Genomic DNA, 72,089 nt, shown 5'->3' with positions numbered 1-72,089 from the left:
TGCATCTGCATTTTTGTGCAAAATCCCAATTCATTGTTTCATTCTATTTTACTGATGTTTGATCAAACCCTGTCCAAAGACATATCTCAAATGTTTGGCCTCTAACATTGCCACCTTTAGTGTTCTCTTAACCTTGCCTACCAGTGCATGAATGGGGATTTTGTTTTCTTGCCACTTGAGAATACTGTTCTGAAATAGCCTGTCCTCTCTCTCTCCACTCATAGGCCCTTATTTTTGTAAAAGTATGCTTATGAGCTTTTTCTAACGGTGGCTGTACAAAGACAGGGGGATAGGTTTGCTGGCGTTCAAAATAAACCCTACAAAATCTTTTACGACTAAATAAACTCCGGGCCTTTAAAACCTGAGTAGCACTTCTTTCGTTTTACCTTCCCCTAAGTTTTCGGCATCCACCTGTGTGTGCAATTTCTAAAACTAATGGTACATGAACTTGTGAAACTACCAATTATTCTACCTTTCTCCCCTTCCCAGCAGCAATTCGAAACAATATATTACTTTTGACAACACATGATGGCATACAGCCTGCTAAGTTGATACAGGTTTCGCAATATCCCCAACATTATTAGCCAAATTAAAGACATGCATTCAAGTCACATAATTTCTCTGGTCACGTGCAAAGTTTGGCATATGCGACAGTTCAGGATAATCAGACCAGTCTCTTCCCTCACCAACAGGCACTGCTGCGGCGTCAGCAACCAACTCTGATTTAGACTGTCCAGACTTCTGTGAATGATGACACTTTCGTAGCAGTGCTGCTGTGACCCCCAGGATAGCATTCCAGGTTGCCAATTCCCAACGATTAAGGTCCTGACATTGTGACTTCTCAGGCAGGTCCCTTAAGACTGTACTTCTGACCATTGATTCAGTTGCCGACATGCACACCTCATCCTTGGTGTCCACCAAGTGCCTCTGAAAGGATGCCAAGACCACCGCTTGGTAACATTCCTCAGAATATCTTTAAGAAAGAGTCTTTTCCTCATGTAGCAATTGTTCATGCTTTTCACTCTATACAGCCAGGCGAAGCCTCTCTAACTTGCCCTCCACAAAATCGTTTGCAGATTTTCTTGCTGTGTGCACCTCCTGCTGAACAAGCTTTTGTTTCAAAAAAACAATTCATTCATCTTTCTCTGCTGTTATCTACTGCTTTTCCTCTTTCTCCATATAACTTTTGCAATGCATGAAAAATGCATCCATTTCTCTCAGAAACTGCTTCTTGGGTATTTATTTTTTGATAATACTGCTCCCTTTCATTTCCCCACTTCTTCTACAAGACAGTGGTTTTCTTCTCTAAAGTTTTCTCCAATCAATCATACTCTTCCCTGGACACATAATCTGACATACACTATATGGACAAAAGTATTTGGACCCTTGACCGTTACACCAACAGGGACTCTAATGACATTATATTAAAACACATATACTTTAATATGGAGGTGGTTCCCCTTTTGTAGCGATAACAGCTTCCACTCTTCTTGGAAGACTTTCCACAGGATGTTGGAGTGTTTCTGTGGGAATTTGTGCCCATTCATTCTGTAGAACATTTATGAGGTCAGGCACTGATGTTGGATGAAAAGACCTGGTTCGCAATCTCTGTGCCAGCTCAAAGGTGTTCCATGGGGTTGAGGTCAGGGCTCTGTACAGGCCAGTCAAGGTCTTCCACACCAAACTCATCAAACCATGTCTTTGCAGTCCATGCTTTGTGCACTGGGGCACAGTCATGTTAGAATAGAAAAGGGCCTTCTCCAAACTGTTGCCACAAAGTTGGATGCATAGAATTGTCCAAAATGACTTGGTATGTTGAAGCATTAAGATTGCCCTTCACTTGAGATAAGGGGCCTAGACCAAACCCTGAAAAACACCCCCATACCATTATCCCTCCTCCACCAAATTTCTCCTGGCACAGTCCAGTGTCGGTGTTCTTTACACCACTCCATCCGATGCTTGGCATTGGTCTTGGTGATGTAAGGCTTGCATGCAGCTGCTCTTCCATGGATACCTATTCCATTAAGCTTCTGCTGCACAGTTTTTGTGCTTACATTAATGCCAATGGAAGTTCGGAACTCTTCAGCTATGGAATCAGCAAAGCGTTGGCAACTTTTATGCACTATGTGCCTTAGCAGTTGTTGACCCCGCTCTGAATTTACGTGGTCTTCTGCTTCGTGAGTTGCCGTTGTTCCTAAACACTTCTACTTTCTAATAATATGACTTACAGCTGACCATGGATTATCCATCAGGGATGAAATTTCATGAACTGTCTTACTGTCCTATTACAGTATAGTGCTTAAAGTCACTGAGCTCTTCAGAATGACCCATTTTGTATCACAAATATTTACAATTGGAGACTGCATGGCTAGGTGCTTGATCTTATACACCTCTAACAATGGGTCTGATTGAAACACCTCAATTCAATAATTAACAGGTGTGGCCAAATACTTTTGTCCATATAGTGTAGGTAACAGCAGATTTGTGCCGAGAGCATGAGATTTTCCATCTTCATCTCTGCCCTCAAACTCCAGTGCAGGTTTTTCAAATTTTCCAGCTGGGACTGAATTTCAGGCACACGCAGTCGCAAACTTTCTTTTTTGCATATTTTATTCTTTTTCCTGCACATCTTAGCTGTAGCAACACAGTTTGTACTGACAGCATTTATTATTTGCTCTATTGCAGCCTTTAAACTACAAACTTGATCTTTACATATATCCAGCACTTTTAAAAGGGAATTAGCAAAACTAACAGGTGCTTTAGCATCCCACACAGGCAAAGAGCAAACTTCTGTGCTCAGTGAATAACCAGATGTTGCACTACAACAATCACTACAACAAGCAGCAATTTTTACAACTTTTTCTTTTTTTAAAAAACAAAACAGGTGCTGAACAGATCACAGTAATAATTCTCCTATTTCCTATATCACCTAATCCCAGTGCCTCAAACGTTTCCAATGTACAGTATATCCGAACACTACCAAAATACAGCAAACCTCAAACATATCACTTGTTTCCCCTATCTTCCAAAGTCCTTTAAATGTGCCCTTTGGAATGCATGCTCTGTTTGTAACAAACTTAACTCCATACATGACCTCTTCCTCTCAAACAGCCTCAGCCTTCTTGCAATAACAGAAACATGTCTTGCACAATCAGACACTGCCTCACCTGCAGCCCTTTTACATGGTGGTCTCCATCTCACCCACACCTCCAGACCTGGAGGCAGACAAGGAGTTGGGGTTGGACTATTTCTCTCCCCACAGTGCACATTCACAGTTCTACCAAATGTCCCATCTCTCACATCTTTTGAAGTACATGCTATTCGGAATTTTAATACAATCTCTATGCATGTTGCTGTGATTTCTCTGCCCCATGGACCAAACCAACAATTTCTTGAACATTTCACTGCATGGCTCCGTAATGTCTTATCTTCCAACATCCCTACCATCCCCATCATTCTCCTCCCCTGATATGGCAGTACCTAATTTTCAACAAACACTAGCAACAGCTATTGATCAAGTGGCTCCAGCAATTCTTCATAATCCGCATCGACTTTGATGTCAGCCATGGCACACTAAAATAAGACAAATTCTTCAAGATCTTTCTCATAAAGCAGAACTTCAATGGTGTAAATGTCATACATCAACTGATTTCCTCAAATATACTGCTACCTACCTCTGCTATTGAAATACTCTGGTCACTGCAAAATAAACATACTTCCAGTCTCTCATCTCTGCTGAGACATCTAACCTCAAATACCATTTTTACACATTTTAATCTCCTCTCAACCATACCATCCCCAAACCTCTGACTATGATCAGCACAGGATCTTGCTTCCTACTTCAAGACAAGATCAATCAGATCTGACTTGAAATGGTATCATCTTCCTCGCCAAGCAATCAGCTCAATTCCTTCCCAGCACCCTCTGCTAACCACTCTTCATTTGATTCTACAAATGATTCCACCTGTAACTAAAATGTGTAATCTCTCTCTCTCTCTACTGATAACTTTCTGTCATTTATTCAAGCAAACAGTTATTAATCCTATTGTGAAAAAAAAAATTCTGTCCCAAACTCACTCTGAAATTACCATTTCATCTCTCGGCTCCCATGCCCCTCCAAGCTTCAAGACAGAAATGCCTACACTCATCTCACGTGCTTTATTTTTGCAAGCAACCTATTGGATCCTCTTCAGTTAGTCTTTAGTTCACAACAGTCCACAGAGACTGTGTTGACTAACATTATCAATGATTTGATCACTGCTAGAACAAAAGACCATTAGTCTCTTCTAATTCTCCTGGTTCTCTCTGCTGCATTTGACACTGTTGACCACTCTCTTCTCATACAAACACTACAATTCCTAGGCCGTCAAGACACTGTCCTATCCTGGTTCTCATCCTACTTATCTAATTGCTCTTTCAGTGTTAATTTCTCGGGATCCACCTCTGCTCTGCTTCCTTTATCAGTTGGAGTACCACAAGCTTCTGTAATAGGTCCTTTGCTGTTCACTATCTATATCAATTCTCTTGGAAAACTAATAAGCTCTTTTGGATTTCAGTATCATTTTTATGTGGTTGAAACCCCCATTTATCTATTCTCTACTGATCTCTCACTATCTCTGTTGGCCTGTGTTACTGACTGTCTTTCTGCCATTTCATCTTGCATGTCTTCTCACCAACTCAAATTCAATCTTTCAAAAATAGAGTTAATAATATTCCCACCAGTCAACAGAAGTTACCTACCTGACATTTCTATTTCTGTTGACAACACGACCATAAATCCCACACTGAAAGCTCGCGCCTAGGTGTGATCCTTGAATCAGAAGTATCCTTTGTTCCACTCTATTTCAACCATGTTGCATACATCTAAAAAACATTTCAAGAATATGCACATAATTGAGACAACACTGGAATTTTTTTAATTCATGCACTCATTATCCCCTGCATTGACTATTGCAATCTGTTTTGCATGCAGCTGCTAGATTGATTTTCCTTGCAAATCGTTCTTTCTCTGCTGAGCCACTCTGTCAGTCTCTACATTGATTGCCTGTTTTTTTTACCGAATCCAAAATACTTGTACTAACATACAAGAACATCAACAAAACTACACCAACATGCATCTCCCAACTCGACACCTCTTTTCTGCACAAGATTTGTGTCTCCCATCCACTCTAATTACATGCTCCTATTACCAGTTGCAAGACCTTTTTTGGGCTGTACCCTTTCTGGAATTCTCTCCTTCGCACAATAAGACTTCCCTGTGGTCTTCAAGCATTCTCTGAAAACCCCCCTCTTCAGTGAAGATTATAAAATTCCTCAACCACCCTCTTAACCTCATATACTCCACTAAGCAGATATTAGCTTTGCATTCTGGCTGGACCAATGTGCAATATGTAGCACTTAACCTCATATATCAAGCTTCCATTGTCCCATAGATTATCCCATATATTGTATTTTTAATGCCTAATATGGGAGAGATCTCTAATATCTGGTTTGTGAAGAGTGCAGGGAAAGGGCCTTCTTACTTCTCTGTCTTTGTTAACCAGTATTTTTTTTTACTGTGATTGTACCCAATTGTAAAGCGCTATGTAAATAAATGTTGATAATGAAGGTGATGGTTGAAAGGGCTATTTATTGGCAGTCCAAAGGCAATGTGTGTTTCTAGATGATATTACTGTGTTAATCAATTTCAAAACAATTTGTAAAATAAGAGATATATGTGCAACTTAAGATATGCAACTAGTTAATTAGTTTGCAACTATTTTAGCAAACTTATTTTATTTATTTACTGAGATATCAATTTTCAGTCCTTCCCAATGCCTTGATAATAAACACCTTTCCTTTAAAGTGACTAAAAAGTATTACATAAATAAATGCTGCTAAATAGTAGTATTATTATTAATAATAATAATAATAATAATAATAATTGTAATGAAATATTCAAACACAATAGTGGTGCTTGTAATATTAAATTTTTGAATAGATGAGGCTGAAATAAGAAGTATTTAAAAAAATGAAGTTTCATTTAGTAAAGGTGGTGGTTGTAAATGGTTGCAGGCTGGATTTTGAAATTATAATTTTACTCTTTCAACCATCTAAATTTCGAACCAGATCAGCAATTCCACAAGATTAGGCTAAGGGTAATTTTATGGGGATACTTCCAAAAAACATTATATTGTTGTGCAACTTTTTTGTGCGTGGAGAGGATAAATAAGCTCACATTGAAATGTGTTTTGGCGACACATTACTGCAGTTTAGTGTATGACCTCCTCTGCCCCTCTCCTTATTAGGAATGGGCATGGATGTCTCTTATTGTATATATAATAAAAGATGATGGCTTCTATTTCATTGTTACCATTGTATTAAATATATGCTTACTAAATTAATAACCTCCAGTTTTACCTTACTCACAGATTAGCTTTTAGTTTCTTTCAACGTGAATTATCTTTTTCTTCATTTCTGTTTTTGTTTTAACCTAATATCAATAGTTTTCAATTTCACTCCACTGTTCCCAAACCAGATATTAGAGAGCTCGCTCAAATTAGAGAGCCAACATATGAGTAATTAGCAAGGCTTTAAAAATACAATATATGAGTTTATTGAGCCCATGCTGTCAATTATAATATTAGAATCCACTGCAGAGCTTACATAAAAAATTAAACTATATGGGTAATCATAGGTAAGCAACTATATCAATGAGAGTTAAACCATCCAGAGGCATTGTTTTTGTTCATATAACCCCAATATGATACTTTTTGTCTCAATCTCATATATTAGTCACCTCTTCTTTTGTGAGGTCCTATATGATCTATTCTTTGTACTTGTGTACCCCTTACATTATTATTATTATTATTATTATAAATATGTGTTTGGTTGAATAATGCCAATATAATCCATTCGCCAGATACTCTTACTTAACATTTCTTCAATATCCAAGGAATATGGTAAATAAGTGCCTTTTGGGTCTTCCAATATATTGCTTATCGCAAGGATAGATGGTACAGTATACCACATTGATGTCCTATAATTAATCAATTACTTAATAACAATCCTATTCTAAATGAAAAAATATCTCTTGAGAAAGATCATATTTATAGCTTCTTTTCACTTTTTTATACATTTATTTTTCCGATATATAACTGATGGACTAAAAAAATTCTATCTACTCTGTCCAGTTCATCAACCAGCAACTAAAATGTGGCAGCCCCTGTCACTGAAGTGCTTGGTTTGTTAAACTATGTGCATGTCCTTTTAAATATATGGGTTGGTGGGTGTATCCAATGACAACTCCATCTTGCACTATTTTTCACTTTGTTCTTGGTCTGTCAGCTTCTGGTCAGAGGTACAATACAGTTTGCTTATAATGTCTCACTTGTTTCATTTAAATAAGTTGAACATAGCAAAGCAAAATAAACCTTAAACTTATCTGTCTTCATATGAGTCCTGCTGGCATCTCATGGGTAGTGGCAAGCTAGGTATTTTCCCATATTACAATGATGCTTCTTTTTGGGCTGGCTTTTACATCTGGCTTTTACATACTTTTGCTGCAAACATCCTTCAATCAATAGTTGTGCAACAGCTTTCAATGGCTCTTTGTGGGAAGATCCTCTATTATCCAAGCCAGCAGTCAACCAGCACAACTCACAGCCAGCAACTATTCACTAGACTCTAACATCCATTTTTGTCTTCTCCATTTTTCCCCAAGAATTTTCGTTCAAGTACATTCTGGTGCCAAAATGCCCTTTTTTGGGGGGGGCTTTTTGTAGCTCATTGCAATGTTTAACTGTTTTCTACATATTCCTAATGCAGTCTGAAGTTCTACTGAGCAGCATAGGGTTGTAATTTGCAGTTTCTCCACCCAAAAATGACTGATATACTTTGCAATGAACTTCCCACAGGCTCTGTGGGAGATGTAGTTTTAATGCATGCAGTAATATACCTGTGATTTGCAGGGTATAATACTGCTGTGCGTAGTTGAGGTCTTCTGTCCGCTCTCATCTTAATGAAGGATTTTGCAAATCAGCCATCATTGCATTTGCTTTCTCTAATTTCATTAAAAAAAATAACCGTGATCAACAATCATGTTATTTCCAATCATAACAGAGGGATTTTGGGGTAACTTTGTGGTGCTGATTCCGAATCAGACATTGGTTTGGTTAGATTGGCTATAATTTTATAGATAATTGGTACTGCATTGAAAAACATAAAAAAATTGCCAAAATTTTAATGGTCAGGCAGAGCCAACTTACAAATTGCATTGAAATCGTCTCAAATTATATAAAAGTATACACATGAAATACATAATGGCATTTTATGTGATATAATATAACAGATAAACATAGTAAGCTGATTTGGAAAATTACAGTTAATGCATAGTAAAAATCTGTTAATATAATTTTTTTCCTGTGGGTTATCACTAGGACAATCACGCTGTATGCTCCATCAATAGTCTGCCATTGTGTCTCTGACTGTGCTATATGCCTTGATACTGTTGCGAGCGGCGTCTCAAGTCTGCCCGCTCTCACGTGAATCCCAGTTTTCATGACAACAGCCGGGACTCCACTTCCGGTATCACGGTCCCGGCTGTCACCAATGCACCGGCCGTGTCGCTTTTGCAATCAGCGCAATGGCTGTAATTAATTAAACTGCCTGCTGTGGCTGATTGGGTCCCCCTGGCTGCCTACTCACGGATTGGGCAATACTTGTATTTAAGGCAGGCGGGGCTTAGTCTCCCTGCCGGTTATAGAGTCTGTGTGCTGCACAATTGCTGACCAAAGTTGGTCAGCAATTGTTCTATCCTCTGGATACTCTGCATTTGACCTGATTCCTGTTGTGACCTTTGCTTTGACTTTTGACTCTGCATGAATGCTTATTGCCCCTGACCTCTGCCTGTTTATTGGGTTACCCCTGTTTGCTACTTGCCCTGACCTGTGGCCTGTTTCCTGGTTATCCGGCTCGCTACTGACCCAGTATTCCAGTTTCCTCCACCCTGCACTATGGTTATACTGACAAGCCTTTACTACTCTAGAGATTAGGTCCTGGGGGCATCCGAGTACCTCCGAACAACATCCAATCTATGGGAAAGGGGGCGTTTTGTGCATCAGTGCAAAATGAGATTTCAATTTGCATAGCAAGATTTTGTAAATGAGATAATGTTTTTTTTTTTTCACCACCTCAGACTTGGCAGAGGTTGAAACTTATTTTATTTGTTTATAGGACTCCTTTTGCCCCCTCTGACTGTACTTTAGCAGAGATATATGGTGGAAAATGATGTATGTGCCATATATTTGTGCCACTGTTCTGTCACTAATTTTAGCCAGCCTGAGTGCTGAAGACTTTGGTCAAAATTGGTGAAAATTTGGACATTTGTGAAGGAATCATTAGAAAATAGACTGAAAATGAATGTTAATGCTATGAATAGAAATATTGGAGCAAAAACAGTTCAAAATTCTATAATTTTACCTATTTTTCAAGTTTGTTTTATTAAATCCAGATCCAACCCCAAACCCAAACCCTTTCATGTTTTTGGTGCAAAACCTGTCACAAAAATAAAACAAGGAGACTTTTTAGAAACAAACCCCTATCCAAAGTCAAAATACAGGGGTCTGCACACATCTGTAATATATAATTATCTCTTTTCAAACAGATTGTGCTGTCTACTTTAATATTGCTTCAGTTCTGGAAAACTGTGAATCACAACTTTCAATATATATTTAAATATGGCAAAATTACTTGCTGTTACTTTAAGTACTGTCCTCTTTTTGTTGGAACTTAGTTTCTACAGTAGAACAGCTTACAATGCATTGGTTCAACAGTTTTTCCAGTGGTTCAAATCCTAAGGTCAAATCTGCCTTACAAATGTCTTTTCTCATGACATATTTTAACACTAAACAAATGCATCAAAACTTCCTTGTCTTCTGTTAAAGAGGAACATATTGTATACTTGATTCTTTAATAATCCTTAAAATTTGTGTTTAGTCATACAGTATATTATCATTTACTAAAACCAGTGAAACCTCTTTATAAATCTTCAGTCAAGACAGCCCATTAATTTTACTGATTCTACAGCAATGTTTAAAAAGTTGTTCTCATAACTGGTCCTGAAAATATATTCAATGCTTGTTATATTTGAAGGACCAACATATACTGTCGTTAAACTGTATATTAGCATGGCCACTTGTCATACAAATATTTTTTTGTAGAATTACTGCCATCTTATAGATTGCTAAGTTCTTTGGTCATCGTTATTCCAATTCTTACAAATAAACTTGTCTAAATATAACTCTAAAACAAACACTGTCATGTTTCCCCCCTCCACGCTAACCTGTCCTGGTGGCATTTAGTTTTCCCTCAAATGTTGACATTGATCCAAATCTGACCTGAATACTTGATTCTACAGATAAGTTCCAGAGGCTAATTAAAGCTCAAATGTTTTTGCATCCCCAATACATTTGAAACAAGTACTAGTATCTGACTTTTGATGTTTGAGTGTTCAGAGTTAAGACCAACTTGCCTACAACATTTGTGTTCAGTCTATGTCAAATCCCTCCCCCAAAATTGTCAGTCATGTTGCATTCATGATCCAACTCTCCGTCTCATATCTGTATTTTAACATTTTTCCCTAGGATATGACATTTTAAATAGCTAGCAGGATTTCTGGTTTATCTAGTTGAGATTCAGTTTTCAGCTGAATTATTTATTGAATTGATTCCCAGTACAGTGCAGTTCAGTATTCCACTTATGGTCTGAAATTGCTTAATTTCTCAATGTGAAAGATGAGTGCTAAACCTGTTCTCTAAACCTTCATATTACATATAACTAAAATGATCTGCTAGTCTGTTCTGATGGATACAATTTCAGTGAAACCATGTCTTCAGTCGAACTTTATATCATTTGGAGTAATAAATTCTTAATCTATCACATGTCCATGAAATAAACTTTTTATTCTCACAATTTCTCACAATTTATAGTATTTATTTTTAATATTGGGGTTTCCACTTGAAGTTCGGTTGTCAAGTAATTTTTTTCTCTTGTCAGAATTTCACTGGCCAAGTTTCATAATCTGTCAAATTGAAATAAAATTCACTTACCTTTAATGCTAACTTTTCTTGTCAGAATTACAATTCTTGGATAATCTTGTTTTCAGAGTAACCTCAGACAGATTGACTTACACTTTCATATACCAAATTTCTATCTCGATTCAGTCTCTCTACTCTGACATATTTATTACTCAGCAAATACACTAATATTCTTTTTCCTTGATGAAACCATAAAATTGTTGCGTCCAATTCACCATTAATGCTCCAAGAGTTATTCTTATATCTGTCTATTAAATGTTTTGTCTGCTGCGTTACATTTAAAAGAACTAGCATATTATTTCACTGTAAATTGATATTTCTAGTTGAAGTTCGGTAATTATTATTAGTAGTAGTAGAATAGCTTACAGTCTTGAAACAAGCGGAGAGATTGTGGCTTGGTGATGAGAATGGTACAGGTGTGAGGATATTTTAGTGGGAGTGGTATAGGTGGGAGTTGTGTAAGCTCTAAAAAAGGTTTGTTAAAGATTTGAAGGCTGTGTGAAAGTTTCATCAGGCATGGTAGGACATTCTATAAGTGGGTAGCGGCCCATGAGAGAGACTTATATGCAGGAGTGAAGGTGGTTAATTATTATTATTATTAAAATCAGTCTTGATGCGTCATTTATGATGTATTGAAATGGGGATACTATTCAAGGCATGATATGATGAAAAACTGGATAACAGTTTTGTTAGCATCTAAATACCTTTCCAAAGTCAATTAATTTGCAAACATTTATGGTCCTATTCCATCAAAGCTCTAGACCTTAAAGTTAAAACTAGATTTTAAATAGTAACTTATCCACAAGTATTGTTTACATTGTACTAAAACACTTACTTTGTTATCACCTTGAATGCTAACCTATTATAATGAAGTTTAGATTTCAGCAAAGTTTGTGGTCCAAATCTTCATCTGCATTTTAATATCTTCCATGTTCATATTGGTACTTGCCTATCACAATGTCCTGTTATCCTGACTTTCACTTGGAATGTTTGTCTGTCCTGCTTGATTTAATTTAATCTAAATCAGGCCAACTTTGATTCAGTCCAATCTTCAGACCTGCTCCAAATATCAAGCTCATATCTGTCTCTGAACACTGTGAACAAGAAGGGATCTAGACTATTTTATGGAGAGGGACAGTTTAACAGAGTTTCTGTCTCAGCCTAATTGCTCTTCGTGTAAAAATCAGACTGCAGGGAGTATATTTACTAAACTGAGAGTTTGAAGAGTGGAGATGTTGCTTACAGCAACCAATCATTTATTTAGTACATTCTACAAAATGATAGCTAGAATCTGATTGGTTGCTATAGGCAACATCTCCACTTTTTCAAACACGCAGTTTAGTAAATATACCCCCTGTAAGCGTTACCCCAAAAAATTACTTACCCCCTTCTGCTATTCCAAGTTGTTTCTCTGTGTTCTGTACAAGCTATGTGACAGCATCCTGTACTCTAATTGGTGGATAGTTTCAGCCATTCACCAATCAGCGTGTATAGAACTCCCACCATTTTGATTGGTGAATGGTTAGCACCATCCACCCAGTATGCTACTGGGTATGACACTACATGGCTGTACTGATAGGCTGAGGAGCAAATCAGAATATGTCGTCCAACTGCTCCGATTGTGTTTAAAAAACAACTGGAGTAGCTGTGCGGGGACCTCTGGCTGCCTCTCGGCATCCCAGCCCGACCCTGCTATGAAGTGCAACGTCGTTCCTCTCGATCCACCCCAGTCTTTGAAATTTCCTCCATTCTATGCCCATTTAGTTTAGTCGTCAACCAAATATTTTTTCTTAAAAAAACAAATACTTGCAGTCCAAAATCATTTTGATAAAAAAATGTCAATTTGCTCACAACTTTTATGTCATATAGCAATAAAATGAATTACATTGTTGTCACTTTAACATGCTGGCTTACTATGATTACAATTTAGTTTTCAGCTAAATTTTGTCTTACGTTCAATTGTAGCCTAACTATATTACTTGATTCTCTACTTTGAAATAAAGCTTAAACAGAAATCTGGGTCAAACGTGACACTGCCATAACACTTTTACAATCAAATATGTGTTTTGTCTAACTCCAATCCAAGATATATTCACAGTTTATCATTGATGTTGCATTCTCAATCCATATCTCAAATCTACTTAAGCTGAGGCTTAACTGTTACTCAAATATTTTCTCTAGTTGGATTCCAATAGAACTGCACAGTCAACTCAGCATAGCTAGTAATTGCTGAATTTCCTAATGTGAGAAAGGTGCTAGACGCAGTATTTAATTTCCTATGTAGACTTGTTGTATTGTGTGACAGCCACCCTGTAGCTTCAGTTGTTTACCAACTTCCAACTATCAGTCTTTAGTATGAAGTGTCCTGGGATTAAATAGAGGTAATCTATTGGGGTTGGGTACGTTATTCTGACGCCTCTAAGACAGACAATGAGGATATAGACAAAATATTCCGATTACAGTAACATAGACATGGTTTAAAAGCAGACTTGCATTAACATGAACAGAGGACATTTCCGAACAAACCGGAATTCAGACTGTTATAAATTGCGAACATACTGAAAGGTGGAACTTAACTTTGACGTCACTAACCAGAGTGACACTGAGATTTCGGAATTTAAAGCGGCAATGGCAGGACCCGACAACTGGACAATTTAATGTAAAGGTTAGGGTTATGCGCCAGGTCCTGCCATTGCCGCTTTAAATACGTCAAAGTTAAGTGCCGCCTTTCAGTAGGTTTGCAATTTATACCTCTCTGAATTCCAGTCTGCTTGGACTTGTCTAGCATGTCTCAGTTATTGTAATCGGAATTGTTTTGTCTATAGCCTCATTATCGGTTGTAAAAGTGAGTACCACCGATTTATTGAACTGTGAATGTGCAAACATACACTTAAACAGTGGTTAAGAATTAAGTGTCATAGAATTGGTTCTGATGTCTGTACGCAATTCAACTGTTGTACTGGCCAGAGTCTAAGGGCATACATATCGGCTGCGGTAGGTGATGTTTTTTGTTCCACAAGGATTTCCCACAATCCCAAATACATTTGACAAGAAAACTTGCTGCTTCAGTAGGGATCTGTGGGAGATACCAATCAGCACCAAGTCCCCTGACATAGTCCCGCATGGTGAAACATGTTGGAAGTAACTTGCGTTCTTTTACTTTTAAGGCTCAGAACAAAGTTAGAAATTGGGTCCGAACATCTATATCTGTAACAGAATAAAGGAATGTGGTATGCATGAATATTTTTATTTATGGTTTCATGTATTATAGTCTTACACTGTGACGTGCTCCCACTCTTTTCCTACACATATAATTAATATATAACATATAATTTGTTATAAGTGTTTAATTATGCAGACAAAGATAAAGCTACATTTTTCATAATAAACATTGATAAATGGCTAATAATATCAAAATACATAAATAAGCATGATTAAAGTAAACATAATTGTGTAAAACGTGATTTTATCTACCCATAAAATAGAATATACATTCAGAGCACTCATTGGAATAAATACATATATGTTTTACGAGAGGCATTGGTATAACATATGTTGTTTAAAAAATAAAATAAAAATATATTAAAAATATATATTTGGAACAATATTTTCTTAAAAGGATACTTTAATTTATTTTTTCTTTTATATTTGTTTACTTCTCTTTGTATATTGATTTATCCAGTTTAGGTAAAGTTTTCAGCTACTGTTTTCTTATCAAACTCCAGTTCAAAAGGTATGCAGTGCATTGATAAAGTTTCATCATTGAAACTGTGTCTCAAACACTTTTCTCTGATTGTAATTGAAGTTCACCTTCCTATTCTCTTGAACGCTATGTAATCTTGTTGAAATTAAGTTTCTAGGAAAACTTTGCCTTCAGTCCACCTCCAATTTCATTGGAATACTAGATTATGGTGCAGACCTCAATCTCCGATCAGTGATTTGCTTTCCTACTGCATTGTAATTTTTTTTACTGAGCAAAGGCATTGAAGTTTATATCTTTGTCTTCAGTCAAACCATACTGCTTCATGTACTGAGATTTTAGTACTATTCCAAAGCTAGTATCTTCTCAAAAATGCCATTAAGTGTTATCTAGAATATTAAGCTGAGGTTTAATCAGGGGAAAGCTGGCAAATTTTAGCCCGGGGTGGGGGAGGGGGGGTGGGCGGGCGACAAGACTCGACTATTGGATCATTTTAATATTTTAAAGAAAAAAAATGCAGGCGGCCCAGTGGCCCAGCTCAAGGTAGCCCACTATTGGACAGGCTCCCCAGTCCCCAGCCCAGCCTGCTCTTGGGTTCAATTAGGTACACATTCCACTGTTGATATCTGTTATTATATTTATTTCTCAACATGGAAAAGTTGGTGCAGAGCCTATTGCTATTTAGACATAAGACTAATAAGACTAAGAGATACATTTCAGCAATCAGTGATCATTTCACTCCAATTTTAATGATTATCTCACATATATATATATACACATACATACAGGGTGTTCGGAAAGTCACTGTGCACTTTTCATAAAGCAGTGAAGGAAGTGGAGAATTGAAGCAGTGGAGAAGTTGCCATGGCAACCAATCAGCATTGAGGTAACATTTCTAAATTATACGGAGCAGCTGATTGGTAGGCATCTCCACTGCTTCACTTCTCCACTGTTTTCACTGCTTTATGAAGAGACCCCATATTTTGTTTCAGATTTTGATCCCAATATGGTTTTAACTGAAGAACGTGTATGGCTAATCGAACACGTATTCGAGGGGATAGATACACAGATGTGGTGCGACAGCGATTTGCTGAAAAATTCCCAGACACACCTGCTTCACATCGCAATGCAGTTCATAACATTACCGATAAGTTTCACAAAACAGGATCTGTGGTTGATGCCAAACGCTGTGGAAGGCCAGCAAAGCTATCGGAGGAGGAACTGTTGGATATTTTCTGATAGTATGCTGTAGAGTCCATCAAAATCATTATGAAAGTTAGCTCAGCAGCATGATATTAGTCTTGAAACTGCTCATAAAGTCGGGAGAAAGAAGGTACGGCTCTTCCCATACAAAATAATGGCGGTACAAGAACTGAAAGCAACTGACCGTGAGAAAAGAATACACTATTGCAGATGTTTTAATCAATTTATCACAGAGAATACAGATAATGTGTTGGATGTGACCTTTTTCACAGACGAAGCATGGTTCCATCTCTCGGCTATGTTAATTCACAAAATTCAAGATTGTGGTCATCCAATCATCCTCACGTTTTGCACGAAACACCCCTATGATCTCAAGGTTAGTGTATGAGTTGCGATTTCCAGACATCGAATTGTGGGCCCCATTTTCATTACAAACACAATAAACAGCAAGCGCTATTGTTTGGAGATTCTTTACCCCTTCATCGGTCAGAAGACAAGTGATGGAATCAATTACTCATGGTTTCAACAGGATGGGGCTACTGCCCACACATCTTACAGATCTATGCAGTTATTAAAGGAATTTTTTGGCGATCGCATTATTTCGGAAGATAGGTGGGCACCACGCTCACCAGATCTAAATACACCAGACTTTTATCTATGGGGAGCAGCAAAAATCTGCAGTGCATCAAGATCATCCGCGCACACTGGATGACTTGAAAGCAGCGATAAAAGCATTCATTCAGTCTGTTTCAAGCAAGCAGCTGATAGAGGTGTTCAGAAACAAAATAAAAAGGATCCAAGCCTGTCTTGATGCTAACGGTGGTCATTTTCAACACCTCCTATAATTATCATTCATGTTTACTTCATGTATTATACATATATATATATATATATATACCAGTTGAACCGCTCATATAGTGGTTCTGCATCTGGCACATCCTCCCCTTCGCTCCCACTATCTGTTGGGGTCTCACATTTGCTGCAGCACTTTGCAAATCCCTACAATGGTTCCCTGTGTCCTCCAGAATCCAATTAAAATTATTCACCCTTACCTACAAAGCCCTCAACAACACTACACCTGCATACATCTCAAATCTCATATACTCGTATATCTCAAAATACTCTCCCTCCCACCCTCTTAGATCTACCTCTGACCTGTGCCTTGTCTCGTCTCTGGTAACCGCCTCTCACTCGCGCCTACAAGTCTTCTCCCGTGCTGCTCCCCACTTATGGATTTCCCTACCACATTCAATCAGGCTTTTCCACAGCATTCATATCTTTAGACCTTCTCTAAAAACCCATCTCTTTTATGAAGCTTACCTTATCCTTGATGATACAATTTTCACTAATACACCCTCACAACTGTCCCAATCTCCATTCTAAGCCACACTCACTCCTCTTGTTTCAGCTGTGTCCTCTTCCACTTAGAATGTAATCTCTCTAATGAGCAGGGTCCTCCATACCCTTTGTTTTAATGTCTGCATTGTTTTGTCTACCTTGTATGTCCTGTTTTCCCTACTGAACGGTCCTGCAGAGCACTGTGGCGCCTTACAAATCTATGATAATATTAATAATAATATGCATATATTGTTTTTTGAATATTACCCGGTACAGTTCAGATTAAATTATCAGCAATTTTTTCACTTTAAAGTTCATTTTAATCATTGGTCAAATTCTAGATAAAACTAAAGTAGGTTTCAATTATTGTCAAATGTATAAATAAAAGCACTAATCTTGTTCTAACATTCACTGTAAATAACAATTTCTTGTGCCATTTAGCTTCATGTAAAATGTTTTTTTTTTCAGAGTAATCAGTCAGAAACGAAAGGTTTCATTTAATAGTCAAAATCTCAATTTTCAACTGCCTTAAAAAGATATTTCCTATAATCTCCAGCTGGACTAATAGATGTGCCCAGATGACTAGTGATGTCTTAATGACTGTTATCTTCTTCTTACATTGAATGATGGCATGTCCCAATTTTCAGTAAAATACGGTTTTCATTCAAACATTTAAAGTTATTAAGTCTTCATTCGTGCACCAAATCCGAAGTTTAAAATTTAAAATTTTCTTCTAAAGCATATTTCTACTAGTTGAGGTTATCAAACAATGTTTGTCTTATTACACTATGCTTCATATTTTTTTTTCTTTTGACACATAATTAAAATGCAATTACCTCAAGCTTTCCTTGAATGCTAACCTCTTGTACTTGAAATACAGGTGATTACAAAGTCTTCAGACCAATTTGTATTTGTTGAATCACTTGGTCTCCAGTTTTGTTTCAAACCTTACTTAATCATACTGTATTCCATACATATATATATATATATATATATATATATATATATATATATATATATATATATATATTAGAGATGTGCGCCAACCCCCTGTGTTTTGGTTTTGGATGTCAGTTTGGTTCTAAAACATCTTCGTGTTTTGGTTTTGTTACAGGTTTTGTCCGAAAATCCTAAAAATGGTTTTGGTTTTGGATCTGGATTTAATTAAAACGTGATTGATTTTGAGCTGTTTTAGATCCTATTTCTAGCTATCATTTATTTAGTGCATTCTACAAAATGAAAGCTAGAATCTGGTTGCTATAGGCAACATCTCCACTTTTCAAACCCGCCAGATACAGCTTGATACATTTGCCCCCTAGAACTTATGAATCGGAAGTGCCAAATCCGGAAGTGCCAAAAAAGGAAGTACACAAACAGGTGTTCACTATAACAACCAAACACAGCGATTCCTAGGTGAGTCACTGGCATGTGTATGTTCCCCATAAGTATCTAAGACATTTACCAATGCGGTGCAATAATGCACCTCCACTATTAAATCCACACTCCGGCGGTATATGTTCCAGCATGGAATGACGCACTTCCTGTATAACAAGCGTTTTGGATCCCTATTTTCCTGGAAATTATGTTTTACTTTGTTTTCATATCTGATTTTGGCACCAAGAATCGAATCGTGTTTTGTATCAACTGGAAACTTCAAATCTCAGATCTGTCTAATTTCTCTAAATCTGAACCTCTAATCTGTAATATATATCCAATATATACTTCCAAAAGATGCAACATTCCAATACTACAATCTTCAGGTTAGTTTTGACAGAGTTTTGCTTGGTCAATCCACACTCTGTGAATTTGATCTAACATAATTTAGTTTATTAATTGATTATGAATAAATGGTTAATTGATTCTGCCCTGTGGTTTGGTTGGGGTAAGTCTCTGAACATTTAATTCCACCAGCGAAAGTGCAGAATTTAACAGCCAGATGCGGAATGAGAAGAATATTTTGCAGAACATTTTTGTAAAAGTAGCTAATCTATCTCTCTCTCTTTCCTACTCGCTATATCCTTCTCTATCCCTGTATCTCTCTATTTACTTCCCTCCCTCTCTCTCTTTCTGTCTCCTTATCTTTTTCTCTCTGTATAAAAATGAATGCTTACATATTTATAAATTCTCAACATTTACTGCAGCAGTGTACAGTTAGTAATAGAGGATCAGATATTATGCTTTGGATTAGTTTGTACATATATAAAGAGGACTCATTAGAAATAACAGTCTAAGAGATTTATTGCAAATTGTTATCCCCATTTGAGATTTATTAGGCATATGAGTTGTTGTCATTAGTAAAACTGCAGTCCAAAAGATGCCCAAAATGCACAGGTCAGGTTTCATCAAAGCTCTAATTCTTTAGTCGAATGCTGGTTTCAAATTGATAACGAATTCCCAACTATCCATAGGACTAAATGCAGTTTCCTTGTTTCTCACTTTGCAAGCTTTTGTGCAAAAACATGTCTACAGTCTAATTCCAGACTAATTTAAAAAGTGTTCTTTCTTCAAGGTCACATCTCAATTTTTTTGCTCAAATCTTGTTCAAACATGTTCTTAGCTTTACCATACAGTAATGGCCAAAAGTTTTGAGAATGACACAAGTTTGGTTTTCACAAAGTTTGCTGCTTCAGTGTTTTTAGACCTATTTGTCAGATGTTGCTATGATATCCTGAAGTAAAATTACAAGCATTTCATAAGTGTCAAAGGCTTTTATTGACAATTACATTAAGTTTATGCAAAGAGTCAATATTTGCAGTGTTGACCTTTCTTTTTGAAAATCTCTGCAATTCGCCCTGGCATGCTGTCAATCAACTTCTGGGCCACATACTGACTGATGGCCGCCCATTCTTGCCTAATCAATGCTTGGAGTTTGTCAGAATTTGTGGGTTTTTGTTTGTCCACCCGCTTCTTGTGGATTGATCACAAGTTCTCAATGGGTTTAAGGTCTAGGGAGTTTCCTGGCTATAGACCCAAAATTGCAATGTTTTGATCCCCGAGCCATTTAGTTATCACTTTTGCTTTATGGCAAGGTGCTCCATCATGCTGGAAAATGTACTGTTTGTCATCAAACTGTTCTTGGATGTTTGGGAGAAGTTGCTCTTGGAGGATGTTTTGGTACTATTCTTTATTCATGGCTGTGTTCTTATGCAAAATTGTAAGTGAGCCCACTCCCTTAGCTGAGAAGCAACCCTACACATGAATGGGCTCAGATGCTTTACTGTTGGCATGACACAGGACTGATGGTAGCACTCACCTTTTCTTTTAAGGACAAGCGTTTTTCCAGATGCCCCAAACAATCTGAAAGGGGATTCATCAGCGAAAATGACTTTACCCCAGTCCTCAGCAGTCCAATCCCTGTACCTTTTACAGAATATCAGTCTGTCCCTGATGTTTTCCTGGAGAGAAGTGGCTTCTTTGTTTGACTTCTTGATACCAGGCCATCCTCCAAAAGTCTTCACCTCACTGTGCGTGCAGATGCACTCACACCTGCCTGCTGCAATTCCTGAGCAAGCTCTGCACTGGTGGTGCCCCGATCCCACAGTTGAATCAACTTTAGAAAATTGTCCTGACGCTTGCTGAACATTCTTGGGCGCCCTGAAGCCTTCTTCACAACTATTGAACCTCTCTCCTTGAAGTTCTTGATGCTCCGATAAATAGTTGATTTAGGTGCAATCTTACTAGCAGCAATATCCTTGCATGTGAAGCTTTTTTTGTGCAAAGCAATGATGACTACACATGTTTCCTTGCAGGTAACCATGGTTAACAGAGGAAGAACAATGATTTCAAGCACCATCCTCCTTTTAAAGCGTCCAGGCTGTTATTCTAACTCAATCAGCATGACAGAGGGATCTCCAGCCTTGTCTTTGTCAACACTCTCACTTGTGTTAGTCGAGAATCACTGACCTGATTCAGTTGGTTCTTTTGTGGCAGGGTTGAAATGCAGTGGAAATGTTGTTTTTGGGATACAGTTCATTGTCATAGCAAAGAGGTACTTTGAAGTTAATTGCAATTCATCTGATCACTCTTCATGACATTCTGAAGTATATGCAAATTGCCATCATAAAAACTAAGGCAGCAGCCTTTGTGAAAAATAATATTTATGTAATTCTCAAAACTTTTGGCCATGACTGTATATGCAGCATGTTTAGATTTAAGGTTCACTTTTATCCAAAGTGTTATCCCGTAAGACTTCAGTCCACTTTCTGGTGATGACATAAATATGGCTCACATAATCAGATACTGCTTCACCTGCAGCCCTTTCTCATGGTAGTCTCTCCTTCTTCCATGCCAGGAATCAGACTAGGAGGTGGGTTTGGGCTCTTCCTTTTCTTACACGGCTCATTCAAAGTTTTCTTATCTTGTGACATCCCACCATCATCTTGAGCGATTTCAACATCCACATTAATTATCCATATTCTCCTTCTTTCTCCAAGCTTTCCTCTCTAGCCTCCTGTAGACCTCTCCCAGTGGCCGTCTCTTCTACTCATCATGATGGTCATTGCTTTGAATTGTTTTTCTCCAGACTTTGTTCAGTTTCTGATTTCTTTTACGCTCTCAGACCACCACACAATCACCTGCAACTATTATCCCCTTTACCTCCAACTATTAGAACTTTTGGTGTACAATGCCTGGGACTTCTGCAGCTTGGGAGAATTAATCTCAACCAGAGCTGTAACCAGTTTTAGTCTTCCACTGACAACCATCAAAAGAAGTAGCGTAAACGGTGCTGTGTTAATACCAAACACAGATTCTGGCTGCATAGGCTATTTGAATGTTAACTCATTGTGCCAGTAACGACACTGCTTCATAACCCAGTGTAGATCATGATTTTATAAGATGTATTAATCATCTCATTTCACTGAGTGTGTTTTTATTGTTTTTACTTAAGCATTTTTGGTTTTTAGATGAAATTTAATAAAATTTGTTTACCTAAATACTAAGCAAGTAAATGTGTTATTGAATAGAGTCTTTGGGGCAGATTCATTCCAGCACAAGATGCCGCTGAACATCACCACACTGTTCAGATGCACGTATTGCCGACCTTTACAATAAGAAATCGCCACACATTTGTCTGCGCACCTGTATGGGACGCAAGGAAAAAAAACCCGGAATTCAGTATAATCTCTGACATCATGTGTCTCCGGACTGTTCCAGAGACACATCACATCGCCTCGTGCCGAATTCAATCTGCCCCTTTCTGTCTTCTTATTATGTATTATGATCAATGCAATGCAAAAGGCACATAGGGTGACAAAAACACCAAATATATAGATGTATTGTATCTACATAAGGTTGTTAATTTAAATTTGTACAGATTCAAATTTGCACTATGCAATTCTTACATAAATAGACCTTAATGTCTCATTAATAAATAACACCTTCATTCTCTAAAATGTTCACATGGAAGGTGATAAGCCAATGGGTAAGTTATTTAATTACTATCTGCAAACAGCTTTAAGGGACATTGTGCCAAATGCTCTTGAAATTCTGAAGAGCTAGCAGAGCTGAGTCAAAGGGAAACATGTTTGAAATGTAGAGAGAGAGATCAGAGAACATGTTGACAAAGAAAGTGAGCCGGGCCAGTTGTGTCGTATTGACAGACTGTTTATTTATTGCTGGCAATGATAACTTGCGCAAGAGGTACAAAGAAGAAGGGAGCAATACATAAAGCAATCATACAGTTCTGAAACCTTTATTATTAAACCAATAGCTTAATATAAATAACTGAAACTAATTGAAAATATGACTGATTTATTATTTGCACTATCTATCTATCTATCTATCTATCTATCTATCTATCTATCTATTTATCTATCTATCTATCACCCATATTGCAAATAATATGTATATTTGAAATCCCATGCTAAGTACATGCTGAGGCTGCGTCTTTAAGTATAGCTCACTGAACCTTTGACGAATATGTCTTTATATTACAGTACATGTGTGTGGTTATTCTTTATACCACACACATTTTCATAATTAACAGTAATTAGAACTTGCAGTTTGCACAGATTTAATTTAAGTTTCTATTTCATCAACTCACGTGTGCATTATATAACACTTTTTGCTAACAAGATCATTTGTCTTACTGGCTGATTCCAATCAGTCATTTCATCATCATCGTCATCATCATTTGTTTATATAGTGCCAGGAAATTCCGCAGCACTTTTCAAGTTATTCTTTGCAGTTTATGAATGACTTTTCATTTAATATCTCCAAAATGATAGAGTAGCCCCGAATCATTTCAATAAACACAATTACACATAGAAACAAAACGAACTCTGCAGAAAGACCATTCTATCATATAAAAATCTCACCAGAATTAATCAGACTTTGATCTTCGTGGCTGGTCAATGTGGCCTGTACATTGGCATGTGTCTTCGCTCATAATCCACTCACGATATATGGTTACCTTGAGAGCTAGTCATTTAAGCCAATTGCCAACCTGCACAATCGAGTTTTCCAAGTGTTTCGCGAAATTGGCCACAGATCCAGGTCAATTGAGCCAAAACATTAGACTGCTTTGTGGCTAGCCACCTTTACAGAAGTTAAAATATTATGAAGGGTCACAGGATTTAAAGATGGTGCATGTTAGTCAATCAGTATGCTCTGGGTTAACCTGAATTGCAAGTAAAACTATCGCTATAGGTAGTGCATTGTTAATTTATTACAAAAGCTTTCAAAATCTCCAGTAGACATATAATAGCTGTTTTAAAGTGGACCCATCACCTACACATAGTGGCAGCAGTCATTTGTGGGATAAATCAATATCAATAAGAAGGCAGCCTATTGACTCACTAGGATCTAGTGACATCACTGAGACATGAGGCACTTAGCTTTGACCATGGGAAGAGAAACAGAGATTTTTATCAAGCTCTATTTTTCAATTTCTTATTGAAGGACACTGCAAGAACTTTCTAATAAAGTCTAGAAAAGGCTAGTAAGAAAGTAAAAGTCATAGTATGGATACATTTTTATATAGATTTGTGGACACAATAAGAAGCCTTTTAATTTGTATTAGTCTGTTTTATCTTTAGTAACCATTTAAATGTCATTGTGTTTTGCTTTTTAACGTGAAGTGTGAATACTTTTTCCCTTTCCAGGTAAACCAAATTATATTCCCAACAGTTGAGTTTTGAGTATAGCTGGTGGCTCTTGACCTCACAGCATAAAGTGTCACAATATGAAAATGATGAATGTTGGGAGGTATAGTGACAATAACATGGATTGCTTAAAGGATATAGAAACCGATGGCTGCATTTCAATGTTTGTCGGGAGCTCAGCTGCAGTGGAGCTGAAGAGGGCAGCCCAGTGTAGGGTGTGAGGTTACTCTTTCTACTCCTGGTGAACTGATATTTCTTTCAACAATCATTGTGTTCTCTGCCAATGAGTATCAAGGAGCAATGGCGGCATTGTTGGGAGCACAGATGTGGGGGGATCCTCTAAATAGCCTCACTGCCAGAATCCAAGTAAGTAACCTTTGGAGACTAGGGGGTAAATGCATCAAGCTGAGAGTTTCCGGTGGGTTTGATAAGTGGAGGTATTGCCTATAGCATCCAATCAGATTCTAGCTGTCATTTATTTAGCACATTCTACAAAGTGATAAATAGAATCTGATTGGTTGCTATACGCAACATCTCCACTTTTCAAACCCGCTGGAAACTCTCAGCTTGATAAATTTACCCCTAGGATTTACTTAGCATATTCTACCCAAAATTAAATTTTCAGTTTATCCTTCATCCTTTAAAATGTAAGTGTTAGAATACCAAACCATGCATCCTATTTTCATCATCACCCTCCAAGTAATACCTGCTATCCATTAGGACTCTTCCCTCTCCTTCCCTCACCCTACTATTGCTAATTATTGTTTTCATAGTACTTATTACTGTTAATTTATAAAAATATTGAATCAGATTGAATCTGTTTCTCAATATCTACATTTTATTATCATTTAAATAACCCTGGTCATTCAAACCCATTTATTAATGCCTTGCACTATTTGTATTTCAGTTAATTCAAAATAAAAAAGTTTTTAGAAAAGTAATTTGTTTTAGATAATTAAGCTTTGGGTTTATTGGTTAGCCTTATATAAAAGAGCTACTAATACTGTATCTTTCTTTACATTGACAGAACTTGAGATATTTGAAATTCTGTTTACATTTGCCGTGCATCAGAGTACAAGTTATTGTTCTCTATTAGCCGTAATGTTCTGCTATATGTGGCTAAATGAGGCTGCCCGCAGTGTCTTTCAGTTGTATTACTGGCAAGAAAACTGTTCTATAGGAAAATATCTCCCGGTTATTATAAGTTCTTTTATAAAAGTTTTTTTTTGCATTTTAGCTGAAAACAGTCGTTTAATGCAAATTTTCTCTGCAGGCCATTTGGTATTATCACCCATCAGTTAAATATCTCAATATGCTGTGTTAATGTATGGAGCTAATTCTTTAAAAGGTGACGTATTTACATTTCCTGGTGAAGCAGTCACACTTGAATATAATAGCATGACATGTTTAGCATTGTATAAAATAAAATAGTCCATTAATAACTGTAAAATGATAAATAGTCTTTTTTTCAGACACTTCAATTCTAATTCTAATCCAATGCTGTTGTATTCTAAGCCCTCTAATGCTGTTGGATTCTAAGCCCTCTAATGTTGTTGGATTCTAAGCCCTCTAATGCTGTTGGACCATTAGCCTTTATTGTCCTTTTTCTCCTCATTTCTGACTCTTTACCCTCTGCTCCCTCTCCATCCCAATCACTACAATTCCCCTTTTTCCTTTCGTTCTACTCCAGTTCCTTTTTACTTTATTTTCATGTCACCTTAAATGTAAACCTAAAATAAAACAATATTGTTAATTAGTACAGGTGAAGTGGAGAAAAATAGAAGGTTTGTTTCTTGATATCATTTTCGGGTCTTTTTTCTCTAACAAGTTTACTCAGCAAATTAAAATGTTCATGCCCACACATACAATACAAATGTCAACCTTTAAACACATTGTATAAATATAGCTAAGTTTGGGCCATGTTCTAACTTTGTGAGCTTAAATGTTTACAATATATGGGGATTTTAATGTTTACAATGCAAACTACAAATTCAAACTTCAAACCAAATACAGTAACATTTGCGGTCTGTATAAAAAATGTAGCCATTTAAACTCGAACAGCAAGCAAAGGCAATATTTTAAAGTTTAACTTATTCTAACAGCGAGCTGAGAACACACACTCCAAACTCAAACTTAGAATTAACAGTTTATCCGTCATATAATACACATATAATACACACCATGGTTGTCAAGTCAAACATTAACTTCAATATTTTTGAGATGTGTTTCACCAAGAGTTTGTTAAACCAAGCCGGATCCATCACATTTTGAATTGGCCAGAATACTTAGGACATTTTATATTTGGCAATAAGTAAAAACCATTAACAAAGACAAAGACACTTTGCTGTTGAGTATGTGATTTTAAATGCTTTCTTTTTAGAATACTCTAGGCCAGTGGATCTAAACTTTTTCAGTTCAAGGCACCCTTAGGGTTTCCATAATTTTTTCAAGGCACCCCTAAGCCAAAATAATTACCAAGTAGTCCCCCGCCTTGCTCACCACAGGCCCTGGCTGAGGCACCCCTGTGAGATCGCTGAGGCACCCCAGGGAACCACAGTTTGGGATCCACTGCTCTAGGCAAATATAGGACACTATTTCTAATCAATATAATGTGAGAATTGGCTTTGGTCATAATAACATTGTATCACCCTCTCAACAGACATTGATTATTACAATAGCCAGGATGAATTCTATTGTTTCCTTTACAGACATGGAGCAGAGCCATGATGTGAAGAGGGGAATGTGTATATTAGATAGATAGATAGATAGATAGATAGATAGATAGATAGATAGATAGATAGATAGATAGACCTTTGACCTTTTGTTGTATTTTTATTGTTTGGTTTATTAAAAAATAACTTTACATTTAATATCTATTTAGGAATATTTTGGCTTCCTTATAGCCATCTTAGTTTTGAGGGTTTTTTTTAAAAAAAAAATGAAGGTAGCACAAAAGCTTAGGAGCCAAATACTAAACCCAATCAGCATTATTCTAATTGTCATAAAAACAACAACAGATTTGTCTTGTCATGGTGGCTCTGATTATATATAAATTTGGAATGACAAAAACATTATTTTAGAAATGTGATTGTGATAATAGAAGTATACACGTATCTGTCTGTGTTTTAATCCTCAAAAGGAGTGCATGCAAAAGTGATTAAGTCTTTTAAGGCTAACTTTATACTTTATACAAGCAGAGAGCTTGCAGAATAGTAATTTTATTTGCAGTAACTATTTCCTTAAATGTGCTACATTAATGGTACTGGAAAGTAGACTACAGTGGTAAAAGAATGAGTGTTTTTACTGTAATGTCTTGTCAACACGATTGGAAGATTGTGTAATCTCCTGAGCCTGCCAAGTTAGCTGATAATTTTGATTTCAGTATTGTGAGGCTGAATCAAGCGATATGAAGTCTTAGATGGTAAATGTGCCTGTCTTGGCAGTAGTTATAATATGACAGGTTCTGTCTAGTAATGAGGGTAAAAAGCTCCTAGCTCAGCACAGGACAGTGAACAACGAGATACACTTGATGCAATATGTCCCAAGTTTAAGAGTCTTTAAATTACTGGATTGGATCATACATTGTTGAGTCAATAATGTTACATAAGTGCTATGCCTGTTGCTGTAGAGGTATAACATTGAATTGCCTTTCACATTAATAATACAGGACATAAGAGTTATTCTGACAAGAAAGATTTTTGGATAATATAATGCAGCCATTCTTGGTTATGGGAGAATCAAGGATGGGGAGCCCACCTGAGCGCCCTCTTTAGGCCTTACTTAGAGTTGCACGTAAGTAAATTTATAAAGATGTCTTAATGGTTCTAGTGTAAAATTGATGTACCGCGCATGAAGCTTGCACTTGCAGCCCCTTGAGCTTGAAAAGGTGAATAAGGGGTAATAACATGTAAGTGCACTACAGTAGGGTCATTTAAGATGGTCTTATTCTTACATATATCGTGAAATACGTTAGCTGCGAGACATCTATTTTGCACCTACATAGACAAGGTGCAAGTTTTGGCTTTGAAGATGATTGTTGTTGGATCTTTGTGCCAGACACATCTGTGTGCTAGATGTAAGGTTTAAAGTGTAAAAATATGTGTGTACTCTAGAACACAGTTGTGGGAACACAAGCATTAATATGCATCTTTTCTCATGCATAAATGGGCATCTTTTATGTTGAACTCCAAATTAAGCCCCTTGTGTCTGCTTTGGATTAGCGAATGCTGAACATTTAAATTGAAAAAGATTAAACATTTATGTGAAATGGTGCTTTTTAGCTCTTTTCTTTCCCTATATGACTTATAGCAAATGAGAGTGAACCAAACAGCTAAAGAGCCATAATATGGTCAAGTGAATTTAGCAAGGAGGATGAGTCAGATGAATACATTAGGATATCAAACATGTACATTGGCGCGGCCCAATCACACAGGAACTCAAAACAACAAGGAAACTTTTTCATGTTGTCTATGTGCCCATAAGAATTTAATAAGCATAAAATGAGATGGGCACTTTTGCTACTGTGCCTGTCTATGACAAAATACTGTATCGTATGCTGGTATAGAAGTAATAGATGTCAATGTAACGTCTGTGTTACAAGTGTCACAGCATGTCAAATCCAACATTCCCTTTGTGTAAAGTGTGTCAAAATAATGTATCTAATCGGTGTTAATTAGTGAGACAGGTCAGTTAACTACTATAGCAAACTCTGTATCTTTATGGATTGATTATACATGATTATGCTCAGATGTAAAGTCAGTGAACTAGAACTCTGTGTTAGTTACAATATTTGGTTGTGTAACACTGGGGATCATATAAATCCCTGACAGAAGGTACCACACACAGGATTCACCTTTTTATATGTCTATGTTTCCAGACTATGCCTGATTACTCATGGAAATGAGGATGTTGGACTCATTTTTAATAATTCATTCTTTGACTGTTAATGCACAAAAGGAGATTGCCCACCAATAAATGACATTATGTATCCCCTACCTTATGTGCATTAATACTGAAAAGTTTTACACAAATACATTTTTTCACTTGTTTTTCTTTTTTTTACGTAACCCAAACACTTCTCCTGCAGAGAACTACCTGTGCTCCTTGGTATCTGCTTTTGGTCACCAAATATCTGACTATGGGAAAGCAACACACAGTGCCCCTCTTTTGAATATCTTTTCTGATTAGAGCTTTACATGGATCCTCGACTATATAGTCAATGTTACAGAGAGAGTTGTGGAGCAAAGGTCCCTATCATTTTAAAACAGATAACCGGGACACTCATGTGACATGAAGTTTACTCAGCCCATAAAGCCCATCCCAAAAAAAATTATTGTTCTGCAATAGAGTTTGCTATAATAGCCAGTTTCTATAAGTTAAGATAAGGTGGGTAAAACGAGAACCTGAATTTAAAGAGATTAAACATTGAAAACTACAGATAGAAATTTAGGAATGGCAGTTCTAGACAGGACTACTATCTCTTAAAGCCAGGAGAAAAGCTCTTCTAGAAACATTAGGGATGGTAAAGTTGGAAGGTCTAGAGATGTGGTGGTATTAGGGAATTCTATTACCAGGAAGACGGCTAGGGTAATATTTGAGGGATTTACTCATCTTAGACATCTATTTTAGTTAACTACCACAAACAGCTCAAAATGCCTATCTTTTCAGTTATTTTGAGTCACTTGTTCTAGCCAAAGAAGTTGTAACTTCAAGACTGATTTATCTTTTATAAAGATTTACAATTTGACCTTAAATTCGTAAAAAAAATCAACCAGAACATTGTGGAGGTAATCTGTAATTATATGCACCCACTCACTTACCACTCATTAAGTCAAAATATTTTTTAAAGATTGCCAAAAGGTGCTGGAACTCAGTCCTTGAACAAAATTTACAATCACACCAACAGTTTAAGTGGGACCAATCTGCCTACCACCATATCTCAGCCCACTTCCACCACTCATTGAGATTAAAGGTAATGTGACACCTGAAGTGTATAATGTTGCTTATTGCTGGTATAGGGTGTTCACAGTGGCCTCTAATGTATTTAGGGGAGGTTTTTTTTAAAATATGGAAAAGGTTGTATTGTCACAGATTAATGTAAACAATATTGCACTGTCAGAGGTTATTGCTTTGTTATAATAAGATCATTTACACCTGACATACCCTATCTGCTTCCCAGTCCCAATTAGAGGAGAATGATGTAAAGAAAATGTGAATGTAGTCTTAGGTTTCCTTTCATTGTGTCATTTGAATTTCTGTTACATTGAGATCTCAGGATGCTCAACAAGTATGACATGTGATAATATACTCATTCTTTCAAACATATACAGTGTCATTCATTTATGTTCTTCACCTGATGTATTTCAACTAAATGAGATGCTTGCTGTTTTAATGTTTCTATGTAATACATGCCTCCTGCTATAAGCTTGTATGTTTGTGAATGGATACTGCAAGTTAGAGAACTGAAGACCAATTTAGAGCCCAGACAGAAGAGGGGATGACAGTTTTAGGACATGTATTGTTACTGTATCTTAAGGTATTTTAAGATAAAATGACAGGTAAAACTCACCAAATATGAGAATAGAATGAAAAGTTAAAATCTTCACATTATCCTTTGCTCCTTACCAGCAGGTTGCTTTTGGTTTTTACAGTCCACAGCACTTATGTTGCATGATCATTATGATTGATAAAGGGAATGCTACATAATGTGGCAAAGTCACTGAATTAGTGTATGATGGCAGGTATATTTCACCTAGGTTCCTAACCTACTTGTTTCAAAACCCCAGGAAAATGTTATTGTCTGTGAGCTGCTAATGGGCTATATGCCTGTTGAAAAGCCAGAAAAAGGTCCTTGGGTTATGGATGGAGAGTGAGGGCGGGCTCTATCCATTAGGCCCATTAACCGGGTTTTCCAAGTTACCAGTGATTCAACTGGTAATCAGGATTTGCACCGGCCAGTCTCTTACTGCCTGAGGAGAGGGGCTGCAGAGTCTGGGGGAGAAAGCCTGATATCTACCTGTAAGTTACTGTGCTTAACCTTCTTTTTGCTTCTGTCTGAATTTGTTAGCCAGGAGTGACCCATGTATAGTTAGAGCTGGACGGCAAGTTGTTTATTTTGGAGCTTTAGTGATTAAAATTGGCTGATGCCAGTTGCACAAAACCTTTGGACTTGGGTGAAATCCCTTGGCTGCCCCTATCCATCAAATCTGCCCCAGTAGATGTTAGCAGGCCCCCCTACCTGGTCACAAACCATACAGTGGAGTCAAATTTTTTATCCAATATTCCCAAAATTATAGTAAATAAATTTACTGGATGTTACGGCTAGTGGCTATTATCATAAGCTTGCAGAACTAGACGTAGAGGTCTTCACTTATAGCAGCCACCTTTCCTGTAGAGCTAGTTGCGCTTACATGTACTCAGATGTCCCAGGTCTTATACTCTAGTATAGTGTAAGCTTAGAAGTAATACCGCAGCACAGATTAGTAGGCGGTGCCAGAAGATAGCGGTGGCCAGAAACAAGCCATGGTCTAGAGTCCGTAGCGGATACCGTGGTCTGGAACAGGCAAAGGGTCAGGGCTGGCTGCGAATAAGGAAGTCCAAGAAACTTGGACAGTGGTTAAGGCAATCTACAAATAAACAGGTAAATTCAAAATCTGCAGAACTGACTGGAACAGGTCAGCTATCTAGAAAATAAACGCTATAACCGTCAGGGAGGCTGAGCCCTCGCTACCCTAAATACTAGCAGTGGCCAATCAGGAGCCAGGCTCCAACAAGCATAATAATGAGCCTCAGCTGAAAAAATAATGGCCCGGCTGCCACACTTGCCGGGTCGCAGCATTAATTAATTCATAATGTTGAGGACACGTCCTGCTGTGCTTTCATCCCGGGGCACGGCGCTGACTGAGAAAGTGCCCCATCATGACATTGACTGGGACATCTGGCACCAGCAACAAGCGAGCCATTGTGGCTCGTAGTGAAGCTGTTGCTCGTGATACTAGAAAACAGTGACAACACTGAGACCACTATTGACCGATAATTCATGATGCATTAAGTCTTAGTGAATTGATGGACTTAATTTTCATGAATATTAGTTAAGCTCAGAGATGCACAATCTGTGGTTTTTGATCCCCACTGGGGCCCAGAAATCTCTTATTAGGGCCCCAGAATTTATTTTTGGGTATTTTGTTTGTCAGAAATGCAATACATTTTAATAAGAAACCACTTATTTTGGAGTTCTAAAACAATGGCACATTAATGCTTGGAGTCCCAAACAATACCATAATGACACTTGAGGATTCAGTTGAATCAGCACCATGGATAGTTACATTGGTCCCTCTGGGCTGATGTTAATTGTGGCTAGAGATGGCATTTTTGTTAATTTTTGTTTTGTTTGTCACTATTACTGTTTTGAAATTGTCATGTTTATGAGTTGACTTCAATAACTCTATATTGGCCATATCAGTCTAAATAAAACTGATATGGGCAATACTGCATCCAAAATGTGTCCACGTCATATTCTCTGGGGATTAGTGGTGCTTATTTACTGGGTATGTTCAGGGGTGTGCTTTCTGCTGCTTAATGCAGCAACTGGAAATATACTCTTCTCATGCCATAAATAGAATATTATACACATTTCTATGAATTGTGTACACGTTAATAATGTAATTTGTAAACATTATTAGTGCTACAATCAATATAAATGTTGTTGATTTATACTTTTGCATCAAGTCAATTGACATGAGACAGCTGCCTCATGTTGGCTCATTATATGTAGAACCCTGTATTTTTAGAAAAATGCGGAAGTCAATTGTGTAATTGATATCTCCCTGCTCAAAGTTACATACAAGGAAGCTGACTCCTGTATTATAAGCGTTATGAATTAAGGACAAAGAACATGTATGTAGTAAACTGTGGGGTGGCTAAAAGATGGATATATCTTGACAATATTGGAATAGTCATTTATTCACTATCCCAATACATCACCCATAGGGGTGATTGAAACTAAACTGCAAACTTTAAGACTCTAAGTTTGTATCAATTATAGTAAAGTCTAAACAGTTTAAATAAACAACTCTATATAAAAAAATGAAAAACAAAAAAATCTAACAAACTTACAAAATAAACAAAATTTTTATACTAGTAAACATAATTTAAATGATTTTTTTTTTTTTGTTTAAACCAGTGTTAAAAAAATGTGAATTAATTTGTTTAAAGTAGAACTATTGTTCCAAAAATTTCTACCATTGATAATTAGTTCACCTACAATCACCCATTACTGTAAAGTGTTAAAATGCATTTATACTACTTGCAATATATTCAACTTCAACATGTATTAATACATTTAAATTTTATAGGTATATATTAAAAAAAATGTATAACCAAAAAGAGAGCGAAACCTTCAATTAATACAATATATTCAACTTGCAAACTTTGTTGAAAGCATCATCAGTTTTATTATATTCCTGATTTAAATGGTCAAAATTGATTTGCATTAAGTATGGTGTACTATAAATGCCAGAGGTGAAATTACTAACAGTAAAATAATATTTTAGGTTCACCTATCCATTCCTTTTTGCCTGTTCTGCAGGTTCAGTCTTTATTGACTTAATGAGAGTGGAGAAACATCCATAATGCTGGCAACAAATATGATCTGCTGAGTTTTTCAGGTACGTGAAGAGAATTGAATGACGTTTGTCATAGTTTATTGTATCCCTCATGCGCAATGCAATTATTCACATCTCAGCACTCATCACCAGGTACTTTACTGATCAACTGACAGCCCTGTGATGAAAGTCAGTTTAACCCCAGTGGCATTAAGCCATGAGCAGGTGGAATGACAAGAAATATATGATTGCAATGGAAAACCTGCTATTTACAGTATGCTGCCCATCTGCTGAAGCTGAACAGTGAGGTTTTACAATAGGAAATGACAAAATAAGTAGATGTAATAAGAAAAAAGATTCTCCTTCAGCCTACTGCTGGAAGCCGTAATCACAGGTCTCATTGGTACAGTGGGTAGGCGGGTGGAGATGTCTGGGTACATTGGGGTAGAGCAATGAAATGGTCCTATTGTGGCCCCATCTATTATCACCATTTTTCACCATTTTTATTTATATAGCGCCACTGATTCCGCAGCACAGTACAGAGAACTCATTCACATCAGTCCCTGCCCCATTGGAGCTTACAGTCTAAATTCCCTAACATACACACAGACATATTGTGGGGGCGTGGCCCGCAGGAATTGCGTAATCAGTTCACGCAAAATGATTTTCTTGCCTATTGCGTCAGGGGGCGGGGCCAGGATGATTCACAGAGAATCGCGGCACTAAGGCCCGCCCTCTGCTCCTGTCACTAAGAAAGTGACTGGATTCAGGAGGTTGTCCTGTTCTCCCGGGAGTCTGGGAGAACTCTCAGACATTCTGGAGTCTCACGGACATTCTGGGAGAGTAGGTAACAAAGAGTAACACTTTTGTCAGGTCACACCTGGCAAAGGACAAATGCAAGGTGCTATTTGGGTAAAAACATTGAAGTTTTCCTTAATGTAGGACATTTTTTTTACAATCATTTTCACAATTTCTCTGCAATGCTTTTATATAAATGAACTGCTATGTTCTTGGTTTGATGGACACAGCAAGCTACTTCTTCTTAAACTATCTTACCAAGAAAACAATTGTTTTTTTTTACGATGTTTCCTCATATGGTAGATGGAATCCAATGATAAATGAGCCACTTGTCCCTTTCAAGCATACAATATTTTTACAGCATGTCCACAAAAATGTAGTAAGATTTGGAACAATTCTGTCTATTGGTGCTTATTTTGTGTCTGTATAGTTTCTCAGTGTTCCCTGTGACTACTGTCCAGGCCTGGATTTGGGACAAGACTGTATATTCCGGGCCCAGGGTGACAGAATAGCATTGGCAGCAGGGTACCCCTTGTTCCATTATCCTGCCATATTTATTTTTGGCAGAGGCCTATAAGCATTAAAAAAAATGAAATGTGAATTACTTCTATTTGTAATAATAATAATAATCACGTTATTTTTAAATTCTTTATATTTCTTGTTATAATGATATATATAAATGAGATTGGGGCAATGGAGTAATGTAGCCATGGGATGGAAAGGCACAGCTAATTTAGCTAAGGGGGTTAAAAAAGTTAAATGTCCATCTGCGACTGCCAATGTCTGTCATTCTTCTTATGGTGATTATATATTTTTTATTAAAAAAAAAAGGAAAAAACAGAGCTTATTAAAAATAGAACTAAAGCGGTTGTCTTACAGTTATGAAATTAGTAGAATATATTTTGTGTAACTATATTATAGACATGGAAAGCAGTAACAGTGTTACTTCAAATTTCTCCTTTTATGTAGATTATTTTTTCCAAAAATATGTTTTGTTATTAAAATCTTATATTAGAGATACTATGCATATATTACAGTTGGTTAAGGATAAAGTTTGGCAATCTAATTATAATTTTTTGACTTTAGATGTACAGTCATTGTACACAAATATTCCTCATTCAACAGGTTTAGCGGCTATCAAAAGGGTTTTAGAAAAAGATTCTAATATTTCTTTAGGTCACCAGAAATTTTTTCATGACGCCATTCAATTTATTCTCACTCACAATTATTTTTTATTTGAATCCACATATTATCTTCAGGTGATGGGTACTGCCATGGGGACCAGATTCACGCAGAGCTATGCTAACCTCTACATGGGGGAGTTCAAAAATGACCTCGTGTGGGGGGGACCGTTCGGCAGGAATCTGGTCCTCTATGGCAGATACTTTGACAACTTATTTATTATTTGGGATGGTGAGGGTGCATCTGCTCAGAATTGTGTTTCCTATCTTAATACTAATTCATATGGGTTAAAATTTACACACACTTTTAATTCTTCTTCTATCACCTTCCTGGATGTCACTCTCTCGGTAAGTGATGGGTCTATTGTTTCTGTTAATTACAGCAAACCAGTGGATTCCAGCACATACCTCCATTATACTAGCAGTCATTTTAAACCATGGATAATGAACATACCTAAGGGACAAATGAATAGATTAAGAAGAAATTGCTCTAGATTAGAAGACTTTAGTTCACAGGCTGACATTATGTATGCTAACTTTTTATATAGGGGTTATCCAGAAGGTTTAATTAAAGAGGCTAAGCAGTCTGCATTACAATGCGATAGATGTAGTCTATTGGTTCCTAAAAAACATCAAAGTAAAACTATATCTGATCATAACCAACTACCGGTTTTTATTTCTAAGTTTAACAGTCAATCTTATCAAATTAGAAATATAGTGTCAAGAAATTATAAAGTTTTATTACATGACTCAGTTTTGGGCAATGTATTGGAACCGAAGCTAAGAATTGTTTTTAAGAAAAACAACATTCTTAAACACTTCTTGGCCCCTAGTGCCTTGAAAAGTAAGACTTCCTCTCTGTTAGATAGTAATATTGAAAGTAAAACTACATGGTTACCCTCAAAATTGATAGGGTATTATAGATGCAACAAGAATATCTGTTTGACTTGTAAACATCTGGAAAATGGTAAAAAAAATGTATAACTTCTGCTAGAAATGGCTCAGAATTTGAAATTAATCACTTTATTAATTGTGATACAGAGTACGTAATCTACGTACTGAGATGCCCTTGTGGCCTCCAGTACGTAGGTCGTACCACATGGTCCTTGAAAACTAGGCTCCGAGAACATAGATTGAATATTATAAAAGGCTTGTTGACACATAGTGTATAGAGGGGAATATGGAGAGGGGAAGTGAAGAAAAAGACAGTGTAATTTGAGGCACTCCTTGAGTGCTCAGTAAAATATAACTTTTATTGAGATTGTTTAAAATCATGGAAAGAGAATGAGCAAAATAATTAAAAAAGAAAATAAAAATAAGTGATAGGTGATTAAAATGCAAGGTAATTTGCAAAGTCCCACCAATATCCTCATGAGTTTGAGAATTCAAGCTTGAATAGTGCTACAATACTGCGTCTATTAGACACCTAGTTGGTATAATATATGTCCATCAAATATAGACTGTGATGAGAAACCAACTGAGAAACCTCAGTTGCCTATTGCTGAATATGTACGATCCGCTAAGAAAAGATAAGTGAGTAATTAAATTGGGTTAGCGTTACAATATCATGTAACAAAGATAGTTGTTAACCCAGGTATACAGTGCCCATTAAGGATTATATTCAAAAAGGCATAGCATTAGTAGTTATAATCCTCTTTGAAAAACAGGTAAGCGGTATTGATATATCCTTGGGTAATAGCCGTAGGATCTATAATAAGATCCTATTAGATAGTACTAAGCAGCATTAGGCTGTAATAAACTATAGCAGAGACATTGAAATTAGCAGAGGCTGAGTTCCAAGAATCGCGGGATTATGTGAAAATTCCCTACCTAATAGAAACTGGGGAGCGATTCTTGGTAAAAACTAGTAGCATAAAGGATAGGTGAGACAAAACGAAGATGCGCCTTTCGCTCCGTGGCTTTTCCAAGACTTGAAAAAGCCACGGAGCGAAACGGGCATCAGTGTTTTGATTTGACCCCTGTAGTCCATCATCATGCGCTTTGCGTAATCTGATGTTTTAACTGGGAACACAGGAGCAATGAAAGAACATGAAGCAGGTATATAACCTCTGTTCTCAGCAACTCCTGAAATAAATGAATGGTCTCACCAATTCTTTTGACAAACCAACGGTTACCTATATTGTTTTCAACACACTGGTTTATCTGGTGGAGGGATGTCAGTTCTGTTTGTGTATACTCAAGTAGTTTCTGTATGGCTGTCAGCATCATCCTCACAATCATCTTATCTTATGTTCACATATCCCATAACTAGGGGCAGGCTGGGCTGGGGAGCAGGGGGGACATCTGCCCCCCGGGCTGTTCCCATAGTGGGCTATCTTGGGCTGGGTCACCTGCATTTCTTTCTTTTAAAATGTCCCTAATAGGCTGCTTAGTCAAGTCTTGCCCCATGAGCTAAAATGTACCAGCCCTCCCCTGCCCATAACCAATCAAAATCCAAACAAATTACAAAGACCATGAGGCAAAACACTTCCCACATGCAGTGCAATGTGCAATTAAAAGCCAATAAATAAATAAAAAAGGGGGCAGGTGTGACCATGATGGATCAGTAAAGAAGACATTATTTTATATTTAATAAAGTGGTGAACAAGGTTTTGGGGTGCTGCATATTAATTAAAGGTTTTGTATATTTTTCAAATTATGTGTGTGTGTGTAATATATATATATTTTTACTCTCCAGATGTAAAGGATCCTTAAGTCAAAGCTGCAACTCCAGCGGCCCCAGAGCTCAGGGGACAAGGATAAGCTCCTACACTACATCTGCCCACCTCTGCTTGTGTGACCAAAAACTTCAGTTGACAAATAGCGGCTGCTCTCGCTCATCTGTGTGTCATCTTTGTACAACTAAAAAAAGTTAAAATAAATAACATTTTCAAATGTAAAATAAACTATAACTTAATAAATTAACTTCAAAAACCTTCTAAACAAGTTTAATAAATATAGAATAAAATATTCTCTTCTTTCTAGAGGCAATATAGTCCACACATGTATAGATATACATACACGTAACATAAATGTACATGGGTAGATCATGTAGATGAGAAAGAACTGCAAAAATATTGAGAACTTCAATGTGGAGATCATAATAATGAGATACTTGTGAACAATACACTAGTATGGGAAGTTATACATCTTGCATGATTTATCATCCAAACCAATTTATACAATACTCTCAGCACATGTCCGCAGATGGGGCTGTTTATTCTTCACACTGTTCTAGAACATCATTTGACTTTTATAACGACAAACAATGGGTGGTGAAAGTATTATGGACAAGGCAGAGGCTGTATCTTCTAGTTATTAAACTGTTGAGCTTTGTGGAGGTGATAGACACACTCACACTGTCTCCCTGTCTACAAATAGAATCTTCCAGCAAAATTCAACTGAGTTTACATATCAAACTAATCATCACCTGTTAGAATACCAATCATTATATGATTATTCATATTCCATTATACCAGGATAAACACAGGTCTCAGTCGGTATTTCAGTCTTTATGGTCCCTATGAAAATCACTAAAGTATGTATAATAATTTTAACAAGGACAGGTTACTGGATTGGGTTAAAAATATACCATGCTCAAAAATTGTACTGAAAAATACAGTATAATAGTGGTAATATATGACCTCATAGGTTGGTATATTGGTAAAATTTTGATGCAAACTGCAATTCATTGTTAGTATTATTTGTAATTTATATATTTTATTAATTTTATGGTATCCACTGCTTTTGCCTTACAGTTCCTATCACAACTCTTAGGGGAAATAAGACAATGTGAAAGTATTTTGTTGTTACCTCTTGCAGCAAAATCATTCTTACTATATGTGTTCTTACTCAATAGGCCTTAGTTATAAACCTCCCGTACCCATACCCCTCCCACAATGGCATTACAGGAGCTCTATAGTCTCCTCTAAAATAGATGTTCTCATATTTGGCCGTAGCTCCATGTGAGCATGATGTCCGTGCTAATTGTCTGTCCCTCTTCTGGGCTACACACCACAGACCAGAGTGGAGGACAGCGAGGAGTGAGACAGCGGAGCTGCAGGACACCTCTGATGTAGTATAATGGATGGTGCACACTACACTTTAGGTTCACATAACAAGATAGGTATGGAGGAAAGTGCATGGCATTTACTCTCTGTCTTCCACATTTGCCATCGCTTTACATGGTCATCCGTCAGGAACGTGTCCACAAGAGGAGAAAGACAAAGTAGACAGTGACCGCATAGTATGTGATTAATCGTTAATATACATTGTGTTGTGCTGCTCACTCCCCATCTCCTTGCACCAAAATCTTTCATCACCTTTGAGGTGGCGGAGGTCAGCTCTGCTCCATTATTGAGCATTATTGTATAACCTACGTATTACATACAGTATCTTGTAGCTCTGTTCCAAACATGGAGCACCAGGGCCTTATGTACGTTAGTTATACTTGATAATTCTCCCGGAATGTCCGGGAGACTCCCAAAATTCGGGACGGACTCCCAGGAGAGCTGGCAAGTCTCCCGCATCCCGCATTTGCGGGCCTAAAATGACGTGATGCAAGTTTATCATCTGAACAGTGGTTGGAAAAATTAGAATAAAATATTTACTAATCCTTCAATTAAATAAAAGATGAAATCATAGAGCATTAATACACAGATGTTACTACATTTGTTAATGTCACTTCAGTATTATAGATAATATTAATATGTTTTGTGTTACATTCACAATGCAGCTAATATTTCCTGTGTATTGAAGTTCCATATTTACACAGGAAAATCGAAAGAAATTAGTGCCTTAGTTGGTCCTACTTTTACGCCAAATAAATAAAAATAGACTAGTAATACAACGAGTTATAAGTCAAGTGTCCTTCATATATTTATGAGGCCTAATTTTTCCTTTATAATATTATAATCTAAATTGTGGCCTGTGATAATTCATTATTATAAGCAAGTGAACACCCCATGGAAATAAACCAGTAACTGATGTACTGGTCTCGGCACATGCCAGTAGCTGAGGCTGTTTATTTTTGATTTGTGTTCTAAAACATAATGCATCATCCCACCTGAGATATTCAAACTGCCTCAGAGCTGGTGAGCACCGTGGAAGTGATCGGACACAGAATCACCAGCTCCTTGTCTATCATCAGATATATGGTCCACAGCTGAATCCTAGTGAGTTTTATCACAGAATATAAAACAACAACTCTAGATATATATATACTGGTTCCCTTGTACCAGTGTAAATACAGGTAAGTCCTAATAGGTATTTTAAGATTTGTGAGTTTAAACTACATGTTCTTTATAGAAATAATAAAAGTATTTATAATAATTTAAGTAAAGGTAGGTTACTGGATTGGTTTTAAAAAAATATCATGAGCAAATATTGTGTTGAAATATACACATATAATGGTGGTATTGTATGTACAACTCTGGTTTACCTACTTTATAAGGTGCATTGGTAAAGTGTTTATGTAAAGTCTCATTAATTATTAATATTACTGATAATATTAATTTTAGTATTTTTTTTATAGTGTCTACTACTTTTTGCTCTATTCTTTCCCCCATAACTATAGTATTCTGGTGTTTTTGATGTAACCCCATTTAGCACAAACATTCTTATTATGTATGTTTTTAAAGGACCAATAAATAATTTATTAATTTATTTAATACTTAATCCTACTCTGGTTAAGTCTCTTCCTGGACTGCAGGTATACATATAGAAGCGTTGTATAATTTCCTCACAAATAGTCTTACCGTCTTTGGCTGTACAATCAGACCAATAATACACAGAGTTATAAGTCAAAAGTCCTTCACATTTTCATCATGCCAAATCCTTCCTATAACTCTATACTAACTCTTATTGCCATACCCATATGATATATAAGACCTATAGAAAAGATCTCCTACTGGTGTGGAAAAGGCTATAATCTATAAATGTATTAACCAAACTTGAATGAACCACTGGTATAGGCAAGGTAAGCCCCCATGGAATAAACCAGTAAATGATGTACTGGTCTCAGCACATGCCAGTAGCTGAGGCTGTTTATTTTTAAATGAGCTGTAGAACGTAACACATGATCCCACCTGTGATATTCACACTGCCTCATATCTGTTGAGCTTCGTGCAGGTGACCAGACACATATGATCCACTGCTCAAGTCAACTGGATTTACATATAATAGAGAAATATATATATATATATATATATATATATATATATATATATATATATAGCACCAGTAATTCCAGAGCAATGTACAGAGAACTCACTCACATCAGTCCATTGGGGCTTACAGTCTAAATTCTGTAACACACACACAGACAAATAGACACAAAGACTAGGGTCAATTTGTTATCAGCCAAATTCCCTACCAGTATGTTTTTGGAGTGTGGGAAGAAACCGGAGCACCCGGAGGAGACCCACGCAAACACTGGGAGAACATACAAACTCCTCACAGATAAAGCCATGGTCGTGAAAACAAAAAAACTAATTAGTACCTGAACCCACATATTCAATTGTACCAGTGACAAAAACAGGTGATTGTCAATAGATATTTTATACTTTCAGTAATTAAATTAAAATCATAATATTTTACTAAGATGCCAAAAAGTCTCTACCATAAATTAAGGAAATACATTTTGATGGGTTGGTTTAAAGATAAAAAACTGTACCATAACTTATTTGAAAGACGCTGTATATATTGGTGATATTGTATGAAAAACAATGTTTTTTTCTATGTTATAATGAATATTGATGTAAATAATAACTCACAATTATTGTTATTTTCAAGGTCACTATGACTTTCTTCAATAAACAGAAGATCATCTCACAGCTTTCCAATGTTCCTAACCCTAATGTTCCACCCACAATAATTTGGGGCAACGAGGTTCTATGGCCAGTTTGTGTTGTTTCCTCTGCCAGTGTGACTGTTCTGCCAACTGACATCAATATGGAGACAGTGGGGTCATTGGAAGCAGGCGTATATGAAGAGACCAATGCCAAGTCTGAAGCTACAACACAACTGGACACCTACCAAGAGAACAATGCATCAGAGGACTCACCTGAAGCAGAACTTCTACATTACATAGAGACTCTGTGTGATCAGCCGGAGTTTCTGTCACAGGTAAAATACATGTTATACAGATCACTAATGGCACCAGATCTGTATTGTGTAGTTTCATATGCTTGATCATCAGTATTTCATTTCTCTTGATAAAATACATAATCTTTTATAAACATACTAAATTTCATGTACTAATCACATATTATCTAGGAATTTAAGTTTGCAGAAATCTGGTTATTTGGCATCGGGGTGTGTAAGGAGCACGTCCACCTTCTGCTTTGGGAAGGATCCTTCGCTCTACATTACTGTTCGCAGGATCGCAGTCACTGATGGGAAGTCTGATGCTGGAAATACATAAATGTCACTCTGGAAGTCCTGCCTACCATCCTTTCTGGATCCGTAACTATAAGCAACTTTTACAATGTTTATCTTCTTGAAGATACATTTCTATCTTAGTAAAATGAGATAACAGTAAGGAAGCATTGGTTCTTTATTATTCATATTTTAAATATCTTATTCTGTGTTAATATATCTTGTTTTGCATGTGAGCAGATCTAAGCGGTCTTATGTCCAGTCCATATTGAAAAATTAAACCCCTAATCCCCCAGCTCCTCGTATCAGAAGGAGCACAGTTTTACATCCCTGCAGTCACCACCATCTACTAGTCCAAATCCCTAGGAGAACCTATATAAACAGGTGCAATCATAGGTGCATGACATCATAACAGTATTGTTCTCTTTAGGGCCGCACCTTTACACATTTACAAATAATCCTTAATTACTATGTCCAAGTAATATTGATATCTACTTACACCGACTAAATCCTGACATTTACAAAGTGTTTATGAATCTGTTCCTAGGTTGAAGACATCATCCATCCAGCATTCTTAGATGCAATTCTGTCCCCAAATAGAGATATAGATTTCCAAACGCTCATTGATGAACTGAAAGTGGATGAGAACGTGTTACCATTGGAGGTGAGGAAAGGACAATAAAATGCTTTTAACTTATAACAGTTTATTCCTTACAGCGGGCTCGGGTAACTCATGGTTCTATAAGTGTTGTAGATGTATAGCTGCCAGCATTCTGACACATGTAATTCTGCATCATTTGGAGAACCACAGATTTATTTATGCCTTAAATAGTTATTTCCAAGTTTAACATTATCAACATCATTCAAAATCAATGATGGTTTTCTACTCTCTGTATATCCTCAGCCCATTGAGACGAGAGAACACCAATCTGAATCCTGTAGATCAATTGTGTTGTCAGCAGAGAAACACCAACAGAAGAATCAACAACAGGACGATAACGCGGACTTACAGAGTGTAGCCCTATCCCCCAATCTCAAGGACAGAGGACTGATGGAAAAGAGCAACAGAAGAAAAAATGAGAAGGCTGAAAAAAAGAGAAGAAGAAGAAAGAGGACATATTCAAGAGAAATAAATGAGCTGTCAGAGGGAGTTACATCAACTGTGAAGCCAACAAGGAGAAGTCACTCAACCCCATCATCTCAAAAAAATATTCTCCCCCAAAGTCCTGGCAGAGGAAACATCCAATGCAGTAATAATAAGTCTGAGGCAGTCGGTTTCTGGGAACCAAATTTAGATGCAACTTCTTCTAAGATCACGTCTGTTTCTAATAAGACCAATGTAAATCATCAAAACTACCTAATGATTTTAAACACCAGCTCTGGTCATCCTAAGAGACCCTGTACAAGTTTTGACACAGTAAAACTAAAATCAAGTAAGATTATCAGCAACACTGCAGACAGAAAGAGACAACCTTTCTCTAACATCAAAGAAGAGCTAAGGATCCGCCCAATCAAACCATTACGCCAAAGTGAGAAACAGAAAACAGAGACAACTGCAATGCCACAAACAGCTACTGCACTCCCAGCATTTGGTGATAGAGAGAGCACAGCACATAAGGCAGACAGAAAGAGACAACCTTTCTCTAACATCAAAGAAGAGCTAAGGATCCGCCCAATCGTACCATTACGCCAAAGTAAGAAACAGAAAACAGAGACAACTGCAATTCATGGTCATGATATAACATTGAGTCCTTACATAAAACTAATGGAGGTAACCAACAGTACTGCTGGCACCAGGAAAACAAAATAATTTCCTAAATCTACAGAATCCAGAGACTGCACAGTAAATAATGATATCATAGTAATAGACGATGAAGACTCTATATCCAATAATGATGTAATAGTTATAGACGATGACTGATCGTCATTATAGAAACTACCAATGAACCATAACTAATACTTTAGGACTGATATAATATTACTTCATATAAGATCCAGTTATAATGATTAAATAACAATTTTAGATTTTTACCACAGCATTGATTGTTGTTCTTTTATTTGTCTATTTATTGTACAGAAAATAACAAACTGTAAAGTGAAATGAGAAAGAAAGTTATACATGTTGTTCTTAGTGTATTACAATACAACAATGCATCTATTTATCTAGAGTAATCCTTACATTAAAAGAGTGCAATAGGCTTGTGAAGGATATGAAATTAGTCACTCGAGAAAAGACATGTAAGTTTTTATATCTTGGGGTATATTTACTGAACTGCGGGTTTGTAAAAGTGGAGATGTTGCCTATAGCAGCAATCAGATTCTAGCTGTCATTTTGTAGAACAAAGTAAATAAATGATAACTAGAATATGATTAAATGCCATAGGCAACATCTCCACTTTTTCAAATCCGCAATTTAGTAAATATACCCTTTGGTCTGTTAATGAGACAAGACGCAAAAGCTAACCTGAGAGTATTCTCATACAATAAAGATGAAACAAGCTGCACCTAATCAGCGGTAGGCCAAGGATAAATGAAGGACAATTGAGAAATATAGGGAAAGGGAGAGGGGAGGAGGAGTTTATCGAATACATTTGCCATCAAATCAGCATAATATTAAATATTCATGTGACTGTCTTTTCTGAAGGGGTAAGGGGGCCGCTAAGAATAGGGGACACCTTTGTATTCAGGATGGATTTAGTATGTGATCAATGTAGAGTGATATTATGACTGTAAATACCAGGGGCTGATTGGGCTGGGGGGTAAGGGGGTATCTCCTCCAGGGCCAGTCCCATAGTGGCTACCTTGGGCTTAGTCACTGGACTATCATCATTTTTTTCCTTTAAAATGTTCCTAATATGCTGCTAGGTCGGGGCTCAGCCCTCAGGGGCTAATATTTGCCAGCCAGCCCCTGGTACATACAAGTCGTTAGATTATTACATCTTCATTATGACATTTTCAGCATTTTTATCAAGTGAATTTCTATATGGCATTCATAGTGGGTTTCATAGCAAAAACTGTTACTGTTGGAACAATATTCACTAAAGTGTGCAAATTATTACCAGGGACATTGTACTAGTGGGAAGGTTCATGCACACGTTACATGGGGTACAGTCTAAGTACCTGATGGGCAACCAATTACACATCAAGGGCAGCATATGGACCCTTCAACAGGACTGCCCATTATTCCTAATTTCAGTAATGAAAACATCTCCAAAACTACATTAACACCTGGTGGCTTCAGACCGCCACATACCCTCAGATCCCACATGCAGGTCTGTCATCAGACACTGTGGGCCCCCCTCCCTCATCACAAAAATTGCCGCCCTTCATTATCACGGTATATGCCTCCCCCCACCCTCCATCTTCACAGTAAATGCTCCACTCCCCCCTCATCACAGTAAATGCTCCACTCCCCCCCCCCTCAACACAGTAAATGCTCCACTTCCCCCCTCATCACAGTAAATGCTCCACTCCACCATCACAGTAAATGTCCCCCCTCATCACAATAACAGCTCTGGTCCACCCCCCACTCTATCAGAATTAATGCTCCACTTCCCTTTCCCTATCACAGTAAATGCTCCACTACCCCCTCATCACAGTAAATGCCCCCCCCCCCCTCTCTATCAGAATAAATGTTCCATTTCCCTTCCCCTATCACAATAAACTCCTCCCACTCCCCCCTCTAAGAATAAATGCTCCGCTCAATCACCTCCAAATCATAATAAATGCCTAATTCACTTAACTGTTGTTCATTTGATGTGGCAGCTCCCGTTCACTGATAAAAAGGAAGTGCGGTGTGAAGTGATGATGTCACCGCGTGTACGCTCCCAGCCCGTCAGTGACCAGAGCATTGCGGAGGGGACAGGCGGTCAGACTAAGGGGCCTGGATACACCACATGGCCAGAAAAGATGTAGGGATCTGTCTGGGCCCCTCACAGCTGTACCGGCCGTACCCCCCTGATGGCCACATGTACTCTAAATTTCTGAACCCAATATGCCACTCATACCTCCACACCTGCCACACTCACTTGGAGTACAAGGGCCACCCAGATCTAATCTAGTAAATTATTTAGACTAATTAAATTATTAACTTAAATACATTTGAATAATGCCAGCAGGAAGGAAGGAGTCTACATGGTGCAGAGTAATCTGCACTCCTTCCTCCTCCCCCTCTGATTATATGTGCAGGTCGACCTCCCTGTGTTGTGTAAAATAGGCCATGTGATGCAGAAGCCGGCTGCTCCTGTTCAGTCTTAACATAAAGCAGGAAATAGGTTAGAGTGGGGGCACGCAACAGGGGGATAAAGACTCACTGGATGACTGGCAGCCAGGGCCGTCAAGAGAAATTTCGGTACAGCAACTTCATGGGGCCCCCCTATAGCTCCCATAGTCTAGGGATGGAGCCCTGCAGCACTGTCATTACAGAAATGCCCAGGAGTTTTAGTCACATATGCCCCCTGTGCCCAGCAACTTTACTCACACATGCCACCTCTGCCCAGCAGCTTTGCACACACATACCCCCTCTGCCTAGCAGCTTTACCCACGCATACTCCCCCCTCTGTCCAGCAGCTTTACACACACATACCCCCCTCTGCCCAGCAGCTTTACACACACATACCCCCCCTCTGCCCAGCAGCTTTACACACACACCCCCCCTCTGCCCAGCAGCTTTACACACACATACCCCGCCTCTGCCCAGCCGCTTTACACACACATACCCCCCCTCTGCCCAGCCACTTTACACACACATACCCCCCCCTCTGCCCAGCAACTTTAATAACACATACCCCCTCTGCCCAGCAGCTTTACACACATACCCCCCCTCTACCCAGCAGCTTTACATACATACCCCCCCTCTGCCCAGCAGCTTTACACACATACCCCCCTCTGCCCAGCAGCTTTACACACACATACCCCCCTCTGCCCAGCAGCTTTAATAACACATACCCCCCTCTGCCCAGCAGCTTTAGTCACAGATACCCCTCTCTGCCCAGCAGCTTTAATAACATCATACTTGCAGACTTTCTGACTCTTTCCTCCGGGAGGACAGGTCATGTGACAGGGCTAGGAGGGAGCATGGTGACATCTTTGCATCACTATAAAATGCAGAGTTTAATTATGTGAATAAGCCCCACCCCCGATTTTCAATGCAGTGAAAATCTGCATTTTTTATGAACCGGGAGGTTTGCCTACTCTTCTGGCAGCCCAGGCGGACTCCCCGAAATTTGGGAACCTCCCGGAAATTCCAGGAGAGTAGGCAAGTATGAATAACACATGTCCTCCCACACCCAGAAGCTTTAACAACATACCTGCCTACTCTCCTGGAATTCCCGGGAGGCTCCCGAATTTTCGGGAGTCCTCACAGACTCCCGGAAGAGTGGGCAGAACTCCCGAAAATATGCAAAATTCACGGCAGTGAATGAAGGGGGTGGGGCTTAATTGTGTCATTAAGCTCCACCCCCTCCATTCAATGCCCTGAATTTCAGCTTTTTAATAGTGGGGGCGGGGCTATGGTGACGCGAAATGTCACCATGCACTCCTCCTACCCCATGTCACATTACTTCTCCCCCAAATCTACTGGGGGAGAAATCTTAAAAGTGGGCATGTATGTTTAACAACACATGCTCCCCCTCAGACCAGCAGCTTTAGTCACATATGTACTTCTCTGCCCAGCGGGTATAATAACACATACCCCCTCCCCATTACATCAACCCTTTTTCTCCACTGCACAGCACACAGGAACATGAAGATATCCAGTAAGCCTGCACTGTGTGTCATGTGACTGCTGCAGTCACATGACCTGTGATGTCACAGGGACCAGGATCTAGCCACTAAGTAATAGAGATGGATGCAGCCTGTGCGGTCCCTGCATAGACCATCACAGCACACAGTATGGGACTTGTCAGCCTCTGCAGGGATCACATAGACTGCCTGCCCAACACCCCCCCCCCTTCTCAGGAAAGAAAACAGCAGAATAAAATCTTGCTGGTCTGCAGTGTGGGCCGGGCCCCTGATATACCCGTTCCCCCTGCTCGCTGCCTACGAGCCTCTTGTTGCCCATCACTGGTCAAGTGGATCTTGGTGCACTACAACCACCATCATGACATGCTCAGTAAACATAGTTATAATCTCATTTTTATATTTTAGATGCTTTTTAATTTAATATCATATTCAGGATGAAAAATTTTTTGGCGGTGTTTGTCAGTTTGGAAAAATATGGAATTTTTTTAAAAACTGTCCCTTTGAAATGCTATGTAAAAATCAGGTGTGCACATATATTTATGCAACTCAGTTAAGTTTATTTACTAACAAATTACAAACATGCAGGAACCCATAGCAACTAAGCAGCTAATGCAAATTACAGAATGAAACTAAATGCTGGATTGGTTGCTATAGGATACTGAACTTTTGCACCATTGTTAAATACATTTCAGTGATATTATAGCGATAATGGGCCTCCTGCAGAGCTGAACATATACTCATTTGTGTATAATAAATTAGATGATTTGCGTTGCGCATGCCCACAAAATAATCCAGTAGTATGCAGAGTTACATTCATCCACTGCATCCACATTTCTGCTTCCTTGCACCTGAAGAGGTGTGATGGGGGAGGGGATGGACGTTCTAACTTAGGCTGAATACAATAAGTATGTGCTCGCTGAAATGCAAGCTGATATAGACTTATACTCAGACTCAGATGCGCCATTTACAGATGTATTATTTGAACAGCCTAGGGGCTGCTGCAAATACACTCCGACGATGACGATAACCAGGACTAGCTAACTGCTTCTGATTGATTGAGATTTCATCCCTAAATCTTCTGGGTGCTTTCTTCATTGATCATGCATATATTATAAGATATTTTGTATGTATTTACAATCATTGTTTATTTCATGCGTATGTGAGAAAGAAGGTTATTTCTACTGTATTATACTGTATATATAGCAAATGCATTTGTCCTTATGAAAACAAATGTTTACAGAGTTTTATTGCACTTTTAAGCTGGTTCTGTGTATGCGGCTGTAAGTACACCTGCCGTATACTGGCACATAATCTACACATACAGAGCTGGACGCATCTTGCAATGTGTTCGACTCAGCACATAAGCTGAAATACATTATCTTTGTGTGCACATTTTTGGCTGGAAATTATGCCCAAGTTGTGATCAAGTCTGCATTAGTCCCAATGTGTTGAAACTGAGCTATTCCCACTAAAGGGCTCACCGTGTATGTCCCCATAACCTTCACAACAACCTTAAAATTCTTAACCATTTATATAAAATAAATACACGGAGTCATGAATAAGTTTGCTAAAAAATGGAGGACATATTTTATTATTATATTAGTATTAAACTAAACCTATGGTTGCGGAGAAAGGGCACTGCGGGACAGCTCCCAAGCTGATATAACCAGATAACGTGGGAACTGGCGAAACCGCCATACATCCACTAACCATGGGGAACACATCCCAAACTATCATGCGCTGAATTGGCGTCAGAGTGACTGCCCCCCTTCTAAACTCACGCTGCCCTCCCTCACCTAGCCGGACAGGGGAGCCTCCTCACCTAAGGACCAAAACGGAGTTACTGGTGCCTCTAAGGGGACAGTGACCTGCGGCCAACTACCTTTGCACCCACTAATAAGCCGCAGAACGCAGTGCCTTCCTACCGCAAACCATGTAACATAAACTACCTTAACCAAGGAGTGGGTGGGTGGGATCTCGTGCTGAAGAGTGAGGCAACCAGGAAGTGCCCTCTGCTATATTCAACCCAGGACCCTCCCACAGGAGCTACCATTGGTTGGGCCCCACCTGATGTTAACCCTTCAAGTAAGTGTTCAGCCTGTTACAAACCCTGTCGCCCTTTAAGTGCGTTCATCCTAAAAGCCTCTGCTAGTTTCTCCCATGTGGGGTATGCTCTGTTTAAACCGTGTTTGGAAAAGTCAAGTGATCATGCTACAATGTTTGAAGAGGATTTAGCCACCATGGCAGGTCTGAACACATTTCTCCAAGAGGAACTAGTCAGTAATTTCATAAAAACCAATTGTGAGTCACATGAACATTTGTAGGGGTATTGTAATACATGTTGAAAGATATCAAGCATTATAACTAACAATGACCAGCATTATATATATATATATATATATCTCATTTGTAGCTGTGACCTCATCACACTTATGTTTCAAGCCGATGTCCCCATGTTTTGCTTTTCCTCCAGTGCTTCTTTTGTTCTCAGAAATGACAATTGGCTCAGTGCTCATCTTGGGTTCAAGACTAGTGGTTCACAGAGATAGAACAGTTTTAATACGCTCTTCCTGGTGAGATGTGCGTTGCAAAAGTTTTGACCATCTGTTGCAATTCCTGAATTTGTCCAGTTAATACTTGCCCAATCCCCGCAGCAGTAGGTGGGTTCTCCTTTCTAAAGCATCTATTTGTTAATTGATTATGTCAGATAATTCAATGCAAGAGACAGGAGTGAAATTGAACCAACAGTGAGTTTATTTGAATATGTTAAAAACATCCAAAGTAACTGATTGTCAAATATCGGGGTCTTAGCCCCACTTACCTGGTCTGACAGAGTCACCTCATGGCCACCCATGCCCCTCCTAGCCGCCTATGGCAGTACTGAATCCTTTGTCATTATCTGTAAACAAACATTCCCTGCTGTTCTGCCTCATGGACATGGCCATCTTGAATTGCATCACATGATCCATTCTGACAAACGCGTCTCCAACAACACTGGTCACGATTCAGCAAATCTATCAGTGCACAGGGCACCCTACTTAAAACAAAAACTGCTGGTTCTGCATTGCCAAAACAACTCTCTGTGCACTGTTCCTGACTGCAATATCTTCTACTGGAATTACCAAGTGCTCTGTTCCTGACTGCAGTATCTTTTATTAGCAGTACCAAGTGCCTCTAGTCCCGTCCAAGGCATCCTCCTCCTGAATCCATTTCATACACTTCAGTGTGGGTTCAGTCTCCTGTTGGTTGCTCCACCGAGTGTCAGTTCAGAGTCTCCTGTGGTTCATTCCAGCTCTACGTTCCCTGTAGCGGGTTCCAGGTCTGTGTGCCTGTGTTCAGGTCTCAGTCCTGAGTGTGCTGTGACTGGTTCCAGTCCTGAGTTCTCTGGTTCATATTCCAGCTCTGAATTTCCTGTCTTAGGCCACCAATACCCGCAGAAGCCATGCTACTCTTCCTGGTAATTCCCAGATGAGCAGGAAAATCCTCTATGCCCCAAGCTTCAACTTCTCTTCTACTAAGACAGCTAAACCCATGAGTCCTGATGCAGATCTCCAAAACTGATCACCATGTGCAAAGAGAAAATGGCTTGCTTCTAATTAAAAAGCACAGAACAAAGGCTCTAGTAATGGAAGTCTCTGACAGCTCTAATGAAGTAAAGATCTCCATAGACACTTACAGGATGTAGAACTTCAAACAGAAATTAAGGTTCCGATAGTAGAAGTGGACACAGTACTTACAGATGCAATCTTTGTAATGGAGACAATCCAATATTCCTGATCACCTGAAGGCAAAACTCCAAGTGCAACTGAGAGGAGACCAGAGTCACTCAGTGCGGCATCAGTAGGCAGAGTAATATAGTAAGATTTCCTTCCTAGCCAGCAGATAATTGTTCCATATAAGCAGTTCTATTTTCAAGCTTTGGTACTCAGAAAGATAAGTCAAAGTAAACTGGATGCCAAAATGCTGAGTAGTAGTAGTAGTAATGCTATCTGAAGGTACAGAGTCTGAAGTTTACGTATGCTGTTTGCCAAGGTAGTAGAGCTGGAGTTGAAGCAGACAAAGGTAAACTGAAGAATTTCAGAGAACAAGCTGTGTCGGAATCCAGAATACAGAAAAACTCTATCAGTCTGCTGTCTATGAGTGGTAAACTTTAGATTAATTAAGATCTGGTAAGCAAAAATCCATTGTTTAAACTCTTTAATTGTACTACCCACATAAGATATTACAAATTATATATAAATTTTTACCTTGCAAAGAAAGAAATGTCATTAACCTGGTTTATTGGATATCTCTGTGGCTCAGTGCTTATGGATGTGTGGGTGTTGTGTGCCTAAAATCAATTCCTGTTACTGTGGCTCTGAGATCATTTTTGCCAAATTCCTGATTGGCTCAATATAGTACTCCCCAAAAATGTGGATTTCAGGCTATGGCTGAATGGGAGAAACCAATATCGTATAGCAGCGGTTCTTATCCAGGGGTGAGAGATAACAGTTCTTGGGGGGAGAACTGTCATGATGAGGATAAGCGCTGTTCCTATAACAGTAACGTTTCTCCCTTCTCTGCTTTATCTGAACAGGAAATGGCTTCCTCTGTTTAACCTAGTTGTTGTATGATAGTCCACTATGATAGTTCACAATTATTATTTGTAGAACAGACCTTATAAGAGTCACTTTATAGGGGAGATCTGAGGGGATCCCTGTAAATGAAAAAAAAATTCTATGTGAGTATCTGACTATTGTACATTGATGACAACCTTAAATAAGGTAAATGTATATAGTGTCTACAATCTGCCATTTGTTTAGCTGTGGGAGTTTATTGTGTATGTAGTGTCTTTTATGTGGGACAAAGTTAAAGATCATTAAGAAAAGGAATGAATGCCCATCTGTTAGACATAACAACTGGTAAATTGTGTAGTTTAATTTCAATTTAAACCGTGACTATAATCAAGAGCTGCCCATTAGGGTTGTATGAAGCCACAACAATTTGGGTCACTGATACACAGATGATTTTCTTCTATTAATCAATCTATTGAAAGCAGTCCTCAATTACTTTGCACTACATAAAAACATAACTTAAAACAAAAAAAAATCCATCCAAAGTCTCAACCAGCCAAAGTGCTAAATAGTCCAGGCTCTGCTGCACTGTAATGGAAAGACAGTGTGGAGTCCTCCTGCTGTAGTGAAAGCTGGACTGGGTAACACAAGTCTGGTGCCTGTATAAGGGCAGCCTCAAAAACCAGTGAGCTCTCCGAGAGTCTGTCAGCCCAGAACTGAAAGATGCTGGTGCTCTATATGTCCCCACTGATCTGTGAGGACTGGAGAATTACCAATATCGGGACCCCTGAGTGTCAGCTTGTCACCACAGTAGTCCCAGTGTAATGAACATAGATCCTTAAATCCCTGAACAAATATACAAAAAGTCTAAAACAAATAGAAACACACAATTTTAAAATAGTTTAGTGACTTAAAACACTTCTCAAACTCTAGATCACCACCTTATTAACCCTAAAATAAAATCTTCTTTTGTTCTTTCTGGATTTGGGGTAGAAGGCACAATCCCAGGTAGTCTATGAAAAAAAAAATCTTAATTGATTTGACTTTCTTGGGGACATAGCAGAGGCTATCTATGGACTGTAAGTTGCCTAATTAACATCTAGTTTCAACATGTTCAATAACTGCTTGTTTATACTTCCCTCTGGTGATACCTGATAAGTGGGCTGCCTCATTGGTCTATCCTCATTGATGTATACATGGTAAAACAGCATGAAAGTTCTGATTATCTAATGAAGATCTCAGAGGACCACAGCACCGATTCTAAATCTTTCCTCTGCCTGGCACCAAGATGTTTGCCCCAAAACCATCAATACATGACTTCTCCAGCAAACCACTGCTACTAAGTCATCACAGATCTCATATACCTTCAGTATGGTGCATTGCCACCTATCATTGTTGTCAAATAACAATACATGAAACACCTGAATAGCACTAAGACCATATATTGTACGGTCCAGGCAGCCTGAAGTTTGCCCACTATAGACACCAAAACCAGCATCAAATCCCTCCCTTTCCTCAAAAATTGTGGATGCACACTGATCATACCAAGTCTACTGTTTGGTCTGCACTTTTAGATGGTTAACGTCTGCATGTGCCATGAAAGCATCCAGTATAGCCATCTGTCCTTCCCAAACTCCTGGAACACTTCAAGAGGTCCCCAGACTCTGTGACCTTATAGTAATAGAAAGAGACACTATTAGATTGCTACTGATAGTGTGGGATGTAGTGCACGCAGTCTCCCACCTCCAAAGTTACGAATGCACATAGCATGTGCTTTAGAGTCCCAATGAATTGGTTGTGCAGTCTGTTAGTTTGTATTTGGCTTGGAGCAGTATGGAGTTGTCTTACTCTGCATTGTTCCCCCAAAATATTAGATCTGTTCACTCAGAAATTGTTTTGCTAAAATAATCTGCAAGGAATCCTACCAATATACATGATCCCAGAGCTGTACCGTTACACCGGTGAAAGAAGTTTAGAACCTTAAAATGAACTGTTCCGAATATGGAGGATTGAAGACACTTAAATCTCTCTGGTATTCCAGATTATCTGTTGAAGCGCAGTTAAGGAACAACTGGACCTTATAAACGAGATCTACTATTGTAATTGTGAGACAGTCATGTAAACGTCCAAGGCTTGCTCTATATGACTCTGAATGTAAGTCCAATTTGTATTTAATAATTGAAAAGTTTCACTTGTTCTATTGGAAGCCTTCTGCCTTTTCTATCAGCACACTAATCCATTGAGTTAATAAAAAAACGAACGAACAATATTAGTTACCAGTAAGAAAAAAGTTGAGGTCAGTTAAAAAAAAAATGGATCCTTCCTGACACTGCAATAATACACACAGAATAGTGTAACTTTGAGATTGTGTAGGTTTGGCAACAACTTACTTACAGTCCCTGAGCTCCTTTTTTGTTGTACGTGGAGGGTCTGATTCATGTTCGGATGTAAGTCTGCATGCGGTTTCTTTCGTGAAATAGGTCTGTGCAAACTCAGAAGTCGGCATTATGCCAATGAACACAATTGCATGCAGTTCAAGTCTGCATACAGATGGCAATTACTGCTGCCTACCACTTGAAGGGAGGAATGGAGTGGGAATGGGCAGATAGACGTAGGAAAAGTACAGCAAAGGTGTGCCGACACAGATGTGGAAGATCTAAGAGCTGGGTTTCTCTTAAGTAAACTTGTATTCAGACGCATCATTTGCACAAGCTACAGGGCAGGTGATAGTGATGACTGGCATATAATAATCTTTTCAAAAGTACTTGTATGCATGCCACTAGATAGCAAAGAATATGTGTATGCAAGTGAGATAGGCTATAAAAATGCATTGTATGTACGCATTAAGAACATCTTAATTTATGTAATGTGAAAAAAATAATTATCATTTTTTTAGTATGCTTTCTGATGTGACTTTATACATATGCTTGTGTGTAGACTGCACTCTGTTGTGTCTGTTAACATACGGCAAGTACTGTTTAGTCAGAGCATACGTTCACCCAGATTGAAATTGAAACACATATTGGGCCTGAGTCATTAAGGAGAACAAAGCATAAAAAAGGAGTAACTTTGCACCTGGGCAAAACCATGTTGCATTGGAGGGGGAGCTAAATTTAAAATGTGGGGACAGTTTTATAGTTGGAGTAGGACATGTCCAAGGTCAACTAGTGTAAAATTAAGACTATCAAGTATTTGTGTTCTACATGAAAAAGCAGCCAGTATTTAAGTTATGTGTAAAATAATAAACTCATTTGCACCCTTTGCATTGTAACTTGGTTTGCCCTGGAGCAAACTTACTCCTTTTCTTGGCTTTGCTCTTCTTAATGACTCGGGCTCATTGAGATCTGCTTGTATTGGAATAAGTTATGTGCTCTTTTTTAAACCACAACTTGTATGTATGTTTGGATCAGAATCAGACCCTACTCGGTTGCAGACAAAGTTTGATATAGCTTGATGCATCAATAAAAATCCTGGCTCACAGTTTGCTTGGCTTTTTGCTTGCTTTTTTAAATGTCAGTGTGATGACCATGTGCCAGTATGTTTTACTAAACATTTATAGAAAATCTCACCTTTAAATAGAGTGTAATTTACTGCACTACAGAGCTGCATTTGAAGTGTTTATCTCAGCAGACGTACACTCCATATCTCAAAGTTAATACAAGTGCTGTGCCCTCTCGTTACCTCAAATTGCCTTTCCACGATCGACATCTATATTACACACAGCAGCTGGATCGGTTTCCCATAAAATTATACAGCCAGATAATTATTCAAGAAAAACTGATACAGTCCATATAATTACATTAGCCCTTTATCAGGACACACAATCCCTCATTGTTTTAATTGTCCTACTGAAGTTTATACACTGTCATAATAATGAATAAAGCTATAACTTTCTCTGCCTTTGTAGATTATAAATTTCCGGAATCATAGGTAGGTTTTAGAAATCTGTTTAAACAAACAAATCATTTTATCAGCTCAGTAAGTGCAATTACTGGGAAAAGATATAAAGTAGAAGTTGTCATTGCTTTATCAACCCAACTGTTTGTCATTGCTGCATTAAATTGAAATGCATAAATTGCCCCAAAATTAGTACAATGAATACAAAGCTGCATATATTTTAAATTGGTTTATAAAGGTCAAATATACTTGATAGAATTCCTAGAATCCAATTTGCCTAATGAAAAAGTAAAAAAAACATGAACTTTAAAACCAATTTCTGTGCAGTCTGATTGGATGTGATATCAAATTCTGAGCAGGCACCTCTTTATTAGATGTGTACCTGAAGCAATTTAACAATATTTATGTTAAAAGTTTAATATAGAGACACACTACTGCTGTAATGTGATCAGTACATGACAAGGAAGGGATGGTGGTGTGATTGTGCCTCTGTTTTTACTTTACAACTTTTAAAAACCCCCTCGGAGGAGAGGTCATGTGACAGGGGGTAGGATAGTAGGAAATGCCAAAATACACGCATTTCATAGCATGGATCGGCGCCTTCATTCATTGAAGACCAGACCTTCACTTACTTGATAAAGGTAGGAGTAAATCCCCATAGAAGGTGGAATTTTGCATGTTGCCAACACCAAAACAGGCTGCAGGTGGGACTGAATTTAAAACGTGTGGACAGATTTAAGATTAGGATGATTGAGGACTCAACTGTAAAGGGCAGTGTAAATATAAAGCTACTCAGTGTTTTAGTGCTACATGCAAATGCAGGCAGTATATTCCATGCATGCAAATAAAAAATTGCACGTGCGTCCTTTGCAGCACAACATGGTGTTCCCAGGTGCCAATTTGCACCCTTTAGCTGGATTTGCTTTTAACTTGAAATGAGGCCCATTGTAAGCAGAATACCACATTTATGGGCAGTTATATCTATATATATACATATCTATATATATATATATATATATATATATATATATATACATATATATTTAGACTAAGCTCCAATGGGGCAGGGACTGATGTGAGTGATTTCTCTGTACAGCGCTGCGGAATCAGTGGCGCTATATAAATAAATGGTGAAGATAATGATATATATATATATATATATATATATATATATATATATATATATACACTATATGGACAAAAGTATTCAGACGCTTGACCATTACACCAACATGGCCCGTAGTGACATTTTATTTAAATACATATACTTTAATATGGAGTTGGTCCCCCTTTTGCAGCGATAACAGCTTCCACTCTTCTTGGAAGACTTTTCACAAGATGTTGGAATGTTTCTGTGGAATTTGTGCCCATTCATTCTGTAGAGCATTTATGAGGTCAGGCTCTGATGTTGGACAAGGAGGCATGGCTCGCAAGCTCCGTTCCAGTTCATCCCAAAGGTGTTCCATCGGGCTGAGGTCAAGTCTGTATGCAGGCCAGTCAAGTTCTTCCACACCAAACTCATCAAACCATGTCTTTGTAGTCCTTGCTTTGTGCACTGGGGCACAGACATGTTGGAATAGAAAAGAGCCTTCTCCAAACTGTTGCCACAAAGTTGGAAGCATAGCATTATCCAAAATTACTTGGTATGCTGAAGCATTAAGATTATCCTTCACTTGAGCATCAGCCAAGCCCCGACTCACCCATCTGATTGCCAAACAGAGAAGTATGATTCATCATTCCTCAGAAAACGTTTCCACTGGTGTCGGTGTGCTTTGCACAACTCCATCTGACGCTTGGCATTACTCGGCCATGGAAACCCATCCTATTAAGCTCCCACCGCACAGTTTTTGTGCTAACATTATTGCTAGTTTAAGTTGGAACTCTTCAGCTATAGAATCAGCAGAGCGTTGGTGACTTTTACGCACCATGCACTTTACCAGTTGTTGACCCCGCTCTGTGATTTTATGTGGTCTTCATCTTTTGTGGCTGAGTTGCAGTTGTCCCTCTTGTTGAGCTCTTCAGAACGATCCATTTTGTATCATAAATGTTTGCAAATGGAGACTGCATGATTAAGTGCTTGATTTTATACACCTCTGGCAACGGTGTAATAAATAACAGGTGTGGCCAAATAGTTTTGTCCATATAGAGTATATATAAAACCCAATATCCAATCTCATCCCACATGGGGGAGACAAGCTCTGAATTTTAAGAAGTACATGTCTGGAAGTGGACTTAAAACTTTGTATGATTTGATATCAGCTGTAATGAATGTGGCTGACTGACCATGATTGCTATTTAATTTAGTTATTATGCATTTCCAAATCCTCGCGAAAACTGCTAGGATAAAAGTTTGCTTTCCTTCCATGCTGTCAGGACGACATTTCCTTAAAATGTGCACTTTTCCTCCCCTGTGGCATGTGTAGTGTCATTCATCAGTATAGTACAAAAAGGAAGGCTTTAGGGAATGCTGGTCATGTCACATTGAGCTACAGCTTGTTCTGACATAACGAAACATAATAATTATAAGAGGAAACAAACAATGCCCCAGAAAGCAAACGTTGTAAAATATGGAAGATTTATTAGAGACTATGATTTTAACACCAGTGCGCACTGTGTATCATGTGTGTGACATCTCTTTCATACACAGCTCGGGGTCAGATTTACAGTCTACCCTGAGCCTTAGTCAAGTTCACTCTCTGTTCAGCATGCATGCCTCGTATTTCTTTTATATCATAATATTGTCTCATTTCAACACATTTCCTATTACTTAATAAATACAAGAAAAAGGTAAAGATTTACTAACTTTTTTCTACGACAGTTTTACTTTTCTTTAAGCATTCTACTTCCATTAAATGTAAATGACACTGATTTTAAATGGATCTGAAAGAATCAGGATATAAAATAAGCCTTTATAAAAGCCGTCCACTGGGAGTTCATCATCATCATCAACCGCTATGTATTCCTGCCCCTGACCACCCGCAAATTAAATAACTTTGTCCTTGTCTGAATCCGTGCGCAATTGGTCTATAACGCCTCTTCAGGAATAACGAGTCGTAAGTGGCAACAAGTTACATGTCTGCATAGTTGCAGTTGTGTACATTCATTTTCTGTACATGAGCAGTGCGAGAAAGGCAATGTAGGTCTGACTCTGAATCAGACCGGTAATTCTTAACTATTTCAACCTTTAAGAGAAGCTTTTTACCCCCATACAACTTTATTGTTTTTCATATTTGTACACGTCCCCTGCAAATCTTGGCTTTGTATTTCTGTCTTCTTTCCCACTTTACAACAAGCCTTTGTATCATCGATACGCAGTTCTTTTTATCTGTTATTCTCATTTGTATTGGCAATCTCTTCAACCCCCCGATAGCAACACAAAGGGCATACGAATATACATTATTTGCCCATTGTTTGCGTCGTCTATATCCTTTATCTCCTCTCTCTGAATTTTTTTTAAAATTACAATAATAAATGTAATTATATAATATATCAGATTGTTCTAAAAAAATAATGTTGACAAGTAAACAGGGGTGGATTGTTCTTTTGGCAGAGGACATTCCCTGGTGGACTGATGTTGAACCTAAGGATCTGCTCATTGAAGCAGTTTTTGGCACGGTCACAGTATTCTGGAGATTTAGACTGTAGGATATTCGGTTGGTTGATAGTATTAACCAGCATAATATGTCTGCCACATGGAGTGTGACCCCACAGACCCTACAAACCACCAGGCTCCAACTCTGAATGTGACCTTTTTAAGGCCATTAGAATTTTGTCATGATCATAGTTAGTTGCCAGGCCATTGTTCTCAGGGGTGGGAAATATAAAGTATATGTAGTTAATTGCTGGTAAAATCTGACTCAGCCCTGTTCCATTCACCTTATCACGTTTTGGTTAGTTAGCAAATGGGCGCATCACATGCCATACTGAATAAGTAAGGCTCAGTTATCAGGTTGCTTTATATGTTTGTTTACTACTACGTCCTTTAATTAGTAGATGGGCATAAGATTTTTCCAGCTTATAGCAAGTCAATATAGATAGAGATTTGTGACAAGATCAGTGTGATTCAGTAAGCCTCTGGTCGCTGGCTTTTGGAGAAGTCTGCGCACGCAACCTGGGGGCAACAGAATCAGCTGCATCGGGCGTAGGATTCCTATTGGAGGTTCTGAGTATTATATTCTGCTGATGGCTGCAAAAGGAACTTTGCCCATGAGATTGTATGTGCTGATATACCTGCTACACTAGAAAGTTCAACAAATGGGTCCTAGCCAGAGGCAATTATATCAGAAAAAAATTGATAACAAACAGAGAAGCGCTATGTCCACTGTGTGCAATGCTAATAGCCATTATTGTATTATATTTATCACAGAATTCTGACAAGAGCAGACTAAGCTATTTAAACCTCAGACAAGTTTAAAAGGTTTTATAAAACAGTCGGTCATCAAAAAAGCAATTCGCAATCTAAAATGTTTATTATAATGTCTACCTCCAGTGGACTCTTGGGATTAGGCCTTTACCTGGGATCAGATTTAGCTGAACACTTCCATCTCATGATGTAGCCATCCTCCTTCTTTTCAGTCATAGCAACTTGGGTAACTTATATAAGCAGTTAAGTGACAACTGTATCACTCGTCGTCATCACCAAATCAAAGACTTAGACAATTGCAGGATGACCATCACAAAAAAAGCATGTCTTCTGCATTTGGTTTGGTTGTAGATTGTTGCCAGCAAATCCAAACTTGCAAATACAGTAGTGCATATTTTGCTTGCAATAGGTGAGACATAAAGACCCCCTGCATTCTCTTATCACATCGTGTTCTAGAAAGGCCAAATGTCTCTAAAAACGGTAAATGAATCATCATAGTGACCATTCCATTATTGTCTCCCTAGGCTGCAGTCTCTTTAGCCGTTCTGGAAATCCAGGTAACTTTTCTGTCAGTGGTAGCAATATTCTGGCTGAAGCCTTTCACAAATTTGCTATAAAGAAATGCTGTAGAGCCCAGGAAATTAAATCTTACAGTTTTATCAGACTCTTCCAGTACACATCCATCGAGTCTGCCATCTGTTACCTGTATTTCCCATTATACTGTGCACTGTGACAAGAAATATATTTGCAGCTAAGAGCCTAATGTTTGTTATCATTGGTATGATGTCCTAGGACACAGAGCATCACTTTAAATCTTAGCACATCATAGGCTGGTGAAGGATAGATGCTGTCTACTACCCGCCCTGTCCTTCAACTACTTTCACTTTTCTTAGAGGCTTCATAAAAACTGTTTGCAGAAATTGACTATAATTTGTAAAAATGATGATTTATGTAGCTCAGTATCTGTTTGAGCAAAAAAAAGCTATTTCTTACATTTTCAATATATACTAAGTGAAAGTCTGTGAACTTTTTACGTGCATTATTTTTTGTCAATGTATTGATACCAAACTTAAACCAAAGATTTTACTTTATTTAGTTTGATACTGTATAATTGAACTATTCAATGTATTGGTTTACAAAACACTATAACATTTAATTATATTTTATTATTTTAATTATGGCCTTACTTAGATTGTACCTTTATAGTACCTTTATACAACATGCAAACTTAGAGTTGATTTTACTATTGATAGAAGTGTTTCATCCTGCACACTCTCATTTCAGATTTTGGAACTAACCCAGGAATATTCTTTGGTACAACTAAAACTCCTATATGTCCTGAATTTTCCAGTACAGTCCTTTTTTACACAAAGGGCCTGACTCGTGTTCAGACGCAACTTGTACGCAACGTGTAAGTTTGCCCATAATAAAATCTGAGCGGATCTGATGAACATGTTCAGATGTGAATATGGTAGTAACTCAATTACGCAACATAAATCTCATGTAAGAGTATTGTTTTTGGAGCAATTGCACCTTTTTTAGTAAATGTGTATCTACTCCTATTTCACCTCTAAAAGCACATGTATGTATTTCTTTAATGACCCTAATTGATTTTATTACTCCTAATCACTAATGTTTCCTAATATTTACATAATATAAACCCTTTTTTGTATTTTCTTATTTTTATTGATGAGACTGTGCAGGGGGATGTTGGTTCGGCACCTGGAAGAAAAATTTAATTAAATTAAATTGAAAATAAATACTACATTTTAATATCACAACATTATTACATGTTACAAACATATCTTTACTCTATGCTTGTAGTTCGGTCACACATTTTTCTATCTCTATGGAGTTCAGAGATGTTACATTAGCAGAAATAATCTGAAAGATTCATCTTAGTGTTAAGACAGTAATAGCCAGAGGACTGTATTTTGGAGGCACATGCAGATGTATTGTGGGAGGTTTTTTACTTAAGGGCAAACACTTATTAGGCACATTAAGTCATACACCTGTATGATAGCAATCTCTGCCTAGGCCTAGTAAAATACAGATTTAGTAAATAAATGATTGCTGAGACCTATACCTTTCAACAGAAACAACACACTAAATATTGTACTAGATTTTTAAATCAAGATTCTTACATTCTTATTCAAGGACCTGGGATGGGCTCCTCGCTGCCTCCTGCTGGGACACCTATGGTGCCTCCAGAGGTTTCTCCATTCGCTCCAAGGGCTGTTCCACACGTCTCCTCCTTGGTCTCCACCCTTGAATCCTGTTGGCGTTGGCCGTGGTGAAGTTCTGTTGGAAGAAATATGGCACATTAATATAGAACATTAGTATAGAAGCTTTTGCTTGGCTTCAGACTTGTCTCCTCTGCAAGCACACGACCATATGCTGCTGTCTCTGTTAAAAAATCACAGGAATAAAGTTATTTTGCAGTATAATATGTTATTGAGTTTATGGCAGTATCAAGAGCAGACAGGAAAAGTACAAGCTCTTAGGTAATGCAGGCATTAGCAATTATCCATGATGTAATGCAGGAATCATGCAGTAGTATAACAGTTTTTTGTTGCAACACAGACATAAACAATATCTCTGAGGAAATACTTGTGCAGGTTTACACAGTCTGAGGCAATGAAAGGATATTAACAATGTCTCTGTAGAAATGCTGGTGCAGGTTTATACAGTTTGAGACAATGCAAAATAATAAACAATGTCTCTGAAGCAATGCTGGTGCAGATTAACACAGAGTCTAGTAATCACTGCAAAGTCCACAAAAGAGCAACAGATAGTTACTGCAGTCCATGTCTGGTGATTCTGAGTAGAGCTATATATGAATAGCTTGCAGATGCTGACTAGAAAACAGGCAAACAAAAGGAGAGCCAGGAACCAGCAGACTTGTATATTGCAATCAGGATACAAATCAATGCAGGAACAACAGATGCAAGATCAGGAAAAATGGAACACAGGTACAAGAAGCTAGCATATCCAACACTATCACAGGCAAAGGTATACAGGCAGGAGAGACATTAAATAGTGCAGCTCACTAATCAGCTATTCAGAGGAAAGCACACCTGTACTGACGCTCAGGACTAATTGAAAGCAAGGATGCAGAAAACAGTTGTTCAGGAGACACACATGTAATGTAGCTCAGGCTTATTTAAAAGCAAGGATGCAGTGAACAACCAGCTGATCCCTAAGAATTTTGGTGTTAAGGTCAGAGTAGCGAGAGATCCTAAAATGCTAGAACTGCTTCTCGAGTGTAAAGAAACTTACACGATCCACACTCCTGGTTCGATATGTCAGACCCTCGGTACTTCCGGGTATGGGCGCTGCCGATCTTGTGACCGTCAGCAAGGAATTCAAGCCTCCCCTTCCTGTTTATGGAACACTGTGACACTTGCATGGTGTCAGAGCAACAGGTTACCCAGCGTCTGACTCCTATGTGCCTTGGTACACTTCTTCCTGTGATCTCAGCTTGTGTACTGCAGTCATCTGATTTAGTGTACCAGATCTGGGATTGCTATTTGGCTACTCCTCCGGATTGTTTCTGTGTACTGCTGTCATCTGATTTAGTGTACCAGACCTCGGATTGCTATTTGGCTACTCCTCTGTATCGATCCTGTGTACTGCTGTCCTCTGATTTAGTGTACCAGACCTTGGCTTGCTGTTTGGCTACTCCTCCGGATTGCTCCTGTGTACTGCTGCCCTCTGACCAGTGTACCTGACCCTGGCTAGTCGAATTCAACACATCTCTCCTAAGCTTGTCACAGGTACTACTTCTTATTCATTTGGCCTCCTGCAGCCGTTCCCTCCTACCTGACTCTTACATCAGTGGGCTGAACCAAGGGTCGCTGCGGTCTCCCGGCCGCTTTGTCCATCTCACCTTGCAGCGGTTCTTGGTGAAAACGAGGGAGGCTGTTAGACTCCGTGCCTTGCTAAGCCAGTGCTAATCTGATTAAGGGTATACTCCTGTGCATAACATCAAGATGCTCACCTCGAGAAGTGGGTAGAAGCAGTTGTTGATCTAGCCCCTGCCTGGTGGAGAGGAAAGATTACAGAGAACCAGAAGATATTAACGGAACTCTGAGCCAGACAGGCATGGGTTAATGTGGAGTAGTCTGGCACTTGTTTGATGAAGTGGACACCAAACAGCAGCAAGTAGTGAGCAACCAGACTGTAAATAGCAGAATTCTGTGCCAGACAGGCAATGGTTAATGTGGAGTAGTCTGGAACTTGTCTGATGAAGTGGACCACACATGGTAACAGGTAACGAGCAACCAGAATGTATTTGGCAGAATTCAGAGTCATACAGGGATCAGGAGTAGAGCAAACAAAGGATTCCTTTAAACAAGCCAAGGGTCAGGGGCAAGTAGAGATATAAGAGCAAATCCATTTTACAAAGCCAAGAGTCAGAAGTGGAGAAGACAGCAATTCCTATAAACAATCCAGGTCAAACACTGATAGCAGAACAGGTCAGGATACAAGACACTCTAGATCAAGCAAGAACTATCATCAGCATTGGTATGCTGCCAGGAAGAGGTTTATACAGGCAGCGGCACCAATCAGAACTGCAGGATGAGTAGCTGCATGAGTGTTCTGGGTCATTGCACACCTGAGGCTGCAAAACTGAGATCTGAATGAAGCATGAAGCTATTTGCCTAGCAACCACCTGAATCAGTGAATGACAGGAATGATCCTACACATACAGTAATAGTAGCAGTAATTGCACAGATGATAGATGAAACAAGCAGGAGAGTTCCTATTTCTTAAAATTCGGGAACCCTAATTTGATGTTCTTTGCTTGATTACTGGCACTTCAGTCCAGCTATGCAGGACTTCCAAGTCCTTATAATAATGTGGTTCACACCTTACGACAGATTGGCTCCTACAGAGGCTTTTTTGCCTACACCTACAGCATTCATGCTTGGATTGAATTGTCATTGCTTGGTCAAACACGAGGCATGAACCTTGTCCTATCTTTCGCTCTTCTGGAGATGTTTTCCTACTTTAAGTGTTTGGAGTCATCTCTGCAAGCTGCAAATGCATGTAGGTTTACGAAAAAGCAGAAAAATCTGAAGTGGCAAACTGCAAAAGTGTAAAAGTAAAATCAAATTCCCACCTCCTAGGCCGGCACCTTGAAGTGCTTTGGACCAACAATATAATTGCACTGGTGCAAAACCAAATCAATTTGCGATGCTTGTCCAGGTTTTTTTTATTAGAATTTGTGGTATGAAGTCCACAAGATATATTCTAAAATTGATTATTTTTTGGGACCACTAAACTTAAAATACAAGCTACTTTATATAAAAGATTTATTTTATTAAAAACGTCACACCTGAAGAAGATGGTCAAAGTACTTTGAATCACTGGTTCATGGCAGTACGATGTGTGGGGAAACCACTGTGACTCACAGTTAAATTTTTTCCACTATAAATTTAATTAACTTCTGACTGTTTTAGTGTCAATATTTAACATCACTGTTATGAAATGAGAAAGAAAAACTGATAGATGATATGCAGATTTGTTGTATATTACGCTTATGATTTCTTAAACTTGGTGAGGAAAAGGGCTAGCAAATGTAGGTTGAGTATAGAAAGGGCGTTTTCATGTAACTGCGACTGATGTTGACCTGGATGCAAACACAGATACTACTGTTAGGAGGCGCATATCTTGCTGGACCTGGAGGACTAGTGCAAGGAGGTGCAATGTGTATCATCATCATTATCATCATCATTTTTTTTATGCTAGAGATTACATAGGACCTAACATGTTTGACATATATGGCATACATAAAACAATAGACATGATACAGGTAGATGGGTACAGTTAAGTAGGATAATAAAAGAACGGATGCAATAAACAGAGCAAATCGCGAAAAATACAGAAAACATCAGCATCAGACTTAACAAGGGACATACACCTGAGTAGAATAGTAAGTGCTTGGGTGGATGGCTTGCTCACCAGAGGTTTCTAGTAAATAGCAAGGCTGCTGCAGACAAGAAGCAGTTGGGCCTCAGATGGGAGTCTTACCGGAGAGTAGAGGTGCTGGGTGGAGGGTACAGGTAGTGAAAGATGAATAACCATGCCCGGTTTCAGGGACAGATGAATGGCAAGTAGTTATTCATAGAGACAGGGAATCCCCAATGTATGTGGGTCACCCAGGATGATGGGGCTTCATCTTGGGTGGGAAACTGGAAGGTAAGTCAAGCCATGGAATGCAAAGTCTTAGATCAAGAGGGTTGGGAGTTCACATAAGAATGGTATAGTTGCAGAGCTGGAGGATGGCTCCGGTGATGAAGCCTGGGTAGAGAGGTAATCACGGAGGTCAAACTGATTATACTGGGGACCAGAGACTGCCTGTCAGGCTCTAGAGTTGCAGCAAGCAAGGCGAGCCAGGCTGAAGAAACATCTTTCTTGGGGGTGACAGCCTGACCATCCACAGCGATTGACATCTGCATCTCCCGATGAATGGGAGTAGACTGGGTGCTTACAGGATTCAATGGGTGCTGATGAGTAGGGCAGTGAAGCAGAGGAGAGATGGGGTGATAATGTCCATGGAATTAGCTGGATTTTGATGGATTTAAGATAAGTGGTCCTGGAGCTTCATCTGACATATCTGGTCTAGTGGCTATATTGCCTTTTTAAACTTTCATGCTGATGACAATAATCAGCAGCATTAGCTAGATGCTACTGATTACAGATTGACGCCTCTAGGTAACAGTACTTAATTCATTACTGTAACTGCTGTATTATATGAAATTACAACTGTCCATTCACTTTAATGGATATTTACATTTAGACTGCAGCATTTGATTTTTAAAGGGGATAAAAACAGATATTTGTATTTAATTTTATTTGTATTTTGTGTTTGTGTTTTTCATTATATTTTAGATGGTACATCTCTATACTATCTCTTTGCTATCCCCATACTTTCTCTACGCTTTTATTGTGCATAATTATATATACCCTATTTGCTGGCATATAAGACTTTTTTGCCCTGAAAAACATGCCTCCAAGTGGGGGGGTCGTCTTATACACCGGGTCCAGTATCGCGCGGTATCTAGTGCGGCCGCGGCGGGTCATCAGCGTGGCTGCGGCGAGCATCAGAAGCGATACAGGGGTGCCAGCCTTTTCAGCGTGACCGGCCCGTTCTGCTGACAGGGAGGGCAGACAGGGAGCAGGGACCAATCCAATCAGGCTTTGTATACAGCCAACAGCCAACCACAGTACTGCACCATTGTACAGTACAATACAGCATAGAAAATGTCCAGCAGTCAAACCCCTATCAACCCTATCATGGCACCAGCAAAAAGAAAGAAATATGATGCAAGTTTTAAACTTAAAGTTGTAAACCTTGCCATGGAACATAATAATTGTGCTGCTGCAAGACAATATGGAGTAACAGAAAAGATGGTTCGGGACTGGAAATCAAATGATTAAAGATTATGCCAAGGGGTAAGTGTGCACTTGCTCTCTCCCTCTATTTGTTATCTTCCTTCTATCATTGACTAGTGAATTACGTTTAATAAACTTGCACTGTTTTATGTTTACTGTACATGTTTGATAACATACAGCCTTGTGACAGTTTTCCTGCATGTCATAGGCATTCGAATATAAATTAACATGTTGAAATTAAATCTGATGTTCTTTTACGTTTTATTTGGTGTGTGGAAGGTGTGCGGAAGAGGGGGTAGTCTTATACGGCGAGTATATAACAAACTCTATATTTTGAGTGGAAATGTTGGGGGTCGTCTTATACGCCCAGTCGTCTTATACGCCGGCAAATACGGTACTTGTTTCTCTGGATGTAAACCTGGCACATATAATAGTGATGTACAGTTGGTCTTGAGATGCATCTAAATGAACATATGTCCATTAAAGCACTTTTTCATGCATACATCTATTCCTGCTTACGCTCAGGGAGCAAATGCGTCTAGCTCTACATGAACCCCTTACTGTTCTAGAGTACTGTACATCTACTCACATTTGTGAAACTCAACATTAGTAGATAATCTACATTATACAGCTTATTTATAGAATAATTTTAGACACATTGGGCCTGAGTCATTAAGGAGAGCAAAGCAAAAAAAAGGAGTATGTTTTTTCCTGGACAAACCATGTTACAATGCAAGGGGTGCAAATTAGTTTATTATTTTGCACATACATTAAATACTGGCTGCTTTTTTCATCTATCACACAAGTACTTGATAGATTAATTTTTACACTGAAATTTAAAGTTGATCTAGGACATGCCCTAAACCATCTATAAATCTGTCCCCACATTTTAAATTTAGCTACCCCTCTAATACAACATGTTTTTGCCAAAATGCAAAGTTACTAATTTTTTTTGCTTTACTTTCCCTGACTCCTTAATGTCTATATCTTTCTATTTTTTTTAATAAAGCTCATTGAAAAATTGCTTTTATATTCTCCTTACAACCCTCGTATTTTCTGCTGGGTTTTGAAAGTATGAAAATATTGGAACCATTAACACAATGTGACAGTTAAGTTAAATGGTACAATCATATTTTAAAATCCTATCCTTATTATATATGTAGCAGTGTGAAGGTTAGAAGCAATCATGAGGTCTGATTTAGATATTTTTCCTTCTTTTCTGTAGACAAGTGAAGTAAAAAATATTTGACTTGATTAAACGCTTTTTTGTACACCAATCTTTCATCCAGAATGAAAGCCACATTATTAAAGAGAAGAACAGTACACATCCAAAAGGGATGTTAATTGACGTGCTTATTTTTCACATTACATCAAATCCCAGCAGCTTAAACTGTAGTTGACCTTAGTAAAAGTACACTGAGACAGACCCATGAGAATGATAGATGATATTCTCATAGAAAAGCGATTATTACTTTTACAATGCAATTTTGATATTCTGACTTCTATGGACTAAATGTCTAAATTCATTTGTAACATAATTATTTAATGACATGTGACAAGACTGTGGATTTTCAGAAGATAATCAAAGGGATGGGTACAAAAAGGAAAGCAGGGAGGGGGAGAAGGGTACAAGGAACAGCATTGACCAGGGTAAAAGTACAATCAATACAAAGTACATAATACAGGCAATATTACTATACATAAATGTGTGCTAACTAAGGGTGAGAGTGGATATACAGAGGGGTTCTGAATTATCTAGTCTTCGGGTCATTGCTCTCAACCAGAGAGAACAATGGGGATACATTTGATTGGAGTGTAAACGATAATGCATGAAATATGTTCCATGCCATAAATAAACTAAATTGAATCTAGTATAGGGGATCAAGAGGGGGTGGGATGGGAGCCTTTTCAAGCAGAAAGCAATTTGGTACCTGGCAGCATTTATTATGTGCCAGACGAGTCTCTGTATATTTTGGTGTGCTTGGTATGGGTTGTAGTAACAAAGAGTATGAGAAGGAATCATGCATGTGTATGTTTGTTATGTTCTATACGAGGCAGTGAACTTCTTTCCACATTGGAAATATCTTCGGACAGTCCCAAGCAGTGCCTCTAGGGGACGTTATGGGAGTCTGTGAAAGGTTTACCTAGTCTTGTGGGAGCAGCTGATCTTTATGAGCTCTCACCTGTCTTGTACTCATTGCCAGTGATAGCATTACATGCTAACTTCCTGGTTCCTGTATCTGTGTCCTGTATGCTTCTGACCTTGCATCAAACAAGTCCTGGCTTTGCATTCAGTAGTCTCCTGGTTCCTGATACCTGGCTTTATAACATATTGTCTCCTGGTTCCATATACCTGGTTTTGAAACTTATAGTCTGCTGGTTCCTGATATCTGGATTTGCATCTGTACGCTATTCATATAACTCTACACATTATTCCCAGACACGCACTACTGTAATTATCATTGCTCACACTGCGGGGCATTCACAGTAAAGTCTGCTATACTAATGCATTTCCACAAATACTGTACTACTTTCCTACATTACCCCAGAGCCTCTGTTTGCATCCATCTACTTTGGATTACTACAAAACCCAGTGAGTGTGCCTTTTCTGAAACCATTATTGTATGTGATGAATTGCAATAAACTCTTTATTGTTTTTATTATAACATAACCTCATAATTCCTGTGAATTCCTAATGCTTTGAATGCATTTTCCTTCAAATGCATGTGGAGGAGGATGCTATGTTAGCTCTGATC

General features: G+C 38.3%; 1 protein-coding gene across 1 annotated transcript; it reads left to right on the top strand.

The window, feature by feature from the left end:
* Window positions 1-16,132: 16,132 nt before the first annotated feature.
* On the top strand, window positions 16,133-45,239 carry LOC142101817 (uncharacterized). The gene is made up of 4 exons (XM_075186259.1): window positions 16,133-16,354; window positions 42,793-43,125; window positions 43,925-44,041; window positions 44,282-45,239. Exons 1-4 carry the CDS (start codon window positions 16,133-16,135, stop codon window positions 45,185-45,187), a joined length of 1,578 nt encoding a protein of 525 aa, XP_075042360.1. The 3' UTR covers window positions 45,188-45,239.
* The last annotated feature ends 26,850 nt before the right edge of the window (window positions 45,240-72,089 follow it).

The sequence above is a fragment of the Mixophyes fleayi genome, chromosome 9 (genome assembly GCF_038048845.1).
Source record: "Mixophyes fleayi isolate aMixFle1 chromosome 9, aMixFle1.hap1, whole genome shotgun sequence".
Taxonomy (NCBI): Eukaryota; Metazoa; Chordata; class Amphibia; order Anura; family Limnodynastidae; genus Mixophyes; species Mixophyes fleayi.
The sequence above is the reverse complement of the archived record's forward strand: the minus strand, read 5'-3'. Positions and strand labels throughout refer to the sequence as shown.

Bases quoted from the DNA above. Each gene is read 5' to 3' on its own strand.
- LOC142101817 (XM_075186259.1), top strand. From the start codon at position 16,133: ATGGCGGTACAAGAACTGAAAGCAACTGACCGTGAGAAAAGAATACAC. The intron at 16,355-42,792 runs GTTAGTGTATGA...GTTATTTTCAAG, and splicing joins AACACCCCTATGATCTCAAG to GTCACTATGACTTTCTTCAA. The intron at 43,126-43,924 runs GTAAAATACATG...ATCTGTTCCTAG, and splicing joins AGCCGGAGTTTCTGTCACAG to GTTGAAGACATCATCCATCC.